The sequence below is a fragment of the Phaenicophaeus curvirostris genome, chromosome 2, assembly GCF_032191515.1.
Source record: "Phaenicophaeus curvirostris isolate KB17595 chromosome 2, BPBGC_Pcur_1.0, whole genome shotgun sequence".
NCBI lineage: Eukaryota > Metazoa > Chordata > Aves > Cuculiformes > Cuculidae > Phaenicophaeus > Phaenicophaeus curvirostris.
Genome location: NC_091393.1, coordinates 12,816,747 through 12,885,345, shown reverse-complemented (window position 1 = coordinate 12,885,345; position 68,599 = coordinate 12,816,747). Strand labels below are relative to the sequence as shown.

Here is a 68,599-nt window from a genome sequence, read left to right as displayed (position 1 = left end):
TGCTTTTGGGAATAATGTGGTCCATTTGACAGGGCATTCCTGCTGAATGAAGCTTGAAGCAAATAATGTCAGCTCACGCTCTTTGTCTTTGTTAACAATCTTGTGTTTTCCCTTAACGTTAGCTGTGTAAAAAACTCAATACTGAAAGTTGACTCTATGCTGATTTTCCAGACTGACAGGCAGAAAATTGGCCAAATATATAGCTAAGCGCACGTTAGACAGTGTTAAGCACTAGCAGTTTAAAAAATTGTAAAGACAAAGAAGCACATCCATCTTCAACCAATGGACTTTCAAAAGATGATCTATTGCTGAGGAGGCTCAGTCAATGTCACCCTTGAAGAAACTGCTTTACACCAGCACCACCACGAGCAGCTCACAGCCCCCACAGTCAGAGTGTGGATGGGGAGAGAGTGTGCTGAGCCTCTCATTTGTGTATGTCAACATTATGGGTTTAATGAACTGCCTTGTCACAAGTCCTGTGAGAACATCAGTCCTGTGGGGACATCTGTTTGCAGAGCTTGGGATATATGCGAGAGCCTTGTCCATAACAAGGCTGTCCCACAACCACAGGCAAAATCAAATCTTGTTATCAACTTCTCTCCGGTAGCTTTGGTGCTATCTGTCTTTCCATCACGCTTGGAATTAGTGTAAAGGATGATCATTCTGGAGTGGGAAATGGAACAAAACAGAGACTGACAGGTTTAAAACTTTCCGTTCTTCCCTTTCCAAAGGCTAAAGGTACTGCAAAAATACAGGAATCTTCAGTTTGGAGAGGAGAAAGCTAAGGGGGAGTTTAAAAAAATCACGTAGGAGGTAGATAAACTGAACTCCCTCAATCCTGCAATGCTGGAAGCAGGGAAATTCCCTGAAATGAGTGATAGAGCGTTTTAAAGCATTTATAAGAAAGTGCTTATTACACAGTGGATAGTAAACTTCTGTAATTTGTTGCCACAGGGGATGTGGGGGAGATGGTATCAGCAGCTTCAAAGAGGCTGGACAAATTCATAGCCAACAGGTCGATATCCATGGTTTAGTGTTTGATAGGAATGGTTGGACTTGATGATCCGGTGGGTCTCTTCCAACCTGGTGATTCTAAGATTCTGTGATCCAGATACTAAACAAAATGAGCAGGGTTGTACTGTGTAATGAATGTGGCTTATGGTGGCCTGTGAGAGAAAAAACTCAGAAAGTGGCAAAGCTCCTGTGCACTCTCTAAACAGACTATTGCTGCGCTCAGCAACAGATCAGTGGTGTGATGCATTTCGTATATTTTATACTTAGAAGGACAGTAGCAATGGAGGTACCCGAAAGCCATATCTCAAGCTTGCAAAATATTCATATGAGATACAAAGTTGGCACCAGTGTTCAGACTACGTCTCACACTGTATTGTAAGCAACGTCCATTCAAGACCAGGAGCCTGAGATAACTTCTGATTTCTGCTTAGCAGCCAAGCAAAGCTGTGACAGCAGCTGGACTGTACTTTGGGAATGTGCCCGTGGGGACCAGCCCTACTCTTGTTAGACTGAGGAGACAAGTCTCCATGCCTGATGAGGTTGCCAGACAAACAACCACAAATGATTATTTTCACAAAGGCTGTGAAGGGGAGCTACAGCCAAGTCCTTGTCAGTCTAAGCATGGAGAACATTCTTCATGCATGGTTCCACTGGCCACAAGAAAACTGTGAGTTAGTGTTGTACTTTAATACCATCCAGCTCAGCTTTGTAAGATTGCTTTGAAACAATTCTGATTTATGGCAGGTAATCACATAGCTAATGAATTTATTTTAATTGAAGAGAATTAGCATAATCTAGTTATAACAACTTTAGGAAAGTGTGGCCAGTTTTTACACTAAAGCCAAACAGGATGACCCAGCTAATTACGGTTCTGACAGCCTCATATCAATCCTTGGCAAATTAATGGAATGACTGATACAGGGCTTGATTCATCAAAAATTAAAAGAAGGGAATGTAATTAATACCAGCCAACAGGGTTTTACTGAATATAGATTAAATCCTACTGTGTTGATTTCTTTTCCCAAATTAAATTTCATGTTTAACCTCTAAAGGTAATATAATAAATAAAAAATAGATTGCCTGGCACGTCACAACACTTTGACTGAGAAATTGTACACATCTAAAGTGTACTGACATATATACTATATGCAATTAAACAAAGGATAAACTCTTTAACTGATGCTGTCCAAATGTACTCATAAACTTGGAATCACCAGTGAGACCTGGTGCTTCCTATGGATGCCAAAGGATTCAGCTGGGAGGAGGGCTGGACTAGCAGCAATGTTCTGATGCTAATGCTGGGGGAAGATCACACAAGAAGGTGTGAAAGCAGTAAGAAAGACACTAAGGCAGCATGGATGTTGAACATGCACTACAGGACAGTCTGAGGGAAATTGTACCTCTGTGGGACAAAAAAATGCAGGCAGTGTTTGAGAATCAGGAGATCTATCCTGTCAGGCAGAGGCTGTGAAAAGAAGTGGTGGATCAGAGATGTAAAGACATGACTATGAGGTCTGACTGTGGCCAGTCGTAAAACACAGTGTAAGCTGGTGAGAAAGCTCAAGTAGCATTGCTGCACTGCTTAGCCTCCCTTTCTTCTGTAGAAATAGCTTTTCTATAATGTGCTTTTATCTCCCTGCTCTCTGTAGGGCATATTTCTTTCATCTTTAGCAGCCTCATCAGTGCTGGGATGTTTCTGGAGGAATACACCACAAGTTCCTAGAACAGATAGGATGAAACACGTTCTAGAGGAGCCCATCTCTCTTCACTGAGAAAAGGTGAAATCTAGAAACTGGCTTAGATTAAGACCCTCCATTTTAGAGAGATAAAATTGAATAAAATTAATCGTGCCTGATAACTGCAATTTTAGACACACTTGGAGACCACAAATCCTTTTAAGTGTGGATGGTGATGAGACTATCTGGTGATGAGACTATCTGGCACTGAAGTTGATTAAGCTTTCTTTCTAGTCAAGATAAAATGACAGTACTTGTTAAAATGTTTTGAAGTGGTTGTCTGTGTTCCTTGGAGCTGCCTATGATCCTTCAGACCAAAAGAACTTACAATATTGAAATTAAAATACTTTGTACCACAAGATCCTACCACATGACATGAAGGGCAAAGATAATGTGTTACAGAAGCTAAGAGACTGCAAATTATTTTCAAGGGCTTGAGTGAGTTCAGCAGGAGAAACAGGTAAATTAGAACAGGTAAATTAGAGTTTTCTAAGAAATGCATTAAAGCGGTTTTGAATTGAGAAGGAGAGAGAATGTTTAGACAGAATTTAACAAACAAATGTTTGTTATAATCAAAACTGTATTATAAAAGATGAATTGCTGATACAATCCAGAAATCTACATGATCCTGTTTATTGTTTTAATTGGCTACATCTTGGTTAAATACCAGGAAATTATTGATACCTCATGGCAGGTGCTTTGTGAGTTTGGTTTTGGTACATCATAAGCAATTTTAACAGCTGAGTATAGTTTTTACAATTCACTGATCAAACAAGCAATTTCCTTTAAATATTTCCGATGATATAAATTAGCTCTATGATTAGAGTATTTCTTTTCCTCAGTTATATTGCAGATTCCTAGACCATATACTGAAAAAAACCAACTTTCTTGCACATTGAATGAAATCCTGCCTCACTGAGGTCAATTCACTATCTTCAGGGGACAAGGATTTTCATTCGGTCTCTCCAATATTTCTGATTTTTACATTGAACCCAGTTGAAATACCTGCCTGTGCTTGCAGAGTGGGACCTACGTGTAGAGAAACTGGAGCCCACTCACCAAGGAATATTTGTAGAGCTTGTTCAGGATTGTCAGAAGACTGTCAATATAAGAACACTTCTAAAACTCTCTCAGCAACAACAGTCTGATTTCATACAAACAGTTCCAAATGTGCTGAGAGGATATTTGAAATATTTAATTCCATTCCTTTCTCCTGCACATTCATTAACTTCAGGAGGAAAGTTCATAACATAAGATTAAGCCATAATGTTAGGACATCCATAGTTTGGAATGACTGACTGGTAAAATGACGAGCCAGAACATACATATAATGATTAACATTTTAAAATTAATATTGTGAACTCATTTTGGCCTCAAATTCAACTGAGTTAATTCAGCCTCCATGTAGAGATTATGCTACAAAGATACCGGTGAATGTTAAAGAACTACGGTGACATACATTTCAGTGATGTCTTTAGATCCAGCCTCCTGCCATTCAGGGATCAGAAAAGTAATGGAAAACTTAAAAAAACCCATAAAATTATAGTTATTCAGTATATTGAACTGCATGTACCACAAAATGAAGCCACAAGTAAATTAGTGTCGCGGTTTAGTAATAAAGCAATTGTTGGAAAATTAGTAGGCACTAGTAGAATTTGCCTATATCATCTTTCTTGGATGCAAGACCCAGAGGAAAAGAGTACAGAGAATATTAAAGACAAGCTTCTTTTGCTAAAGGAGATAATGAGATGTAGAGATAGTAGGCCATGCAGCAGCATTTAGATTTTTAAGTATTTTGTAAGCAATCCTATCATCAGTTTGTTGTCCTATGCTCAGCTTAAAGGGTGTTGGACCATTGAGGAACATATGTTTTACATGTATGGAAGCAAAGCTATTGAAAGATTGTGAGTCTGAGGTGGGCATAAGCACAGATATAAGGATCATCAATGCTGATATGTGTACTGAAAGCACACTACAAGCAATCATTCAGATGTATGTATCATTTCGTACCTCATCAGACAGGACCAGGTGAAAGGTTTTTTCCTTCAAAATAAAGCAGCATTGCAGGCATTTAAAACAAATGGTCCAGGTCTTTTCCATACTCACGCCAGCTGGAGAAGCAACTAGTATGGGAATTTCAGCTGCATTGTGCACCTCTGTGGAAACAGATGATCAAAACTTTTTGGTAGCATAGAAGTAAACTTCCTACAGCCATTCCTCCATGCTCCCATTCCTTAATGTAATTCATCACCCTTAATGTAATTAATTTGGAAAGAAGGAAGAGAATTTTTCCCGAAGGAATTTCTTGGCTGACAGCTGTTTTGCATAATCAGTGCAGAAAAGGTGGTGGTGGTGGAGCATACTCCAGCTATTACTTCTTAATGGACATTTGCTTTGCTTTACTACTGGTTTCCTCAGAAAGATAACTAGAGAGATTCCATATAAATTCCTTCCCCTATACAATTAATTCTTTAGCCAAGTATGTAAATTACAGAAGCTTCTGCTTTGTTGCAATAATGAGCACCCAGTGCCCGGTGAGCCTGCAAGTCACTTAGATATTCCCTAGAAGTATCAGCATCACAGAGCGTCAGTTAAAAAATTCTCCTTCCCAATGAGAAAATGCTAACATCTTAGATACTATTTGCTTTGTGCGACTGCAAAGTAAGGAAAATGCAAAGACCTCAATAATGTTTGTAAAATTACTTGTGAGTAATTAATGAGCAAAACTATATTCATTTTGTTAATTATTCGAGCCTCTTTGACTGTATTTGTGAAGTGAAATGGAAAAACATTATAAAGAAAAAGCAAATTATCATTTGACACTTTTCAGCAGCAAAGTGTAGTGAAGAGAGGGGGTAGAGAGTAGTTAATATGTAATAAATCGAATATTTGATTCCTTCCAGAAAATGTTTACCTAATTTGTGAGAGGGGAAGAATCACATCTTTCCCTCTTTACTCATATAATATATAGGTGACTTGTGGAATGTGGCTCTAATTTTCCATGTTTGTTTTAAATGAAATCTGTGTATTTTTCTATTCTAAATTTGGAAAGAACAATAAATCTGGTAGGAGTTCAGACACACAGCCCCCTGCCAGTGTACATGTAGATGTTCAACAGTAGGTGGTGCTCCCAGGGTAGAAATGTATATCATCTTAAATGTATGTTAGAGAGATTTTACTGAGGAAGGAGAGATCATTGGGGTTTTTTAAATTGTAACTGAGGAGTATAAAAAAGTGCAAAGTCTCTAAAAAGGTATTAAATGTTATACTTACTGACTTCTAAATCCTGTGCAACGATGTGAATACTCAAACAAACCTGGAAGACGTGCATTTTTCAGTCTGTTCTTTTTCTTCCAAATATTAACAGAATAAATTGTTCACTCAACATATACCGTGACTATGGAATTCTCTCCATGTGCTTTGTTGCCCAGATTTCATTCAGATTTGCTGGGAATGTTAGTATCAAAACCAAATTACCTGCATGGTTTTCTCAGTTGTTAAATGATTCATCTGTTTTGTGCACTTTAAATATTCTTTTTGAATTACATCCTAGCTCTATAGCACGTACTATGGGATTATTAAAAATCCTAGAGTGTTTTCAAAGTCATAAATAGCAATAGCAGCTAATATTTTCTGTTGGGTTTCTTTGCTGTAGGCATTCTTCATTCAATATACATTTGCCTTTCTGTTTCGTTGCTTGAATTTTCTGATACAAATATGGTCTCACACATTCTTTGGATGATCAGAACATCACATGGGGGGCATAACTTAGTACACTCCAATTCCAGCTTGAGTGTCACTGGCAGAGTGTCCTACAAATCTTTAATGAAATATAGAACTGAAGTTAAATTGCAGTTGAAAACAAACCACAAAGATCAAATATCCCAAATATAATGGATTTTAAAGAATAGGCTGTTGGTTTGGTTTTTTTTTTTACTGAATATTGGACTGCGTTTGCCTGTTTACATTTCCATAGGAGTTCAACAATATTTGTTATAAAATACGATTTGTTTATACACAATCTGACAAATCTGGTAATTTGCAAACAGTGTATTTCGTTAATTATAGTAGGTGCTTCGGCTATTTACGCATTTGAGCAGCTTGAGCTAAATTGAGAGAATAAAACCAATGAGGCAAGAAAGTCCAATTAAGAGTACATTAATCAAATGCCCCCCAAATGCCTTTCCTCTCTCATATATATAGTTGTATTTCATGTAGAGTGTCTATTCAATGTCATTTGTCCTCTGTATCTAAACCAGTATCTTGCTCAGTCAATGTGGAGTAATAAATGTAAAACAAATGTCAAATGCCTGGTTTTGGATACTTCATTTTATATTTGTATAGATTTTGTAGCTCATTTGTATTTAAACTATTCTTCTTTTTAAGATTAATTATAACCAAGAAACAAAGAGATGCGAAAATTACTACCATGTTAAGAAATGGCTGTTTCAAACCCAGGCTGCTTTTGATCCATCATAGTTGCAGTAGGCTATCTTCTCATCTGCATTGGAATAAGCAGAAGTAGTCTCTGTTGGTTTTCACATAAAATTCAAAATAGAAAAGCACTTTAACCGTGCGCTTATAATTCGTTCCCTCAATATCTGATCAACAACATTAGCTTGGCTCAGCTTCTAGTCTAATACCATAAATCAAGAATAGGTCTGTGGGAACCCCTATGAAAAGTTTATTTTGCTGTACTGATGCATCTCTCAATAAAACAAAAATGAGGACTTGCAGTTGTTCTGATACACAAATGAGGTAGTCAAGTAATCTGAGAGGAGGACGTTGGAATTCCACTTCTCTGTTCCATCACAGCATGTTTATGTGATGCCAGGCAAGACTTTTATGACCAGATCTAAAAAAAAAATTATAGACCATCTGAAAAAATGGGTGGACCACTCTGTAGGTAAGGAATTGGCTGGATGGTCGCACTCAAACCGTTGTGGTCAACGGCTCAATGTCCGAGTGGAGATTGGTACAACATTCCAGAATTGAAAGGGGGTCTACAGAAAAGACAGGGAGGGACTCCTTCTCAGGGAGTGATAGGATGCAGGATGTCAGTGCAGTGATAGGATGAGAGGTAATGTTTTTAAGCTCAGAGAGTGTAGATTTAGATTGGATATTAGGAAGAAATTTTTTCTTGTGAGGGTGGTGACTCACTGGTACAGGTTGCCCAAAGAAGTTGCAGATGCCCCACTCCTGCAGGTGTTCAAGGTCAGGTTGGATCAGGCTTTGAGCAATCTGATCCAGTGGAAGGTGTCCCTGCCCATGGTAGAGGGGTTGGAACTGGATTGTCTTAAGTTCCTTTCCAACCCAAAGCATTCTATGATTTTATCTGAAATTCTAAATAAAAAAGACAGGTATATTTTGTTGTTAATAAGGAGTAAATAAATATGCTCAGGTATATGATTGCCCTTTTCATTAGTAATGCTCCTCTGCAATCTGGCATGTATTAAAAAAAGGCAGAAAAAAATGTTTGATAGTACTTTATGCCTTGGGCTAATTTGTTTAAATTTAAAATATTGTTCTGAACTAAAATTAAAACATATGCTCTGTGCATATGTTATGCAGGCATAAAACATTTTATACATGAAGTATTTCAGATTGATGTTCTTCTCATAAGTAAATGAAGATATTTTTAAAAATGTACACCTAATTTGTTTCTAGGGATAAGCAGGCTAAGCAAATGTGCCTTGCCTCAGTGCTGCTTTAAAAGCAGACTCAGAGAGAACCTTGGATCAAATATTTGATACAACCCTCTAGCACTCAATGAGATATGTCATAGCAGCTTTTATGTTTATTCTCTTAATGCCAAATCTTGAAAAAATACCAAGAAAGAACACTGGCAAAAGTTAAATATATGTATATATTAGTCCATTTTGTCTCCTAGCAGAAATAGAGCTTGTTACATATTTATAAAGCTCTGCATCCATTCCTCTGGCATTCCAGGAAGCAGTTCGACCTGTTGTTTTGCAGAAAGGGAGGACTGAGGGACCAAGAAGTTCAGAAGGCTTGCCCAAAGTCACTGATTGGGTAAAATAATAGAAGTAGAGAGAAAACAGAATAAAACCTGACAGTTTTTCTCTCACAGTAAATTAATAGTTCTCTCCAGTGCTATTATTGAATTATAACAGTCTTATATTCTCAATTTTCTTACCTCCAGTAAGATTCCCTCACTGTCCAGTAATGTTTTGCCACTTAATTAGCTCGATGGTGAGCAGAGGCAGGAACCTATTCCTCAGCTGATAAAATCCTCCCACAATTAAGCTGAAATAATAAAGAAGCATTTAAATTACAGAGAACCAAAACTCAAGATTTCTTTCACTAGGAAAATATACATTGTATGAAGAAATTACTGAGCAACACATGTGCATATATGGCTGTAGGCTTCAGCTGTACGGTTGATTCTCCTTGTCCTGGCATGAAAAATGATACTTACACACAATATGAATTAAAGAAGTCAAAATAAAATAATCATCTCACAGAATAATTTGCTTTCCATGGGATTTTCTGAACCTTGCAGTGTTAATCAAAGTTCTCAGTGTGCCTGGAAACTTTATCCTCTAAATAGGCTCCTTGGCCACCATGCTACTTTATTGACCTCTGTTATCCTGCAAAATAATATATTCTCCCACAATACGTCCACTGTTTTATTTGGCCTGTAGACCTGTGGGATTCATTCCTTTTCCAAAATCATAAGTTATGGGATCATGTACTGATTATGGAGCACGGCCAAGAGCCTAAATACAGTTTCTGAGAACAAGTTGATAGCATCCAGTCACATTGCTTGGTTCTTGATTGCCAGATGGCTCCAGTTTATATTTAAAAGCAAAAAAAAAAAGAGTTTAAAAGTGGACTAAGTATGGTTTACGTGGTCAGGCAGTCTCTAAACACTGGCCAGTGCAGGGCTGTATGTCCATGCTGGGATCCTAGCCATCTCTGCCACTGGCTTTGCTTTCTATTCGGTACATGGCAGAACTTCCCTGGCAGCATTTTGAATTCCAGGCTACGACCCAGTGCTAGGCAGCTGTTCCTCTAGGCAGAGGCAATTCAGCTAAAGCCCTTGCTGCCTACTGCTGCGTCTGTTCCTGAGGCAAGAAGTATCAGAGCTTTTTAAAGGAGGCCTCGCTCAGTCTTCTCTCTCCATCTCAGGCCATCATTTTTTCCCCTCTTTTGGATCATGGCAATTAGGACAGCTGGAAAATCTATCGAGAAAGCTCTGCCTGATCACACGGCAGACAACTGCACACTGAAGAACATTAAATGTAAATGCAGCTGAGATTTCTCCTGGAATTTACAAGTTCATTGAGTGTTTCTGCAGACAACTAACGTATTGGACATCTATTTTAGCTTCGAGCTCAACCTAGGAACCTCTGTGCAGCAGCGGTATGCGTGTCCTATCCAAAAAGAAACGTGGAATTATTTTTTTAAATCCTAATGAGGCCTCCAAAGCCAAATATCTATTCCGTAAATTGATAGGAAGTATGTTATTTTTGGCCTAGGCTTGCATTAACTCAAAATTTGGGCAGAAAATCGTTCTATTCTTTTTTTCATTTTACTATTCAAATTAACAGATGCACTTCCTATCATTTGGTACTTCTTCTGTCAATAACACACAAATACCATGGAAACATGCCAAAGATTTTCTTAGCAACCAAGCCTCTTGCCTGATATACATGATTAACTGTAACAGCCTGTTAAAAGCTTAAAATAAACCTGTCTTTTTTATTTAGAATTTCATATAGTGAAATGAGTTTCAGTGGTAATGAATTTAGCACAGTTTCAGAAGAATTTATTTTTTTGGAAGCTGAGCACTCAAAAGATGTCATGGCAAAAGCAAGCGTCGCTGTAAAGGCAAATCTGCTGGGATCGGTCCAATGACTGAGTTCAGGTAAAGTAAAAGCACTCTCACAAATTACCAGTATTGGCTCCCCTATGATTAAAATGTGAATTGATTCATGCCTTGTTAGTGCATAATACTGCTGCAGAAAGCATCCTTCTTCACGAAGCAGTAGTGAATTCCATTATGAAAGATGGGATTTTGACAAGGTATTTGTAGTTCCAAGTGGATAAACATTTTGGAGAATAGTATATGGACTCTGGGCACTGCTTTCTAATTCTCTGGAAGATGAAGATTAATCACATTTTCAGGAAACAGAAGTTGTAGTTTTTATGTCTTTGATGAAGTGAAGCATAAAGTAAAGCAAAATATCACAAGTTCTATCCTGTTTCTAGGGAATCTTTTTTTGTATTTACTTAGAATAATCTCCATTGAATTCACAGTCCTTCAATTAGACCCAAGGTACAGGCTGATGGTATACAAAAAAGAATTATTTTTAGAAGAAGTGTACATAACTGCTATAAAAACATAGAAAACAACAATATCTGAGGTGAAGACTGACATTCACTTGAACTCAGCTTCTTAGAGGCTCGTGTGGCAGGTTTTTATCACACACTAGCCATACATTTACATTGCAGCCATCAAAAACTGTAGAGACACTTACATGTCTTCATAGATATTAGACACAGCTAGAATTTACATATCCTGTTTCTCCAGCAATCCTAAAAATAGGTTTACATGACCAGGAATTTTTCTGACATTGAGAAAAAAAAAAGCATTATTAAGTAGGGAAATAAGAAACAAAGGAAGAACAAGACACAGCATTAAGCGTTATCAGCTGAAGACCTTAAGTAGCCCTTTATTCTGGTCTTTTAAATAGTTTATGGGCAATGGCAGCCTTAATGATCTCATAGGAAGAATGACTTCTCCAGTAAACCTGTTCATTGAAATTTAATGATACACCTCCAAGTACAATTCTCCTAATTTTTGCCTTCTCTTGGCAAGCATGATACATCCTAAAAACTCTCCTCTCCACAAGTGACCCACAAGACGTAATGCAAATAGCTGCAGTATAGTAATGTAGAATGATCTATTGGCTGTGCTAAAGCTTACAGCAAGTTAGATATTCTTAAAGCTCTGCAAACCTATGCAGACTAGTAAGGAAAAAAATAATTTAAAACATTTAACTCTTGTTTTAGCAGGTTTTATAGGAAAAAGTTGTTAGAAAAGTAAATATTAGATGCAACTTTGAAGACAAAGAATACTTCAGTTACCTGGAGCTGAGCAGCTTGAGCTGTGCCCCACTGCTGCCGTTAGGGGTGTCTGAAATTGTACTGGTGCCAAATGTTAGCATGGAGAATAATATTTGCCTGTGTTACGGCATGATAATAAAATGCAATGACCAGTATAAACCGGCTCAATTATTCACTTCTGCTGTCAGGGGGTGGGAAAAGGGCTTCCATAGCCATTTTGACAAACACGTTGGCATCCCTCTCTGCACTGTGATTCTGCCTGATGCTGTTTCTAACCTTTATAGCTCTGTTGCAAAGGTAGAAAATGACCTTGAAATAACAATCATTTTTGTTAAAATTTGGTCTATGCATACGTTTCTGAAGCAGTAATGTAGACAATGGTCTTGTAGGTAAGGGATTTCATCTCTCGTCTCCTAAAACACAGACGGCTGTAATTTCTTATGGATCTGATCCATAAATACGCAAAACACTCCTGTAGGAATTGAGAGAACTGTCTGACTTTTTAGTCCATGTGACATTTGCTGTCTGTCTGAAGTAAGACTAGTTTTCTGCAATAAAAACAGTGTTTGTGGTAGAAAAAGAAGATAATTCAAATTGAGCCACGTCACTCCTGGAACTAATCACTTTTAAGGCTGAGAAAGAAGTCTCTTTTATGCACAATGCAGTAGTTCAGTTCTCATTAATTTCAATTAGAATTTGATGAACTTCTTTGGTTTATTACGTTGTCATTTGCACTACATTTTCAAATTGCAGTAAGACATTAAATATTCTCACAGGTGGTAACAGCTCACAGGAGATTTCATGCAATGCACGACACATAATGAAACCCAACTCATTATTATTATTAATTATTTGTACTACTTTATTGCTTAGGACTTGTAGTCCTGGATCAAGACCTCATAGCAAGATGTACAAAGCCAGAACAAAAAGGCGTTTACTTCTGTGATTGTTATAGATCTGAGGTTGTTAATGGCATTGCTTGGCTTAGGAGCCTGAATTTGAATTTTCATCTTTCCAAAACCTGTGCAATGCTATCTGAAGAGTCAATCAGATTATCTGATGAGCGTTCAAACTGCCCTTGCAAACTCTGTTAGGAATTCATGCTGCTCGAGCAGCCATACTCACTCAGCTGACCCGTCAGGAAACCCCCAGGATGCGGAAAACTCATCACTCACAGCAGTCTCAGTCCCCTAGCGCTGTTCTGCCTGGCCTCCCGCAGACTGAAGAGCAGTGAGCACCTCTCAGCCCTGCCTGGTCCATTCCATTGCCGGTTCCTTGCACAGAATTGGCACTAAGATTCTTTGTAAGTGCTAAGAAAATGCTGAGGTATTTTGTATGAAAGAGCCTCAGGAAGAAAGGGCAGTTGTCTATGGCACCTGTTGGTGACTTCTCTCCTAGCTTCACTGCAGAGGGTCTGAGAGCCCTTACACTCACATCAGGTGGCTTTCCTGGGACAGAAGGATGCTACTGGCCCTCTGTGGTCTAAAGCAGGTGCTAGGAGGCAAGATTAATGCAAAACCCACCCCCAAACAGCATTGCTAGAGTACAGCCAGCTCGACGCCAGAAAAAAGATTCTGCAGGTGCATCAGTGTGAGCCTGGCCAGCAGTTCCGGGTAAGCAGTGGATAGTGAAACTACGTCTCCTGGAAGACTTAAGCCACAAATGAATATATTTGATATGAATGATGTTTCACGTCTATATTTATGCAAGTTACAGGAAGAGATTGAAGATGAAAACCATGACTTGAAGCATGTCCCCAGTTCTAGCGCTGCCATGACACAGCCTGGACAGTCCAGGGGTTTCTGGGGAAACATTCTGGGTCCCCACATAAAATGTCGAGAGATCTGGGGTTGTTTAGCCTGGAGAAGAGGAGGCTGAGGGGAGACCTCATCGCTTTCTATAACTACCTGAAAGGAGGTTGTGGAGAGGAGGGTGCTGGCCTCTTCTCCCAAGTGACAGGGGACAGGACAAGAGGGAATGGCCTCAAGCTCCACGAGGGTAGGTTCAGGCTGGACATCAGGAAAAAATTTTTCACGGAAAGGTTCATCGGGCACTGGCAGAGGCTGCCCAGGGAGATGGTTGAGTCACCTTCCCTGGAGGTGTTTAAGGTGGATGAGTTGCTGAGGGACATGGTTTACTGGCAGATAGGAATGGTTGGACTCAATGATCCAAGAGCTCTTTTCCAACCTAGAAATTCTGTGATTCTGTGATGTCAAAGGCTTTACAGAAGTCCAGATAAATGACATCCATTGCTTTTCCCATGTCCACTGATGTGATCACCCCTTCTTAGAAAGGCACTAGGTTGGTGAGGCAGGTCTTGTTGGTAAGGCAGGTCTTGCCCTTGGAGAAGCCATACTGGCTGTCTCTAATCACCTCCTTGTCCTCCATGTGCTTTAGCACAGCTTCCAGGAGGATCTGTTCCATAATCTTCCCAGGCACAGAGGTGAGGCTGACAGGTCAGTAGTTCTCAGGGTCGTCTTTTCTACCCTTTTTAAAAATGGGGACAATGTTGCCCCTCTTCCAGTCACCAGGGACTTCTCTTGACTGCCTTGACTTTTCAAATATCATGGAGAGTTTCTTGGCAACCACATGTACCAATTCCTTCAGGACTCTGGGATGCATCTCATCAGGTGCCATAGACTTACATATGTTCAGGCTCCTCAGGTGGTCACAAATCTGATCTTTCTCTACTTGACTCAGGAGGTAATGGATTAATGTCAAAGTCCCAGCCCAGTGCCACTTGGGGCTGTTTATTTAATGCAAGGGGTACAAAGGGCTAGTAGACATCACACAGAAGTTATGAGAGATGTGCACACTTGTAAGATTGGGCAGCCAGCCAGGCAAAATATGGTATTTAAAACCCCCACACGTAGGTGACTGTATCAAGCACCTGTTCATTGCAGTTCAGCTGGCCTGGCTTGAGGTGTCTACTTCAGAATGAGTTTAACTGGCTCCATTGATTCACAATGGAGAACTCTACACTCAAGAAGCACAGATATATGATGTGCTTTTATAACCTACAGCCAGACATGTAAACTTAAGTTTCTTAATCTATATCTGTCTCCTGCTCCTTCTCCACGGAGCTGCCATGTAGGCATTGCAGAGGACGGACCAAATTCCCACCCTGGATGAGGGCTGCGGAGTCTGAATACATATCAGTGCGTGGCAGTGTTAGTTTTGCGGTTGGACTTGATGATTTTCAAGGTGTTTTCCAACCCAAATGATTCTATGGTTCTATATGCTTTACAACCCCCAGTGCTCTCACCCTCTGTGTGAACATGGATAGAATAGCCAGAAAATTCTGGGGTTGTCCTGGAACACATAGGAGAGCTTTTGAAACCTGAAATGACTTTTCAGCAAGGGGAAACTGTTTCCTACCCATCTCTAGCTCCAGTCTTACCAGGCATCTGAGACATTAAAATGTGAAAGAAAAACCTTACTAGGGGTTGATGAAAAAAGTAATGAGATCCTAGCTATTTTCTTAGATAAACAAATGGACTCTTTCCAGAATTAACAAAGTAAGTTTCAAGGGAGCAAACCAACCTTACCACTCTGTAAACAGCAACAAAGGATGCTGAGAACAGAGACAAGAGCAGCGCGCACCTAAAATTAATAAAGAAAGAAAAGTATGTCAAGGTGAAGAAGCATCAAAGTGAGAGCACAACAGCAGTAACCACGTCCGCAAGATGAAAAGAAGTAAAGGGAGTTAATTCTCTCATCACAAAAAGGTACTTCCTCAAAATAGGTGGACTCAATATACAAATACGTGTAGCTCTGTCTGTTCTGGAGATTTCTCTCACATTTTCGTGTCTGATTTAAGAAGAACATTTTGGTAGTCTCATCCTGTCAAAAAGTGAAAAGAAGACAATACACTGGTTTATGCCAATGGCAACTATATTTTGACATATTGTTTGGCATTTGAAAGTGCATTTAATGAGAGAAGCAGGAATAAAAAAAATGTAGCTACATACAAGAATGTAAAAGGCATTAGAAGGATTAACCACTCTTCTATCAACATAATATGTGTGCTAGTAAAGTCAACAAATGACCAGATGTGGGACTTCATTATTAAACAAATGGAATCAGAGGTGTATGATCAATAGCAGTAAGAAAACAAGAAAAAAAGATTTTTTTCAGAAGCAACTCAGTACCTTTTTTGATCATGTTACAGATTTGGTTGATAAATGCATAAATGCTAATCCAATATATTAAATATATGTATATATAGGAAATTATTATATTTCTACTGAATCATCACTAAAACTGCAAATGATAAAACCAGATAACTGACCAAATATCAGGATACCTAGGGAATCTTCACCAAGGAAGTGCATTTTTTAATGTGTTGTCACGTCTCCTCACATTATTTAACTTTCATCAGTGAACCAGAAGGAAGAATAATACTGCTGATAACGTCAGCACATAAAGCAAAAAGAGGAGGTTTGTTAAATAACAGAAAAGATGTCTTCCCTCCAGCAGATGCAATAAACTGAGTAGAAACGAGCAAACAGTATTCATTTACAGTGAAGCCAAATAGTTACATACTTGGAAAAAGAACATTTGTGACTATGGGAGCAGAAATTACGCCCTGGGGAAAAGAAGTAGATCACAGTAGACGGTGAGTTAGTCATGAAGCTTCAGTACATAGTGATGCTTTAGAGAATTAACTCAATCTTTAAATGCGTAAGGGATGGCACACTGAGTAAGAGTAGGGGGTTCTATGTGCTCTGTATTTAACATCAGTTACTTGAAAGATAACATTTCTGGCCTCAGCAGAAACAATGGGAAATTGTCCCTCATCACATCAGTTCTTTGCCCTTACGTTACCTACATGCGAGAGGCAGTTCACCTGTGAAGCTGAAAAATATCAGGGACTGTGGCTTTATGTTGGATGAACGTGGGAGGGATGCCAAGTATATGGAAGATTAATTGGGACTAAGATAAAGCATGAAGCTGGTACCAAGCACATCAGAATAAACATGATTAAAAGACTGGGTGTTGCAAACAAGAATCTTGAGTGAGTGAGAAAGCCAGGCTGGATAAACCCACCTGGGAATGAGAGCGTGGGCGTGAAATAGGCAAAACAAAATATCCTGTTTGTTTTCTTAGTTCAAGAATCGAAGAGCTGCATAAGTCAGCTTGAAAGAGAGAAGCCAGTGTATTTTCTTATTTTGACTTCTGTATGGTGTGCTGATTAAAAGTATATAGTTAGAGAAAACTGCGAGGTCTGCATCTCCTTCATCGCCACAGATGCATACTTTTATCTATAGGTCCCACCAGTTATCAGCAATACATTGGATGATGAATATCATTATTATATATATTCGGGTTAACTGTCATAAAATTTGAAAGCAGCTCCTAATCAGCCACATTTTCATTAGTGTGTTGACCAAATGACTGTAATCAGTAATAAATAATAATTGTCAGTTATTAAGAGATGAGGCAGAGATCATATGCCTGGTTCCTTTACCTTTGTAGCTGTTCACATCCACATATCAATTTCAACTCAAAATAATTTCTAATAATGATTCTAACAAACCAATTTACCTCTGCCTGGTAAGCTAATAAGGAGGTATAGGTACAGTAAACTGTCTACAGATACTATGTTTCCAGAGATAAGGGGAGCCTGACTCGTTTAGCATCACAAAGCCAAGAAGCAAGAGTAGCTCCTTTCAGAAACACCTTGGAGCCAGTGGAGAACCAGAAAAGCACCATCAACTTTATTTTGAAAATCATAGACTTTCTTTTCACTAAAACAGTGAGAATGGCTTTCTAGAAGGAAGCGTGGGGCTTAAAAGGCAACTTAAGGTAGACTGAGCTAACTAAGCTTAAATAAAGAGTTATATGACAGGTTTTCTTGTCTGAGCATGGGACTGGTGATGAAGAGATGCCTTCTGCTCCTCTGCTGTTACAGTGAAATAGAGGCTGGGACTTAGGAGCGGGTGCTGCTGAACACTGTATAGAAGTTATACAAAGGTCATAAATACAACAAATCCAAAATCTTTGGAAAAAAGTGAAAGAGGTTCAGGAGGCTAGAGTGCTACGGGGGCTTGCATGGATGCAGTGGGACACAGTGTTAGAATCAGGGTGAACTGGAGAATGTCTGAAAAGAGAAAGAGAGAAATGGAAGGCTTGAAAAGATAAAAAAAAAGGTAAAACATTGACACTGCTTTAAAGCAGGTACAGCCTGCCAGCCAGACATTTGTTTTCTATTCTAAAAGTCATAAGTCACCCTAACAATACAACAGTGCTTGAAGGAAGTTGAGCCCTCAGAGCAGTGTACAAAACATTGCACAGGGTTTCCATTCAGTACTGGAGGGTGGCCGAAACAGGAGAATCTTGACCATCACTTTTACAGGCAATGGGAAAGCTAGTGGTTTGAGCAAATGGGGGTTTGGTGGTGTGCCATTGGAAACAGGGTTAGGGGCAGAAACCCTGGAACAGCTACCAGGATGCTACTGGTAGAAGAAAATGAGAAGTCAACTTCATTTTTCAGACACAAGATGATTTTACATTATAAAAAAATAAATCACACCAGTGGTTCCACACAAACTATGAGTATGCAAAAAAACCCAGCAAGCCCTGGTACAGAACCCAGCCAAACAAATGCTAACATCAGCTGAAACCAAGTACTACCGCGATGGCAGTGATTGAGAGCAGCAGCCAGGATTGATCACTGCCCAAACTCTCCAGGAAAGGCTGCAAAAAACAGAACAAGCTTTGTGTCCAGGGGGTGATCTTTTCTATGGCACCTCATGCCAAACATTTTGCCTCAAGCTCCACCAGGGGAGGTTTAGGCTGAACATTAGGAAAAATTTCAGAGAAAGGGTCATTGGGCACTGGCAGAGGCTGCCCAGGGAGGGGGTTGATTCACCTTCCCTGGAGGTGTTTAAGGGACGGGTGGACAAGGTGCTGAGGGGCATGGTTTAGTGGTTGATAGGAATGGTTGGACTCGATGATCCAGTGGGTCTCTTCCAACCTAGTGATTCTATGATTCGAGAGCCTTTCTGATAACTCACACGGACCAGTCCTCCTCGAACGCATTGAGCCCTGCTGTACCTACATGTATAGCTCTGGCTTAGCTAACATCCTTTAGCCACAGTTCTAGGATTTAACTAAGCATTGCATCAGAAAAAGGAGTTCCTTTCATTTCATTTAAACACATTGCATTAATACCATTGCCACAGCTCTGATAATACTGTCACCACCTATCGAGTCAGTTACTGTTTTATAACTTCCGTGGTACCCCCACTCCATCCCAGACATCTTTATTTTGCCCCGCTCTGAGGAGTCTCATCGACTGACCACTGTCTTTCCACAGAATCACAGAATCACAGAATAACCAGGTTGGAAGAGACCCACCGGATCACCGAGTCCAACCGTTCCTACCAAACACTAAACCATATCCCTCAGCACCTCGTCCACCCGTGCCTTAAACACCTCCAGGGAAGGTGACTCAACCACCTCCCTGGGCAGCCTGTTCCAGTGCCCAATGACCCTTTCTGTAAAGAATTTTTTCCTAACGTCTAGCCTAAACCTCCCCTGTCGGAGCTTGAGGCCATTCCCTCTTGTCCTGTCCCCTGTCACTTGGAAGAAGAGGCCAGCACCCTCCTTTCTACAACGTCCTTTCAGGTAGTTGTAGAGAGCAATGAGGTCACCCCTCAGCCTCCTCTTCTCCAGGCTAAACAACCCCAGCTCTCTCAGCCGCTCCTCATAAGGCCTGTTCTCCAGCCCTTTCACCAGCTTTGTTGCTCTTCTCTGGACTCTCTCCAGAGCCTCAACATCCTTCTTGTGGTGAGGGGCCCAGAACTGAACACAGTATTCGAGGAGCGGTCTCACCAGTGCCGAGTACAGAGGGAGGATAACCTCCCTGGACCTGCTGGTCACGCCGTTTCTGATACAAGCCAAGATGCCATTGGCCTTCTTGGCCACCTGGGCACACTGCTGGCTCATATTCAGTCGGTTGTCAACCAACATCCCCAGGTCCCTCTCCTCCAGGCAGCTTTCTAGACAGACTTCTCCCAGTCTGTAGCACTGCATAGGGTTGTTGTGCCCCAAGTGAAGGACCCGGCATTTGGCCTTGTTAAACCTCATGCCATTGGACTCTGCCCAGCGGTCCAGCCTGTTCAGATCCCTTTGCAGAGCCTCCCGACCCTCCAGCAGATCGACACTTCCACCCAGCTTAGTGTCGTCCGCAAACTTGCTAAGGGTGCATTCGATGCCTTCATCCAGGTCATTGATGAAGACATTGAACAGGGCTGGACCCAGCACCGAGCCCTGGGGAACCCCACTCGTCACTGGCCTCCAGCTGGATTTCACACCATTTCCCACCACTCTCTGGGCCCGGCCATCCAACCAGTTTTCCACCCAGGAGAGTGTGCGCCTGTCCAGGCCAGAGGCTGACAGTTTCCCAAGCAGAACGCTGTGAGAAACTGTGTCAAAGGCTTTGCTGAAGTCCAGGAAGACCACATCCACAGCCTTTCCCTCATCCAGTAGCCGGGTCACTTTGTCATAGAAGGCGATCAGGTTAGTCTGGCAAGACCTGCCTTTTGTGAACCCATGTTGACTGGGCCTGATCACCCGGTTCTCTTGCATGTGCTTCATGATAGCACTCAAGATCACCTGTTCCATGACTTTCCCTGGCACTGAGGTCAGACTGACAGGCCTGGAGTTTCCTGGGTCCTCCCTGCGGCCCTTTTTGTAGATGGGCACAACATCAGCCAGCCTCCAGTCCAGTGGGACTTCCCCAGTCTTCCAGGACTGTTGGAAGATGATGGAAAGGGGTTTGGCCAGCCCATCCGCCAGCTCCTTCAGTACCCTAGGGTGAATCCCGTCCGGCCCCATAGACTTGTGACTGTCCAGTCGGGCTAGCAAGGCTCTGACCACCTCCTCTTGGATCATGGGAGCCTCATTATGCTCCTCTAGCTCCTGGGTTTGTACACAGGCGGAACGACCCTCCTTACGACTAAAGACTGAGGCAAAGAAGGCATTAAGTACCTCAGCCTTTTCCTCATCCCCTGTTACTGTTGTCCCTTCTGTGTCCAATAGGGACTGTATGGTCTCCCTAGTCCGCCTTTTATTATTTATATATTTGTAGAAAGATTTTTTGTTATCTTTCACTGACTTGGCCAATCCAATTTCTAGCTGAGCCTTAGCCCTTCTGATTTTTTCCCTACACAATCTCACTTCCCTCCTGTAGTCCACCCAAGAGGCCTGTCCCTTCTTCCAGAGGCCATAAACATTTCTTTTCTTCTTGATATCCCTCAAGATCTCTCTATTTAACCAAGCTGGCTTTCTCCCCTGCCGGCTTTTTTTCCGGACCACGGGGATGGCTTTCTCCTGAGCTGCTAGGACCACCCCTTTGAAGAGCTCCCAGCCCTCCTGGGCTCCCTTGCCCTTGAGTACTGTCTCCCATGAGACTTCACCAACCAGCCTGCTGAAGAGATCAAAGTCTGCCCTCTGGAAATTTAATGTTACCGTCTTGCTAACCACCCTCTTCACTTCACCTAGAACAGAAAATTTTATAATCTCATGGTCGCTTAGTCCTAGGCGTCCACCTACCGCCACATCCCCTACAAGGCCTTCTCTGTTCACCAACAGGAGGTCCAGGAGGGCACCTTCCCTGGTTGGTTCATTCACCAACTGTGCAAGGAAGTTATCTCCCACGCACTCCAGGAACCTCCTAGACTGCTTCCTTTCTGCTGTGTTGTACACCCAGCAGATATCAGGCAGATTGAAGTCTCAGAGGGCTTGTTACAAATAAAGCAGTTGTGGGACACCATTCAGAGTCCAAGCTGTCTTTGATATAAGATGCAACTCTATTGCTGTATTAACGACAGCATGCCCTTAAATAATGAAAATACAGCTGAATTTTTACTTTCCAGGGAGGCCAATGACTGTTTCGGAAAGTTAGTTTAAAATTGAAGCAGCACCTATTACGGACAGTGACAGAGGAACAATTCCATAATTTTGCATTAATGACTGCAGACCATTCAGTGGCAGCGTTAACAGTAACTGGCCTTCAAACTGGGAAGATCAGCACCTTTTGGCTGGAGCAGGTGAAGTGCTGCTGTATTTGGGATAAGCCTCCAGAAAGAGGAGAGAGGACAGCCAAAAGTGTACTTGTAAGAAGAGAAGTAACCTCCTGTGCTGCTGAAAGCCCCTCTCACAACTGTGATGAGGATGCAGCCCCAGACTCTACCTCTCCTCAGCACTAGAACTGTCTATGCTGCTTTGCAGTGAAAGGTGAGTTTGGAGCCTATGAGGCATCCAGGATCCCAAGTACTTTTTAATGCTGTGTCTGAGCCCGCAGCAGGGAGCTGCACTGAAAGGGGAAGATACGCCACGAGCAGCAAGTCAGCACAAGAACCAGCAGCAGGCTCAGGTTCAGTTTGTGTCTGTGCCCAGCTTTTCCTTTGCTAGTTTCAATTTTTGACAGCAGGGAGTCCACTTATCATAAATCATTATGAGCAGCAAGCTAATGAGATAAACCTGAGATATCCCCTCGTATTTAGTAAGAATAAAGCATTCAGTGCAATGGCACAAACTGGCCTGAAACTCAGGACCATCTTAATAGACACCTGAAGAACTGTTTCTCTGAGGTATTCCAAAACCATGAATTATCACCCTCTATCATGAAAATAAAGTTGTTCTTTTTTTTAAAAAATGAAATACACATTTAAAACTTTTCTTATTTTATAATGCATTTTCATTTCTTAAATGTACTTTCTTTTTCTTTGAGGCCTCTAGCTTCTAGATTTCAAAGTTTTCTCCATAACAATAGGAAAAAAACCCACTGTAATTTTAAAATCAAAGCTAAAAATCACATGGGATTTGCAGACAGTCAGTAGCTCTGAAATGAAATGCAATTCCCTGAGGTTTAGGATCACAGAGATGTAAACATGCCTGCCATAGAGGACTACCCAAATAAACTAAAAGTCTGGGAGAAATAAATGTTCTTCCAACTTTGTTCTACTGATACAACTAAAAAAGGTTTTTGTAGAAGAGATTGCATGTTTTCAATGTGTTCTAATGGTGAGGCTGCAGCCCTTTGGGGGTTGATGCATAGCAGTGAATCTCACTAACACAAGATAAGTTCAAGTTGAATTTCCTGAATATCAGGTCCATTCAGAAGGTTTAATCTGGTGGTTGTTATGAAAATCTCTTATAATAGGGATGGAAGAAGAGATAGGTGATGCATTGGTGAGATTCATAGGGTTACATACCCAGGGACTTCTGCTGGGCTGCCTTCCAGCTAGTGCTACTGCCCAATGGGTGCTTGGTCCTTCCAAAGATCATGGAATAGCTTGGAGTGGAAAGGACCTTTACAGGTCATCTGCTCCACCTCCCACTGCAATGAACAGGGACATCTTCAACTAGATCAGGTTGCTCAGAGGGCTTCTACCACCTCTCTGGGCAACCTGTTCCAGTGTTTCACCACCCTCATAATAAAATATCCTTCGCAAGCCATCAAAGGATGATTTTTCCATCCACGTGAGCTTTTCTTCTTCCTTCAACCCAGTCCTCATAGTCTGCCTGTGACAGCCTGCTCCTGCTGTAGGCTATAAGCCTACAGCTTATAGCCAATGAAGCTGCACAACATTATGAGTGTGATCAAAGATTTAGTTCAAGGGCTACAAATGCAGTGAACAGTCCCCAGTCATCTGCAATGTTGGAGATGGTCTCGCTGCAGCTCTGCAGTTAATTGACTGTGTAAGTATAAAACATAAACTTGTATTTTCAGGACCCCAATGATGAAAATGCACAGAAGAGTGCATAAGCAGTCAAAATAAGGAGTGAGAAGGCAAGCATCTGAATAATCATTTTGTTGGATGTTCCTTCATCTCTATGAAAGGATAGCGATTGTCTGGACAAATGAGATACATGCATTTGAGGGTTCAGTTCTAAAATTAAGCTCATTTTTTATTGCAGAGCAGACATTTATTTACACAATTATCCTGCTTACATCACTGTAAACTTCCCTTGAACCGTGCATTGCCTCAAGCTGGGAGATTGCAGTAGGCACTTTTTATATTTCCCCAATATCTGTGCTTCTTAATTTTTAATTAAGAAGCAGAAGAATAGATTAAGAAATCAAAAAAGCAACTTTCTTCATTCTATGAAACAACACATGTCACCAATCAGCCTCTTAAAACTGCATCCTTTTGGCATCACTTTATCATGCAAGATGACCTCACAGCTGCATCCTGCCCAGCTTGGATACAGTGTGCAGGAAAAAAAAGTGAGAGCGAGGGAGATGGACTGCTACAGCTGGCTGCATAAACATCACTTCTGCCAGGAAACAGGTAAAGCCGCAGGGAAGGAGAATCCAGTATATATCTGTAGATCCAATGACTAGTCACATAGGATGGGAGAACATGCATCCCTGAGACCACACAGAGGAAATCATAGAATTGTAGAATCACCAGGTTGGAAAAGACCCACCGGATCATCAAGTCCAAAGATTCCTATCAAACACTAAACCATGCCCCTCAGCACCTCGTCCATCTGTGCCTTAAACACCTCCAGGGAAGGTGACTCAACCACCTCCCTGGGCAGCCTGTTCCAGTGCCCAACGACCCTTTCTCTGAAAAATTTTTTCCTAATGTTCAGTCTGAACCTCCCCTGGCAGAGCTTGAGGCCATTCCCTCTTGTCCTGTCCCCCGTCACTTGGGAGGAGAGGCCAGCACCCTCCTCTCCACAACCTCCTTTTAGGTAGTTGTAGAGAGCAAATGAAGGCTCATTTGCCTGCTGGCCTCCATGGCTTGAAGCCTTCCAGTCCTCTAAAACTCCCGATTAGAAGCCACAGTTCAGCACCCTGGAGTGTGAGCTCCCTCTGGCTTGGTGACCAAGAAGATCATAGTAGCCAAGGCCTGAGAAGTCTATTGCGAAGTATATCCTATGCCAAATGGTTGCATACAGTAGACAGTGCGCACTAGCCCACAGCATCCCAAATTTTTAAAACAAAAAGTACTCAAAGGGACCTCAGGTGTCCAGTCGTGGATAACAAGCCTCATTAACCGCAAGTACAGACCTTTCTGTAGACTTCAAGGAAGTCAATGGTGCCCTCTAAAGGAAACTCATGATACACAGGAGTTCTTGACAGCTGTTGTACCCACTGCCCATACAGCCACTGAATAATCCACAAACTGTTTCTGAGCAATAACTTAAATAATCAATAAGATGACAAAATACAGAGTTCTTGGTATCCCTTCTGAATTTGGGAAAGACAGCCTGTGCAAAGTTCATTTTTTCCAAACATTTACTGTCTAGTGTAAGATGTCATCCTTGTCCCAAAACATGGAAATCACGGCTCAGGAAAGAAAGCTACATCAAACTGGCAGGAGAGTCTGCACAAGTGACAGAGGGCCATAATATATTTCATAAAAGTTTATTGTGAGCTAGATAAAACAGCAGGAGGTACATAGAGGGCAGTTACAAGTGTTATTCAGGGATGAAGTATGCGATTATAAAAGCACCAGAGAGGAGATAGAGCTCTGTAGGCAGTGTTTTGTCTTGGCCTTAGCCAACAGGAGTCTACAATTAGTCTGTATTTCACTTATGAAATTCAACATATTCTCTTTCAAGAAATATGAAATACCTTGAATAATAACACGTGCTTTGTTTCAAACTCCCAGCTGTGCTCTGGCTGATCGCACCAGCCAAAGAACATCATTTGGCCAAATTGGGAAAAGAGCTATTGATCTCCAATGTACTGACGTGCAGAGCTTATACACGGGGATACATTATTTCAGGACAATAGTCTGCTGCTCAGGAAGATTAATCTTGTGTTGAATTCAAAAGGCACTGCAATTCTTTGCTGCCCAGAAAGTAAGGACAATAATTCCCAGGTTTTGTGATTGCAAGTCACTAAAATGAAGATTTACTTCATTAGGTCTTTACATTCTAGATCTCCGAGTGTAATTTACAACTGAGGAGAACAAAAAATATATTAATATTGCTTAGAATTAAGTATTTCTAGTGAATGTTGTAAATATTGCTCATGCTTTAACTGTTCATTTTTTCACTGGATTGTGGGCATAGCATCATGAAGATGCTGTGATTTATCAGTTATATCCTTTGCTTACAAAGGTTACATCCATGTGCCAGCATATGCAAAGCTGGAGAGGGGCTGTTCACAAAGGCTTGTAGTGATGGGACTAGGGGCAATGGCTATAAACTGCAGAGGGGCAGATTTAGATTAGACATAAGGAGGAATTTCTTCCTGATGAGAGGGGTGAGGCACTGGCACAGGTTGTCCAGGGAAGCTGTGGCTGCAGCTCGTTCCAGGACTGAAGATTGGTGGAATGCCTTTTCATTAGAAAATCTGAGATTGGGACAGAGGGAGCCTATGCACATACAAAAATGGGGGCAGTGCCTTATAACGCATAAGAATGTGGAAATTCCTAGTCAAGCTTCCATCACCAACAAGTGTGACTTGGAGGGGATCATTTGTACCTCTCATTTCCTCCAGGTTTCTGCATAGACAGTGTGATGCCAATAGGTTTAGAGCAGATGTTGAGATAAAAATGTCTCTGAAACCCACGTACTGTTGCTGTTACTCTATACAATGAGAAAGGAGACATAGAAAACCGTGCACCAAGCAAACAAATGCTTAGTACTTAAATAAGAATCATTCCCAAGGGCTCAGGTGTTTGGTTCACAAAGACAGTTTAAGGCTTAGTTTCGTGCTTTTTTTCAACTGAGAATTCAAAGCCAGAGTTAGCTTTACAGCAAGAGGAAGGTCAGGAATGGGAGTTCAGTTTGTGCGCTTCGCCAATCCAAACTCCGTTTCATCAAGCTGAGTACTAGTAATTAACTGATCTCTAGTGAATTACAGCACCTGGGTTATCCATCCCTGCTACCATGAGAATTATTAAGCAGCAAACTGTGAAGCTAACAGCTCATTAGTAGCTTTGCAAAACACAGCAGCACATAGCCTGAGTCCCGCAGACTCCCAATATATCACAGTGTAGATAACAGCAACGGAAACCAGAAGACTGGTATAAAGGGAAAATGACTGGGAAAGTCTGGGAGGAGGGAGCACCCAGATTAGAAGGTCATCAAGATCCTAGCAGAGCAACATGCAGCTTTTCAGGTTTCTTGGAATGGAAGAGGGGAAGCCTATATCCAGACTAAAAGAAAGTCTTAAGCCATTGAGGGACAATGGTGGGAAGGTGAAGAACAGGCTGGAGCCCTTGGAAGCTCAGAGGAGGTGAGGAAGGACTGTAAGGAAATCCTGATGACTCAGAGAGGTGGGACAGGACAGACAGAAAAATCACAATCAGCCCCTAAGCGGTGCAAAGGGCACTTCCCAAGCAGCCACCATCCCCAGTCAGCGCAGTGACAAGTAGATGCGAGAGGGACTTCTGAGCAGGCAAGTCTTGTTCTCTGGATTGTTGTAAGGACCCCTGACCAAGCCCACTGAGAACAAGTATCTCGGTGCCTGGTTACTGGACAGGACAGACTGCTTGAGTACATGAATTTTAGTGTTCATTTGCAGGTGTGTGAGTACAAGCAAAATCAAAATAAATCAAAATTTCAAAATAAGATCACCTCCTCTTCCTAAAAAGGCTTTTCCTACCCTCTTGCAACATTACTTCCACCCACAGGTGAGAAGCACAGCAAACGTGGCTGGTAGGGAGCTGTACAGTGAGGAAAGAAACTGTGGGAGAGAAGAAGAGATAAAGGCAAGGACAAGAGGAGATCTTGTCTCTCAATCCATCCCACTCCTACTAGTTTGATGACAGTGTCAGCAACAGATGCCCAAAGCCTGAAGAAGGATCACAGGTCAGCAGGAGAGCACCTGAAGAGCAACAAAAAGGATTTCCAGCCAGGAAGACAGCTTCACTGGGGCCCAAAATCAAGTGTGTCTACACAAACACATGTAGCATGGGGAATGAGGAGTCAGACGTGCACACACCTGCAGGGCTCTGATCTCATTGGCATCAAGGAGATACGGTGGGATAAGTCCTCTGGATGCAGTGTTAGAACACAGGGACACAGGCTCTTTAGGAAGGACGGGCAGGGGTGACGAGGAAGGGGTGTCAACCTCTGTGTCAATGACCAGCTGAAGTGCATGGAGCTCTGCCTGGGGACGGATGAAGAGCCACACAAAGCTTGTGGTTCAGAATTAAAGGGAGGGCAGGGACAGGTGACATTACAGTGGGGGTCTGCTACAGGCCACTAGACCAGGTAAGAGGATGAGGACCTCTATAGGCAGATAGGCACAGTCTCACATTCACAAGCCCTTGTCCTCATGGGAAAATTCAACCACCTGGGTATCTGTTAGAGGGACAACACAGCAGGGCACAAGCAATCCAGGAGATTCATGGTGCACATTGATAATTTCCTTCTCCAAGTGACAGAGGAGCCTATGAGGAAAGGTGCTATGCTGGACCTTTTTCTCCTCAATAAGGAAGGGCTAGTGGGGAGTGTGAAGCTTAGGGAAAGCCTTGGTTGAAATGGTGGAATTGAAGATCCTTAGGGCAGTGAGGAGGGTGTGCAGCAAGTTCACTGCCCTACATCAGGAGGGTGGACTTTGGCCTCTTCAGGGATCTGCTCAGTAGGGTATCATGGGATAAAGCCCTGGAGTAAAAGCCCAAGAAAACTGGTCAGTGGTCAAAGACCACCTCCTCCAAGTTCAGGAGCGATGCATCCTGACGAAGAGGAAATCAGGCAAAAAAACCCCCCAGGAGGCCTGCATGGATGAATGAGGAAGTCTTGAACAAAATTAAACTCAAAAGAGACCAGGACCAAGTTAGGAAAGCTAAAGACCTGATAGAATTAAATCTGGCCAAGGATGTCAAGGGCAACAAGAAAAATTTCTATAGGCACACTGGTGACAAGTGGGGTTCCCCAGGGCTCAGTGCTGGGTCCAGCCCTGTTCAATGTCTTCATCAATGATCTGGATGAAGGCATTGAGTGCACCCTTAGCAAGTTTGCAGACGACACTAAGCTGGGTGGAAGTGTCGATCTGCTGGAGGGTAGGGAGGTCCTGCAAAGGGATCTGGACAGGCTGGACCGCTGGGCAGAGTCCAATGGCATGAGGTTTAACAAGGCCAAGCGCCGGGTCCTGCACTTGGGGCACAACAACCCTGTGCAGTGCTACAGACTGGGAGAAGTCTGTCTAGAAAGCTGCCTGGAGGAGAGGGACCTGGGGATGTTGGTTGACAACCGACTGAATATGAGCCAGCAGTGTGCCCAGGTGGCCAAGAAGGCCAATGGCATCTTGGCTTGTATCAGAAACAGCGTGACCAGCAGGTCCAGGGAGGTTATCCTCCCTCTGTACTCGGCCCTGGTGAGACCGCTCCTCGAATCCTGTGTTCAGTTCTGGGCCCCTCACCATAAGAAGGATGTTGAGGCTCTGGAACGAGTCCAGAGAAGAGCAACCAAGCTGGTGAAGGGGCTGGAGAACAGGCCTTATGAGGAGCGGCTGAGAGAGCTGGGGTTGTTTAGCCTGGAGAAGAGGAGGCTGAGGGGAGACCTCATTGCTCTCTTCAACTACCTGAAAGGAGGTTGTAGAAAGGAGGGTGCTGGCCTCTTCTTCCAAGTGACAGGGGACAGGACAAGAGGGAATGGCCTCAAGCTCCACCAGGGGAGGTTTAGGCTAGATGTTAGGAAAAAATTCTTTACAGAAAGGGTCATTGGGCACTGGAACAGGCTGCCCAGGGAGGTGGTTGAGTCACCTTCCCTGGAGGTGTTTAAGGCACGGGTGGATGAGGTGCTGAGGGATATGGTTTAGTGTTTGATGGGAACGGTTGGACTCGATGATCCGGTGGGTCTCTTCCAACCTGGTTATTCTGTGATTCTGTGATTCTGTAAAAGGAAGAGTGGTGAAAGTGCAGACCATCTCTGGAAGGAAACAAGAGGCCTGGTTGCCTTGGTTATGGAGAAGGTTGAGGTACTCAATGACCTTTTTGCCTCAGTCTTCACTGGCAAGGGCTCAAGCCACACCACCTAAAGCTCATCAGGCAAAGGCAGGGGCTAGGAGGATGAAGAATGGCGCAGTGTAGAAGAAGCTATGAGATCATCTAAGGAACCTGAAGGTACACAAGTCAATGGGACCTGATGAGAGGCATCCATGAGTCCCAAGGGAACTGGTGGGTGAAGTTGCTAAGCCACCATCGTATTTGAGAAGTTATAGTCTGGTGAAGTTCCACTGACTAGAAAATTAGCTCCCATTTTTGTAAAAAAGGAAAGCCAAAAGACCTAGGAAGCTGCAGGTTTGTTAGTCTCACTTCTGTGCCTGGCAAGATTATGGGCAGATCCTCCTGGAAACTCTGCTGAGACACATGGAAAATAAGGAAGGTGACTGGTGGCAGCCACCATGGCTTCACTAAAGGTAAATTGTGCCTGACAAATCTGGTGGCCTAGTACGGGGCTACAGCACTGGTGGAAGAGTAACTGATACCATCTACCTGGACTTGTGCAAAGCATCCAACACTACCCTGCACAACATTCTTGTCTCTAAATTGGAGAGGTATGGATTTGATGGATGGACCACTCAGTGGATAAGGAATTGGCTGGATGGTTGCACTCAGAGAGCTGTGGTCAACAGCTCCATGGCTAAGTGGAGACAGGGGATGAGTGGCATTCCACAGGGATCAGTATTGGAACCAGTAACATTTAACATCTTTCTTGGAGACACACACAGAGGGACTGAGTGTACCCTCAGCAGGATTGCTGACAACGCCAAGCTCTGGAGTGGTTGACATGCTGGAGTGAAGGGATGGCACTCAAAGGGACCTTGACAGGCTTGAAAGGCAGAACTGTATGAACCTCATGAAATTCAATGAGGCCAAGTGCAAGGTCCAGCACCTGGACTGGGGCAATCCCAAGCATAAATACTGGCAGGGTGGAGAATGGATTGAGAGTAGCCCTGAAGAGAAGGACTTGGGGGTGCTGGTGGATGAGAAGCTCAACATGAACTGGCAACGTGCTCACAGTCCAGAAGGCCAGACGTATCCTAGGCCACATCAAAAGGAGCGTGGCCAGCAGGTTGAGGGAAATGATTCTGCTCCTCTACTTTGCTCCCATGAGAGCTCAGCTGGAGCACTGCATTCAGTTCTGGAGTCCTCAGCACAGGAATGATAAGAACCTGTTACAGTGAGTCCAGAGGAGGCCACAGAGATAATCTGAAGCCTGCATCACCTCCCATATGAAGGCAGGCAGAGAAAGTTTGGCTTGTTTAGCCTAGAGAAGAGGAGACTTCAAGGAGACCTTGTAACAGCCTTTCAGTACTTAAAGGTTTAGATTGGATATTACGAAAAACTACTTCACCAGAAGGGTTGTCAAGCGTTCGAACAGGCTGCTTGAGGAAGTGGTTGAGCCACCATTCCTGGAGGTATTTAAAAGATGTGTAGGTGTGGCACTTAGGGATATGGTTTAGCGGTGAACTTGGCAGTGTTAGTTTTATGGTTGGACTTCCTGATATTAAAGGTCTTTTCCAACCTAAATGATTCTATGATTCTGTCAAAGTCAGATTAAGGAGAAAGTAGCTGGTGCTTAGGAAATGAAAAGTGGAAGCCTGTTCAGATGAGATGAATGAACGAACGATGGTCCATCAACAGGAAGGACACAGTGGAAGCAGCAAGAAGAGTTTATGACAGTTAGAGGGAAAGAGAAGAAAGAGGGTTATGGGACAAGAGAAGATTCACAGAAACGATAGTAAAAGGTCCCATAGACAAAGTTTGAAGAAAATGTTTCTGGAAACAGGATGGCAGAGATAAAAGGGTATTGGAAGGATAAGCATGCACAAAGCAGCTATTCTGGAGAGAGGAGAGCTGAGTTAGGATTTGTGTCCTGAAGGTAACACTTTCATATTCAAGAACAGATGGACAACAGGAGGTGTGTGAGGCAACTTTGTGCAAGTAGCATGAAGGAGCTTTGTGTAAAGGCTTTCTACTGGAAGGGGGCATTAATACCAGTGGGACGTGGCAAGGATGACAGAATCATAGAATAGCTTCACTTGGGATCTTGGTGGGTCACCTTGTCCAAACCCCTGGTCAGAGTGGAGAAAGAAAAGCCCATAGGAGATTCTATTGCATCTTCACAGATAGAAAAATAAATCCTTAGCTGTACACCTGAAACACATACCTGAAGTCAAACCTTCTCTTAGTTCTTCATGGTTGGTGTTCCCTTCTGGAAGCAATGCTTTTACAGATGACTGGAATTGCTACTATAATCGCTCTGGGTTCTTTGCTATGAAGCACAGCATTTTTGCATATCAAAAGCAGGCTAAAGACATACATGACAATGAACATGTAGCCTGCTCTAAACACACATGCACATTGGTTACACAGTTGATGCCGGCGCAAAACAAAGACAGAAAAAATATTTCTTATGCAAACTGGGTTGGTGGTTAATCAAGTGAATCGTACCTTTTAGCGAGGTATCCTAGCAACTCCCCAGCAGCCACAAGTCCTGGCTGACAGTGCACACTGATGCAATTGTTCTCCTCCTGCAGACATCAAAACTTTGCAGCTAATCAAAGAGATAATTCAAAACAGGAGACCATGTTAAACTTGATCCAAGAAAACGGAATTTTACAAACGAGCAATGTCAGCTGGGGCATCTCTCATGCTTAAAGTCATCATCCCCGAACAGGAGTAGGTCAGGCTTAGCGAAGCCATGCAACTTTGAGAACAAAATCCCTCTTCCTGCAATTGGCAGCACGATTCTCCAAAAGGCGTTTGCTTCTGCTGTGTCGTTTTTTGCTGGTCTGTGCTTTAGAACGCTACACAGTACTTCTTACTATTTTCTTGAAGAGCAAAGGCTGACTCAAAGCACTCTTAAAAGCACAAGTATCAGCAAAAGCTCTGCTAATGCCCTTGTAGTCATTTGCCCCAGGATGTTTCCTTGAACAAATTCCTACTCCTAGCATGCTAGATTAGAAATTCACATCTTCCAATACTGTAAGTAGGCTCTGGGCTAGCTGGCTTAGACCTTCTGTTTCAGGACCTGAACCTGAAGCTATCAATTAGCCTAAGCATATCCTCTCCAAGCTGCCCCCATTTTGGAAGCATTGTAGTCTTGCAGTTCACCTCATTTGGAATGTTTGCAATAGATGACGCAAAATAAAAAACACCAGATCTATTAGCATTCTGAAAAACCACTTTTTTTCCTCTTCACTCTTTTGCTAGCCTACACAGATCCGAGAAAAATATTCCATGCATTTCCCCATTTCTCAGTTCACTTTTCTTACCACTGCGGTGTTCTTCAGGCTTCAGCTCAGAGTTGTGAAGGGCATCCCAAGTTCTCCTCTTACAGCTTACATATCTTCCCCTGGATGACACAGATCTATCCTGTTCCCTCCCCCCCACCCCCACCATCCTCTGCCCTTCGTCTTTCCCAAAAAGAAAAGTCTTTATTAAAATTTCCCGTTTCCTCTGTCAGGTGAGCCCTGGCACTTGACCACCTTCATTAAATGCTCCTCAGAGATTTTTGTTTAATGACTACTCTTCTAGGGATCAGAACTGGAAGTAGCAATCTCTCTGAACATCCCACTAAATGATCTTTTCTGTTGGAATATAGGAATTTCTCCTCTCACCTTTGGTGGTTCAGGAGGAAAGCAAAACACAACAGATGTAACAGCCATATGGTCTGAACACCTAACCAATAGAATCTACAACTCATAGAATAGTTTGGGTTGGAAGGGACCTCAAAGATCATCTAATTCCACCTCCATGCCATTGGCAAGGACACCTCCCACTCAACCAGGCTGCCCAAGCCCCATCCAACCTGGCCTTGAACACCTCCAGGGATGGGGCAGCCACAGCTTCCCTGGGCAACCTGTTGGAATGACTCACCACTCATCGTGAAGAACTTCTTCCTAATGTCTAGTCCAAACCTGCCCCTCTTCACTTTAAAGCCATTCCCCCTCATCCTAACTGGATATAAACATCAAATTAGATAAAAAAATTAGATAAACATAGAGGCATTATCATCAAAACATTTGTGACCTACTTTTTACCTCCAAAGATGGATTCTTTTGCAGTCAATAGGGTGCTATTACACACAACAGTCAAGACCAGGTGTCAAGAGGACTACAGGGGATCAGTGTGTGTAATTGAAAGATTCCTAGACCTTTGTAAGACCTTGCAAAAATTCCTTATGGTCAGTAGGAAACTGTTAGTCAACAGCAGAAACACAGCTTACAGATGTTAGAAGGACCCAAAGATTTCCCACCACAAACAGAAGGTTCCCTCTCTAAGTGCTGGCCTTACGCATTTCAACTGCAATGGTATTTGCATACATGGAACTCTAAAGCTAGAAAGCGCAGCAAGAAAAGAGAACAAGCTGTAGAGGTAAATAGCAATGAAGGGAAAGGGGGAAACTATACCTCTGATAATGTTGCCAGCAAATTAATTTATTTTCACCTTTCTACTGCAGATACACCCTTATTTTAGTGCAAGTGGCCACAGCATTTGCTTCTGGAAAAGTCTGGTAACAGGACTAGAACATTTATGAACTTAAGAAGGGGGCGATAGTATGAAACAGCTTTGAAACTACACATTTGTGACTGAAACAGCAGGGCACGTCAGTTCAGCACAACGGTTCGCGTTTGCCAGATGTTAACAGGCTGACTAGCAAAGAAACAAAACCCAATCCTCCATCCACTACAGGATCCTTAACAGCCACAGCAGCTGCATCATTGTTCTTTGCCTTAGAATCCTCAGCCACAGGAAAGAAAAATAAACAACCCACCCCGCTAGTATCTTCAAGAGCAAAGTGCCTTCTTTCGGAAGGGCAGCAGTCAGGCACAATTAGGACAAGGAAGCTAACACAAATGACCACCCATTCACAAACACCCAGTGCTTACCCCAGACTTCTACCTCTTACACCACAGTACTCTCCAAAAGAAGTCATTGCAGAAGAGTAACACAGATAGTCAAATTCACCATTGCTGATCACAATTGCCCTGATATTCTGACCATCTGCAGGCAAAATGAACCAGCTCAATTTCTAATATTATAATCATTATAACTGGGACTGTAAGGAAGCGAGTGAAACATGAGCTGATCTTCACTGCAGGGTGCCTGCTGAGAGCGGTCCCACACACTGGGTCTAGATCTGTGACTAATTTTCTTTCTGAATGGGGGAGCAAACAAAGTCATTGCATGATGCAGACACCAGACTTTCTTTTCAGAAGAGCCAATGTGTTCAGAGAAGTCTTGGCTCAAAGCATCTTGAAATCAGATGCTTTTGAATTGGGCTCATAGGGGGCATATCAGAGATGCATTTAAAAATCTGTTGTTTTAGTAAAGAATGACCTTCAGCTTATTTTCTGGAATGCTTCTGCTAAATCCTTCATTGCCTACCTTTTTAATTCCTGTACACGGCACCATGCAGTGAAAAACATCACTAGCAATGTTGCTACCAAAACTCCCTCCTACCTCTATCATCAATCACATGATATAAAATTCAGAACTTTGTGTTAAAGATGAGCTACACACAAAAACTTTACTCATTTAATAAAATCATTTTGTTAAAAAACAATCCAGTAGTGATTGGAATTTTGCATAGAAAATTCAGAAATTACAAAAATTGGCATGATGTAATAAATATAACCAGAATATATACGAACAGTTAGACAAATTTGGTAGTAAGGTCTAAGAAAACCTATGGAGAAGAGAGATCAGTTGTTCCTGAGTTAATTGTGCTTCTGTTGTTCTTCTGAGTTAACATGATTACGAAGTAGAATATTCTCTTTCTACATGAGCCTTTGTGTTAGGTGCATCTCTTCTGTCCATTTCATGACACTGATGTTACATGTGCCTTCTCTTGGCACAGATAAGAGGCCCTTCGAATGCCCGAGAAAGAAAATACCTGAGGCCTAGAAGAAGTATTCTAAAAGAAAAGCAGTGTACTGTGCACAGCCTACAGGTAAAACAACCCAAATGACTGCTATGCTGGCTAGCCAGATGCTCATCTAGTAGCTACTCTGAATGACTGGGCTACCACAGAAAAGCTTGCCGTCTTCTTAACTTACTCATTCTGCAATAAACAACAATGCTCCCTTGTGAAAAGTATAATTTTATTTAACATACTACTGCACATTAGTAAGGCTCAAACATTTATAGAGCAATGGCAAGAGAGAGAGAGAGGGTGAGAAAGCAAAGGGCAAGAATGAGAGAAGGGTGAGGGAAGAAGAGAGCCAGGGCACAAGAGAGCACGAGTGAAAGGGATCATGAAGGCTGCATGAGACAGCGTGAGCAAAGGGCTTGAGTGTAAGCCTCTGCAAGTCCTTCCATTCCTACGGCCCCTACCAGCTCTCTACTACCAAGCCTCTCAGACAGCAAGCCACACCTGCACATATCAGATGGTGCCACACAGCAACAATGTCAGCTGGTCTGCATCCCAGGGTGGGGTAAAAGCATCTTCTCTGATTGACTGAAGCAGCCAGCCAGCACATATCTTATCCATCAAAGTCCTGCAGGACACCTTCCCTGTCTTTCAGCCAAAAGTCACTGCCAGTTCTACCAAGGCCTGTATTTGGTTACATTCTAGACGTTTCCCCACATATAGGTTAGGCTCTTCAATCAAAGTGCATCTTTCCTCTATTCATATACCCATTTATGTAAATTATTCTGTCACTAGACTTTACAGCATATCTGAAATGTCTCATATCTGTACCTAATAAATATTACATGAAAATATTTTTTCAGTATTTACATACAAAACATATAAAAATATGATCATTGTAAGATTACTTCTTCGATTTCATCTTCTAAGGAGCCAAGAGTCTTAATTCCTGGCTTGCTTGTAGTGTGTTGCAAACGGTGCCTGTTTAGGTTTCTTCCTTCAGCAAAAAGCTCATTGTCTTCTTTGACTTCGCTGTTTTTCTCGACAAGGAGAGTATTACTAGATTCCCAATCTATGTCAAAAGGTGTTGCATCATTATTTTTAGAAAGAATGGTACTGGCACTGCTTCCAAAGAGTTGTTCCATTAAATTGGACTTCTTTTCTTTCTTAGTATTGAAATCTCCATTTTCCTTAGCATTTTCATCTAGGTTGTCACTTTTTTGAGTAAGCCAACTTGGTCGTCCTGATCCTTTCCCAAAGGAAGGTATATAACTACCAAATGTTAACTCGCTACTTAAACCTACAGTTCTTGGATTTCGTTGCTTCTGCCCTTGTGCTCTTGTGGCATCATCCTGGCTGCCATCTACAGGAAACCCATTGGTCATCTTCCTGGGAATCTCAAAGAATTGACTAGTTTTATCTTTTTTCTCCAGGGAATCTGATTTTCTTGCTGTATTTGTGAATGGTGCTTGGGAAATAGGTTTCACGTTTGTTATGTTTTGAATTTCTCTATCAATTTCTCGCATTTTAGCAAGCAGGAACTCTCTTTTTCGCCGCTCTTCCAGCATTTCAGTGTTTTCTCTCTCTACTTCAGGTTTACGGATTTCTGTCTCCATCTTCGTTTTCTCCTCTCCATCCAATAAAATGCTACTTTCATTTTTCATTTTGTCATATTCCTCCTTTTCAGACTCTGCAGGAAATGTTTAAACGTTATTTAAAATGTTTTATTTTTTAAATACTTAAAATTATATTTTGAATACAAAGTAATTCAAAACCATTGAGTTTTTAATATGCTCTTCTATGAATAACATGGTTCTCCTACTGCAAAAATAAATTCTTCAAAAATTAAAACTAAATTGACACCAGGTTCTCTGCTAAGATATAAAAGTTTAGTGTCATCTTCCAAATGGGTTAGGTCATTGTTCACATTTTACAGTTTTCAGAGGAATTTCATTTCTAATTTCCTGGGTTTGGATGAAAATGAATACATCACCGATTTCAATAGGTCTGACTTGCACAGAACTCTATTCTTCTTTGTCTGGACCACTGACTACGATATCTCTGGGACATATATTTAGGGTTTTGTTCTGTAAAGCAGCTACTCCTGTGAAAATATCAGGCCACAAAATCATAGGAGTGATTACTGGTTTCAGGTATTTAAAATATACTGCATCTGCTGTACGCAGAAAACACCTTTACACGAGTGTTCCGAGCATCACCACATGTCAGTTCACACAGCTGTAACGGGGCTCCAAAGGTGTAAACCAGTAATAAATATCTAGCTAGAGCCTTCAAATACTTTGGCGTACAAGAAAAAGGAAGCTTCCCAAATATTTCTCTCTTCCAAATATTTTTTAGCTAAAACAGACATGTTTGGCCAAAAGCTGAATACAACTGCCTTCAACATACTGGCATTCCCCTTAGAACAGTTTATTCAAATTCTGACTGATGCTTTCAGAGTTCCATGTTATCTATTGTACTTCCGACCAAGCTTGCATAAATATCTGCAACAATTCAGTTAATTTAATATATGTGCTTCTTCAATAGTATATCATTATGCCAAGGTAAGTAAAGGAGCTACTGTTCTGTATGTAAGGTGGAGAAAATATCATCTTATACTGTAAGACGGGAAAGTATGTCAGAATCATCTTACTTAGAGACACTACAGAGCAGATTCTTGGCTTGTGTAAGTTGTGCCCTGATGTCAGTTGAGGTAGGAGATTCTACACAGAATTTACCTCTGAAGGCAGCTACAGATTTTTGGAATTCTTCCTTGTCATTTAGAGTGTGTGTCACTGTTCATTAACTATAATCACTGAAAGAGTACTTTAATATGACAGGAGGCAGTCCATCTAAAATATTTTAGGTTAAGGGACTTATGAATGTAAGCATTTGAGATGTGAAAACCAAATGAGTAAAAAACCAATACTAAAATATAAAGACAGAAACTGACATTTCTCAGATACCCACATGAGATGATTGAGATAACCACAAGTGAAAAGAGAAACAACAGTTTCAAATGAGGCAAGCAAGTAGACATGTAGTGGAAAAAACAGGCCATATTAAGGAAAACATACGTTCTATAATATTAAAAATCCACTGCCTACCTCAATAACATCTAGCAAGCCAGAAATAACATCAGCATTTACTTGCTATGTCATCTTTGTTTTGTAAAGCAAAATATCTCAGGGTTTAATACTTTTTCACAGACAACATTTTTTACTGCTGCATACTTAATCACAGCTGAGTACAGGGCACAGACTATTCTATATCCTGTATTAATTTCTGATTTTCTTTGCATAACATAACTGAAAATAATTTTCCACTGTAGTGATCTCTGCAAAATCATTTTGCTCCCCTCACAAGAAACTAAGAGCCTCACTCGATTAGTATTCTATGGTGTATTTTTCAGCCTTCAGCTGCTCGTTTCCTTACCATCATGTAGTTTTTGAACTCTCTCCTCTAAAGCCTGTACTTCCTGAAAACATTTTGGTTTCTCTTCCCTTTCCCTGTCTTGGTCTTGCCTTAATAGGTCTGCTCGGTCTTCCCACCCCTTGTCTTCAGTTTCTTTTTCCTGAAATAAATTAATACAAAACTGAAATTGATCAGGGAAAAATAATCAATAAAACAAACAAAATCACATGAACTTCTATGTCAATCTGAAATCACACTCTTACTGCAAAGCATAAAGCCAAGCAAGTCATTTAAACCCAACTAGCTCTGACAACCCAGGGATTTGGGCCTAAAAATCTTACCACCTCTAACAGTTTTACGCACCTAAAATGAAAAGAACAATCAACTTTATTCTGTATTATACATTTCAGGAAAGTTGCAACTCCAACATCATAAAGCAAAATTATCACTGTGTTAGGGTAGAAGTCAGAAGTTATTTTTATCAAGAACTTTAATGGAATGCCAGACCCCACCATCTTGGTTTTTTTATCAAGCCAACAATTAGTTACCCTCTATTTCAATGATCTAATCTTTTTACTCAAGTCACTGGGTTGTGGATTTAGAGGGTTTCACAGTGATAATTAAAGTTATGGTGTATTAAGTGCCAAATACTGAAAGAGAATGGTTTAATCTTGGCTGAAAAGTTTGGCTAGTGAGTATGCATACACATTTAAAAGGGAAGAACCTGCAGAAAAGACATTAACACCAGCAGTAAAACTACTAACACAGAAAAGTAGTGTCAATGAAGTGAAGAGAAAGATGGCATAATCCAATATTGATGTTAACTTGTAGAATTTTAGAAAAAAAATAAGCTTCTAGATTAAAATACACCTCTAAGAAATAAAAAAGTTACTACTTAACATATACTTGAACAAATAAAACATGACTAATAGCCAAACCAACCTCAGCATTTTTTCCTCCTCCATGTACAAATTTATCATTATTATATTAAAAAAAATAAACTTCATGAAGAGATGGTGGCCTAGTATTTAAAATGCTTGACTTAGAAAACAGGAAAGCACAGCTGCCCAAATCTAAATTTATGTTACACAAGGCAATAGCCGCATACAAACTAGACAGGGCTGTAAAATGTCATTTAGTTGGATTCCATGAGCTGCACTCATACCAACTTTGCAATTATGTAACTCACATGCTAAAGTATATGCTGGAAGAATGCATACATTAAACTATATCCATACTTATAGAAAGGATTTTGTAAGACAGAACACATGTGAAACAGCTATGAAAAAGCTTCAGGCCTGTCAGGAAGCCAGTCAAGACCTTCATCAGAGCATTATTTCTGACAAATACTCTTTGCCTTATCTAATCCAAATTTGTATAATTTGTACCAGAATATGTGTCATTCTGATTTGTAATACTTTACCAATCTCTTCAAGTTTAGCTTGAGGTCACAGAACTTTTAGCAGTACTTCTAATGGTATTATTTTGTAATAAAAAGGGAAATGGGAAAACAAACAAAAAATCCAACCATATTCACAAAGCTGGAAAAACAACAGAAGAAATACCAGTACTACGACAATAAGAGGAAGTGTTAGATTTATGCATTGTGAAATAAATCTGGGAAGTAAAAGACACCATAATTAGGACCAAAGCAAAATGAGAGACAATGCAGCCAGGACAGTTACAACAGATTTCCTTATTTCTAACGGTTATTTGAGCAAAGGGAAGAAAGCAAAATGAAGTCTTAAAAACTTCAAAGAAACAACTGTGGCAGAAAAAGAAAGTGAGCTAATGGTTATCAGTAAGACAAAGAATACGATGACCTAAGTGCCACAAAAACAGAGTATGATATTTAAGTAGAGTTTCTTTTAAAAATAAGAATGCTTTCTAAAATATATTTCCTGTATGTTCATATTTGTATATTCACGTTCTTTTCTAAAATATCAGCTCTGCATTAAACATTCAATCCAATAAATGAGTTAATTTGGAGCAAGTCTCAAATTTTTACTGTACTCACTATTTTAGGAAGAATCCCTTCTTTCTTGTTTACTGTCTCACCACAGACAAGTTCTGATTCTGGAAGAAAGTCTACTGGCGAGAAGTATCCACTGGTCTGTACACCTTTTGCGACCTGAGTTCCTTTTTTAATATTTGGGTTGTTGGCTGTAGAAAATACAAACTAATCAAATCATGTTTTCATTTGAAAATATCCCATTATACATTTATCTCTCTTTTTTAATGATTTGCATCTAACAAAGACTGGAACTGGAAAGTATTGATGAGTTTCACACAGTTGTATTTGGCATCTGTAAAAGATAATTTAAAAAAACTGCATGCAAAACTTCTACTGAAAAAACCCCCACCTTAAAGCTACTAAAAGTAATTAATTAATAATTGTTAAAAAATCCTCATCTTACTGCTTGTCACAGAAGCTACATGTAGAGAAGCAAACTTATAAAATTAAAATTTGCTTATCTGCATCTTTGAAATGGAATAATAATAGAGCATCTATAATAAAATGAGCAGCAAACTGTTTGAAATGCTGGCATTAAATATTTAAAACAGTCCCATAAATTCCTGCTTCTTCTGACAAGTAGATTCTACTGATCCAGTGAAAACAGTCTCAGTACACACATAAATATGTGTGTATAAATGTGTATCTATGTGGGTAGCATAAGGCTCGAGGCTGCCTCACCACACCAGAAGAAATCACTGCACTGATACTTGTAGAAGATTACGTTCTGGAACATATGTGCTCTTCAAGGAAAGAGAGAGCACAGCTCATCAGACAGACAGTAAATTTGAATTAGCAAAAAAGTAAATAAAAACATCATCAAAATATTCATAGCAGTGAAGTTACGTATTTTTAAAGCCTCTAATTTATTGTCATGTAGACATTATCTATGACCCACTAGAGAATTTACTAAACTATGTCCTCCTCCTCCTTCACCCAGGAACATCTGCTATGAAAGGAGTTAAGAACACTGATGAAATTCTGGGTTTTGGTTCTACTGCAGTTACAGCCAAACAAACAACATGCCCTTCTTCGTAACCAGTGCCGAGTTGAAAGCAATGCAAAAAAAGTAAATGTTCCCCAACAAGCAGTGGTAGAGACACTGAACAGCATGAGTAATAAAACATAGAAGAATAATTTCAGAGTGTCGCTATTAATTTTTCTGCCTCCATTGCTCTATGTAAGGTACCTCTTTTTCTTTGTAGAACATCTGTGTCTTTTCTTGGGGATAGCTTCAACATACGATTGGCATATATATTTTTTGCTTCAAGTTCTCTTTCTTTCTCCTGTGTGTGGAAAGGTATAAAGAATGCGTTACTAACATTTAATGTACTAGTCAATAGCAAAGCTGCAAACTAAGTCAAAAATACACATTGTACGCAGAAACAGAGTGAAGTAATCCATTGTCATATCCAACATTAAGAAGGAAAATCATATTCCTAACTTTTCTCATGCTGTAAGAGAGCAGATGCAACTTACCCCCCAAAAGAAAAGCTCATTAGCAAATATTCAGGGTGTGGAAAAAAAGCTCCTCTGCAGTGAAAATAAAACCAGGTGCCAACATTTCCACAGACTTGAATAAGGCTTACAATGTATGGATTGACTGTGCAACTGAACTTTCAGTATTGTAGAGAATTAAACATTTCAATGCTAGCAACATTACTTGTCACAGGGCACGTCAGTACCACGGAGCGGAGGTACAGTGCATCTTAGAGGCAGAGATTTATTTTCCCTTCATGACATTTATTGAATAAAATACAGATATGAAGAGCAAGTTATTAGAAATCATCTGATAATGAAGATATTTTTAAAATATCAAACTCTTCACTAACAAATCAGGCTTAAAACACACCAAACAAATAAGTTTACTTATATAATAAGTTACTAATGCTACCGTTAATTGCTTCACAGCTAGTAAGGTGGTAAACTGGTGCATCTCCACTATAGAAGTATGTTTGAGAGCTGGAGTTTCAAGGAAATTTTCCTAGGAATTAACTATTTGTTCAAATCTTATTTATTTTTCTCCTGAAGATAAAGTAAGTAGGTAGAACACAACAGTATCTTTAGTCAAATTTAGAAGAAATTTAGAACTGGGCAACAATAGGGCAGGGAGATACAAATAAACCTCTGCACAAATTCAGCTATACATGTATATCACAAATACATCAAATTAATCTTTACACAAACCTACTGTAATGCTACTACACTAGTAACAAAGTACAGTATACACTTGCAGATTTCATTTTATAAATTAAGCCTTCAAAACCTAATCCTCCAGTAGATCTTATGGCTTAATCACAATGCTTGGCTATGTACTTGATCTTGGGTTTTTTAACTAGTGCTAACAGTAATGATTAACATAGAGACATTCCTGTTATAAACACTGCAGGGGCAGAGCACAGAACATTTCAATTTAAAACAGGAAAAGAACTCACATGTGGTATTATAATAAAGTACATATCAGACAGTACAGTCACTGGTAAACTATTCAAACCTGATTACAGATACTGCCAACAATAAAATGCCAGCACATGGTTAGCAACTTGTATTGCTTTACATTTTACCTTCAGCTTTTGATTTAGTTGAAGCAGCTCTTCTTGGAGAACTCTGTTTTCTTCTTGAGCCTCATGTATCTTTTTTTTCTTTGAATGTAACTCACGTTGAAAACTGCTACCACTTAATTCAAGATTTTTTTCCAGATCCTTCAATTAAAACAAAAAAATATTTTTTAAATTACTGAGGTACTTTGTTAATAGTCAAATTACTTAAGTAGAATCAGAGTAAACCAGCATCTTGGATTCAGATATTTGCTCTGCTATAACAGTGAATACACCTAAACCCTTTACCCTAACTTTGAGGGGGCAGACAAAACACCTGCAGGTGCCGCAGTTCATCCTTGAGGAATATTGAGAGGTGGTTTGAGGACATGATGGGAACACACACTGCCTTCTGCAAGGCTCTTGGCCTCCAGATATTGAAGACAAGCCTCAAACTGATGGTTAAGAGACAAAACACCTCCATGAAAGTGCAGGATTAGAACAAAGATGATAAGAATCAATTTTGAACCTTTCTACTAGAAACAAATTTGTGATTTTGTTTACATATCCTCACCCTACAATAGCTGTTTTAAGTGATCCTGCAATGATAAGGGAAGGAAAAAGAGTAGAAGGAAATACTTCACTTTTTAGAAAATGATTCATTTTAACATTATCCAGTACTACATATGCTGAAATATGTGATCATAAAACTACAGATGCCAGATGGTGACTCTACAGGGTGAGGCAATTTGGGTAACTCAGCATTTTTTACCTTGGTATTTTGGGATTTATTTTATGAAAGCTTAGTTTCCAGCTTAATCCTTTGGATTTCCAGATCCATTACTCTGTAATGTAATTTAGGTTTAACTACTAATATAGACAAATTTTAACACCATTTTAATGGCCAACATAACTTCATCTAAAAACAGTATTGCATACTATAACACTACTAAACTGTTGGTAGTTTAACACAATTATTTTTCAAGATTAAGCTTTTGACATATTTGTAAACATTTTTGCTGAATAAAACATATTGCAAATGTTCTTAAAATGGATACCTGTAACACATTCTAAAGCTCACAAGTATTAAAAATAATGCTGCAATTTTGTTCAGCTATACATGTTTCTTAGAATTTTAGTATAAAGTTCCCCAAATACACAGAAAATTTTTAACAAATGCTTCCCCTCCAAGAGGTTAAACCAGTTTGCATAAAGTTGTATTATAGCTGCATGCATTTCTGAAATGTTATTACCAGTTACAAAAATACTTAAAAGCACTAGCCCACAGTACATATTCTGACAAAATATATTTAACTTGTAAACAGAAATCTGAATGCACAGCTACCAAGTATGTGACTATATAATCACCTTGGAAATAATTTACTTGAGGATAGTTACGCGTTAAAAAAAAAACCCCAAAACTGATTTTCCATTTGCTCCACTACTGTGAAAAAATACAACTCATGAAGCTCATTATGGTAAGAAATATCTGTCACCGAATTCCTTACAAAAGGAAAGTCATCTCACCTTGATTCTTTTTTCACTGTCCTCTAGCCTGCTCTCCGCATAGGCTAGTTTCTTTGCCAGGTCATCTCTTTCGGCAAGGTGCTTATCTGCAGACAGCTTTTTCAGTTTCTGTAAGACAGTTTTTGTCCTGTACAGTTCATCTTCCGAATCTTTCAACCGTCTCTCAGTTGCACGTTCTCTCTCTTGAGATTTTCGTAGGCGCTCCCTTAATATTCTAACCTCATTGTTGTGCTGAGCAAGGAGCTGAGAGATTTCGTTTTCTGTATCTTCAAACTTATTCAAGGCTTTCTCCTGCCTGTGCTGAAGCCTCTTCAGTGCCCTGTTCTCTTTCTGCAGCTCATCCAGTTTGATGTGGAGTTCAGTCAGTTCATTTCGGAGCTCATTGATTTTCAGCAGCCTAGCAGAGAGCACTCTTTTTGTAACAAGATCTATATCTTTTGCAGGAGAATCCCTAGTGAGGCTCTGAGAACGGAACCCCCACTGTGTCCCTCGTTTGCTTGGTGCATATTTGGAACTCAATTTCTTTGTGGCTAAGAAAGGACAAATAAAAAGCATTTTTACTATAAGGCAATGCAATTCGTCTATCCAGACATCCTTCCTGGAATAAAGCTCTGCCTGAAACAATTTTACAATACTTAGAAGAGATTGCAGCTTTCAAACCAGACAATAAAAAACATATATACGATAGGCTTATGTTCCTTTTCATAGATAAAAAAATGGAGATTTATGTTTGTGATGTACTATGAGAGGTAATATTTGCAGCCATCAATACAGAACCATTGTAAAGCAATCATCTGCAAATTGTATCAGAAATAACAGCCATATTCTGTTAATATTTGAAGATGCTTATTAAAATGTTTTAGAAATACTGTACTCTTATGCATACACTGTTATCAAATGCTTTTAAAATGGCAACAATTAGCTGGATCTTAGCTAGTTATGTTTTATGCAAGATGTAATTCTCAAACATACGCAGTAGTATTTTCAAATCCAGCTGCTGTGCTTACAGACAAAACAGCAGATTTCAAAGACTCAATGCAAAAAGCCTCCAAAGCAAAATTATAAATCCCATGGAAATTCTTTCTCCTTTGAATAATTTATTCTTGTATTAGAAATTATTTTCCACAGAGTATCCCTATTTGATTACTAGTACGCATCACTCACACTCCTATTTGATATTATTATTTTATTATCATCCCTATAGATAAAAGCTAAACATTTTGTTTCTATCGTATTTGCCTCTCAAGCCACACTCAGAATGAAGCACATAATCCACCAAAAATATCTCTTAAAACAACTGAATATACAGAGAGTACATAATTCATATTAAGGCACATCAGTGTTCAGAAGAAACATGCTGAGCCGCAGCTTATAATTCAGGTTTGAAAGCTGGGATGCAGCAATAGTGCAGTCACCTATACACGGACAGTGAGTGTGTGTGACAGCAAATTCTTCCCTTTGGCACTCACCATATTTCTGTTCTACAGAGAATACTATACAGCAAAAATAACTTTAAAGTATTTTCTTACCATTTCCTTTAAACATTTTGCACACATATTCATTTTCTGCTTGATACTCATTTTTATCACAGCTTGAGCAAACAAAAGAAGGGCTCTTTTCCCTCTACAAAGAGCACTTATGTCACATTTAGGTGTGAAAAGATTATCTAATACATGCACTGCAGGTATGATGCCACTCCAATCACCAATTAAGAGAGTTCCCACTAACCCTAGTCTTCCAGCCCCTTCCAAGATTTTCTTCACATTTAGGGCAGAGCAGAAAATCACAATACCAAGTTTGTATTTTTGACCATACAGCTAAATCGGGGAATAGTGTCTTTCAAGAACAACATGACATTCACAACACCTTCACGTAATGATTATGTTCAATCCATAGAATCAGAATCACTAGGTTGGAAAAGACTTTTGAGATCAAGTCCAACCATAGCTGTCCACTATTAAACCATTTCCCTGTGTACCTCATCAACTCATATTTAAATACCTCCAGCAATGGTGACTCAACTGCCCTCCTGGGCAGCCTCTGCCAGTGCCCGATGACCCTTTTGGTAAAGAAGTTTTTCCTGATGTCTAATCTGAACCTTCCCTGGCACAATGTAAGGCCATTCCATCTCATCCTATCACCTGTCATTTGGAAGAAGAGACCAATACCCACCTAACTACAACATCCTTTCAGCGAGTTGTACACAGTGCTAAGGTCTCCCCTTAGCCTCCTTTTCTCCAGGCTAAACAACCCCAGCTCCCTCAGACACTCCTCATAACATTTGTTCTCCAGCCCCTTCACCAGCTTTGTTGCTCTTCTCTGAACACAGTCCAGGATCTCAATGTCTTTCTTGTAATGAGGGGCTCAAAACTGAACACAGGGTCCAAGGTGTGGCCAGAGCTATGCTGAGCACAGGGGGCAAACCCACCTCCCTAGTCCTGCTGGCCATGCCGTTCCTGATACAGGCCAAGGTGCTTTTGGCCTTCTTGGCCACCTGGGCACACTGTGGACTCATATAGAGCTGTTGTCAGCCAACATCCCCAGGCCCTTCTCTGCCAGGCAGCTTCCAAGCCACTTGTCCCCCAGCCTGTAGCGCTGCACAGGACTGTTGTGTTCTGGCTACGTAATCAAAGTAGTCGTCATTCATTTTCCCCTTCAAATTCATAGCACAGTGGAACTGGAGCTTTTGTCTCCCAGACAGATAACCCATGCTTGCTGTGGACAAAATGCCACTTATGAACACAGAGCAGCTTGGCAAAACACCAGTTGCCCCAGGACACCAACACTGTCAAGGATGTGAAAAGATATACTCCCTGGCCAAATTCAGTATTTACAGGCAGATCTTCTGGCACATTCTAGATCGTGTTGACAAAATAATTCATATGGTATCAGGCACTTAGGAATGAAATAGACCATTTGCTTGAGAAAGGATATGCTCTTACTTGAACAGAAAATGTGTGCAATTATTTAGAACAAGCCATCAGAGTGTGGCAGAGAGGCTTCGCATCCTTACTTTACCCCAGGACCTGTATAACAGTTCTCTCACTTTTTGTAGTGATGTTCACTTCCCCACAATCTCAACCAAGAGAGCAGCTGAGGTAGGTTAGATGTGTGTGAGAGAGCTCAAATTGAAGCTATTTAATCTCAAATTTGAGATATTTATTTTAAGGATCAGTAAAAGCTTTTTAGGATTTCTGCATGCATTTAACTTTCACCAAAAGTATTTTCTCTCTTCCGCTATGTTAGTAGACTTTCATTTGTCAGTTTTTCAAAAGTACCTAGTATTACACTGTAAGGCTCAGTCAACTAGGCTTCCACAGGAGAGGCGTCTTTAGGGGCATTTTGTCAGAGAAATCTTAACTGCCTTAACTTTCACAGATTGCACAGTAAAGACTTGCCTTGAGCCCTTGGCCCCAAATCTTTCTGACAAAGGCAAAAAGAGAACATCAGCATGATTCAACAAACGGCTAGCATAAAAGCCACATTAACTTGTTAAGAAAACTATTAATAATTCTGAAAAAAATCACCCTCTTCCTCATGCATGAATATTGCCCTCCTTATGCAGGAATAGGTTAATTTCAGTTTTCAATGGAGCAGTTGCCATCTACCTGCTATTCATAGCATAATTCAGCCTTATTTGTAGAGTCTCATAATGGTCATTTCCCACTTCTATTTCAGCTTTCAAAGATAATTAAGTATTATAGCAGTTACAAAGCAGCAATTTCTGCTATTTACCTACCTTGGTAGTGCATAAGACTGTTGGAAATTTGGGGTTTGTGATCTCTTTTTTCTTGGCTTGTAGATGGATAGCTTAGTGTTGGTGATTGGCCAGATGAATGAGATGTGTTATCTTCATCTGAATAATAGGAGTCACTATTTTTATCCCCATCTGATTTCCTGTCGTGTTCAGAATCTGGGCTCCTTACTCTTTCTCCCATTTTTCAGATTTAATTGCTTTCCAGATTTTTCTCAAAGACTCTTCATTTTGACACAAAGGACTTTTCAGTTATCACAATGGAAGCAGCTGGATTATTTCCTTGGATTTATCATCTTCATCTCCAAAGCATGAGATCTTTGCATTTCAGTTCAGCAAAAAATAGTTATCATTTAGAACACATTTTTTCTGTAATGATTTAGAGAGGAAAAAAGTGAGAATGGTTTTGCTGTTCACCTGAGAAAGAAAGGTTAAAGAAGGTAGAGAAAGAAAGGTAAAAAAAAAAAATCTATAAAATTATTCAGAATTCCTATAACCTTATGCCACACACTGTGCTACATCAGCTTTATTATTTATGTTAAATGTGACAGATATCACTCTAGGAATGCTACTAGCATTATACTCGGTAGTTTGTGGCACTTAATCCCTGAAAGAGAAATCAGAAAACTAAGACAGTTGAATCTAGAATAAGGAATTACTCCCAGGTTAGAGAAAGGGGAAAAGCAGCATTCAGAAAACAAAACAGAAGAAAAGCAAAAGCTTGATGGTAGTCAGGAAAATAATTTAAGCATATCTTAAAACTTTTAAAACAAATAAATTAACAACTTATTCATGTGGCTAGAACTGAGATACCTGTAGAATTTGACCATATCTTCCATTTTTCAATTTCTGACACTCCAATGATGTCAAATAATGGGCTTAGAAACTGGTTGGCCCATTTGTTTGGAGGACATTGTCCCTTACTACTGATGAGACAGCACCTGTGTCATCACAGTCTTTTCCTCAGAAAGTACTCTCATCCTCTACAACATCTAGTGTTTCATGCCTTCAAGAACTGGCAGGACCACACATGTGTTGTGTGTTTCATACAAAAATGCAAATACAGCCTTTAGGGTTTTTTTGATATCTGATAAGGCAGATCATACTGTTAGTATATAACTGTATCAGTTATAAAATGAGAAGAGATGCTCCTGCAGCCTGTCTTCTGATGTAAAGTGAAAAATCCCCTAATCTCAAGGTAAAATCACCTTATTTTGCATTTTTTTTGAGACCTTTCCTGAGAATATTATGGAGAAAATAGATCCAAAATTTCCCCCACTTTCTCAGTCAAAAGCATTTTCTCATCAGCTTAGGAAGTATTTTACCAAATACACTGAGCCTCCCATGTCTTTTGTCTTTCTCACCACTCTTCATGGCTCTCAAGCTTATTTCACCACCTATCTCCCTTCAATCCAACTTCAGGACATCAAGTCTCTACTGGGTGTATAAACAGGACTTGTATCGGAGCCCATCAGTTCTGCCTGTTGAATGAACTAAGCTCCTTGCCCATTCCTAAATGGTAAAGCAAATTACACACAAAGAATTGAGCAGCTTTCAATCAAAACTCTTCTGCAAGGCATACAACATGCCTGTAAACGAGCTGTAAATCTTTCACTATATTATTTCCCAATAAAATAAACTTAGCATGCTTCTCGGCCTTCTCTTCCCCTGTGTAGACAGGCAGAACTGCATAGTCAAGGAGAACAGAAGTGTCAGCTGCTTCATTACAGATTTCATTACAAATTCAAGCTTTCTGGCTCAGTTCACTGTTAGCACAACTCTGTCTGCATTGCAATCCATTTGCCCTCATAATCTATACAGAAGGAATTACACAAATAAATATCTCAACACATTTCTAAATTGGAAAGCTACTGGGAGATTAATACTGAATGATTTGGAACAGTGTGTTTTTCTTTACTTAGGGAGTAACTTTCCAGAATAATGTCTTTTAAACAACTAAATATTTTTAAAGTGGTCCAAATAAACTTCATGCTTAAAACTTACATCAGAAATGATTCTGCTGAAAATTAAGATTGCACTGCAAAGTCCAGAAAGAAGACAGCTGTGCTTAAGATTACTTATCCTAGCGACTGCTAAGCACATCCTGGAAGGTATCAGTTACCGCAAACATTCAGATGACCAGTAATGAATGTTCTTTTTATTTCTGAAATAACACAGTTTTTGAAGATATTTCAAAAGTATGTATCTAACCATCACTGTATTATCTGTTTGTCTTTAAGTGTACTGAAGACCCTCAGTTATGTTAATGAGTGCAAAACTAAGATCATGTAAGAATATTAGAACATATCAGAGTGCATCCCTACTCCCATACAGCTCTGCTCTCAAGTCCTGGGCTTACAAACTCTGCACAGAACTTGTTATTTTGACCCTCAAAGAGCAAACCAAGCCCGAACTGAAACATAGGCACAATTTTAGGGACAACCTGTCCTCTAGGGGGCGCACAGGCAAGCCTGCATCAGTTCTCTCTCCACAGGATTGAACCTCAGCAAATGCAAAAACTACAAAATAAAATATAAACTAATAGGTGTATATTAAAAAAAATAAAATTATATAAAACATAAAAATAGTACTCCGGTGGACTTGGACCTCGTATTACTATAGTCATCCTGACTGAAAAAACACCACATTAAAAACAGTAGTTGCATGTGTAACCCGCACAAAGTGTGGTGCTGCCACTGAAGCCAAAGACTTCACTTCCAGATAACAGCGTGGGCCACAAAACTTGTCAGACATTGTCTGAAATCATCTTGGGTGCCTGAAGCTTTGCTACGGCTTACTTAGCTGCAACAAAATTAGTTAACAATCAGGGAACTTACCCAATTTGTTTTAGCTTTTTGCTTAGCTTTGTACATTGCCTAGCACCTACTGTTACATTTATGTTTATAAAAAACAGAGGGAAACAACTAGTAGTTATCCTGTGCAGAGCCAACTGTCTATAATCCTTGCAAAAATGCAGCACAGAGAAGTACAGGCGTGGGGTTGTTTCAGGGGCCTAAAAGCACAAACGCAAGACAAAACTATGGCCCTAAGCTGTAACAGTCCCCCTGTAAGCTGATAACAGCTCCATTACTGATCATCATCCCATCATCAATGGATGCAGTCTTGGGAGCTCGGTAAAACCAGTCCTATAGGCAAAGTACAAAACAAAGAACAAGTACTTAACCTATTTAAAACACACCACATATAGTAAATTCAGATGTAATGTGTAATCATGAATCAATGAATAGACTAGACTGAAGAGCAAGGTGCACAGTGTTTTAAAAAGGGTTTGGTACTATAGCTTGTGCCTTTATCACTGTGACAGAGCATAGCTTGGACCGTGTTAGTACCTGGACTAATACTAAGTCTTTGATTAGACTCTTGAGATTTTAATTAGACTAACAATCAGTGTTGACTATCTAAAATGCGTTCCTGTTTTGCTCATAACAACATGCTTAATAAAACAAACTGGTGGGAATTCAAGCAACCTAGTCTGTTACATGGAAATCTGCCCCAGTGACACAGGGGCATATGTAGCATCCACAAGAGTCCTGGACTCTGGAAAGTGGGCACATCAGTGTTAGAGGCACTACCATATTTACTAGTGTTAACCTAGCCCTATGTGCAGGCAGGGATTACTCTGTGTGGCAAATATCCGTAAATATAGCCAAGATACACCGAAACTATGTCTGCCTTCAACACACAGAAGGACAGAAGGACATCATCATGCATAGACATTTTCTTGAGAAGACAACAAATATGAATGAAAACAAATGGGATCACATTCAGGGAAAACAAATGCCTACAGTTCAATCATCAGGATGTCTAATTATATACATACATACACAAAAGAAGAACACTCACTTTCACTTACTGACTTAAAGCTGATCAGTTATTTTATAGTCCCACAAGAGTTTACTTTGGGGGCAATAATATTTTCGAACAATGCTTTTCATAACTTATAAAACAGACAAATTGTAAGAACTGGAAGATTAGAATTACCCATCACTACTATACTAGATATTCTCCACTTTTGAGAATATGTTGCTAAGCACCATTTTGACATACAGCAACATAAATGAGCAGTAATTTTTGATGTGTTCTAGAAGTACTTTTTCAACAGATTGAAAACAAATTGAAAAATATGAACTAATAAAAGCTGCCTTGAAGAATCACCAAAATAATTTTCTGAATCTTCCAAAGGTTTTCAGTTTTATAAATTCGTAATCTTACCACATTTTCCACACAAAACAAGAAACCTTAGTCTGCCAAGTGTTGCCAAGTTCAGTTTTCCTCCAGTTTATAATGTAATTTGATTAATAAAGAATGCACAGTTTATCTCAAGAACAAATGAATCACTAGGCTATTTGAGCTTTACTTCAGTTAGCCTAAGGACTGTCTAATTAAGAAATGCTTTGGTTCATTGACTTTTCAATTGTTACCAACTAGTTTGAGTTGATTATAAAGTAAGTTCAACTTCCGTGACAAAGATTCACAAAGATATCTACTTTCCTTTGGTACATTCAGAAGGTTTGTGAGGAGTGCGTGTACTAAACCCCATAACCACCACCAAAACCCCAACTCTCTCCCTGCAAAAGCTCCACGCACGCTTTTAGAAGCCAAGACCAGATCAGTATAGAATAGCTGAAGTAAATCTGGGACTTGTACAAACTTTAGGAACAGTTTTTGTTCCAGAATTTCATACTTCTTCACTTCAGCAACTTCTACTCCTGCTTTTCTTTATGTATTTTGTATTGAAAACACAGAATCATAGAATTGTTTAGGCTGGAAGAGACCTTTAAAATCATCAACTCCAACCCTTACTCTAACACTGTCAACTCCACCACTAAATCCTGTCACTAAGCACCACATTTACATGTCTTTTAGATACCTCCAGGGATGGCACCTGAACCACTTCCCTGGGCAGCCTGTTTCAGTGCTTATTATTACAGAAACAGTCAATCTCCAGGTCAGCGTAAAGGATGTGACAGATAAAATAGAGGACACAAAACAACTGCCACGGTGATAGACTACTGTCGCCTTATCACTCCTAAGTAAATCACTGTTCGATTACAGGTATTTAGCAAGAGAGAGAAAGGAACATTACTCAGTCATTCTTCTCTCACAGTAGACGCAAAGCTTAGTTCTGTAACGCAAGACTCATAATACTTCTAAAGTCCTTTTCAATCTTAACACTTTTCTAATACCAGAGGCTAGATGCTTTTACTGGTCACCATACAGGCACCTTCTCAGTACAAATGCTGATCTCTAATGGTCCACTCAGTTTTCCTACCTATTCTGAGAAAGGGGCAGCACAAGCAAGAGCCAGCTTCCAACAAGCACAAAAGCATCAATCCAAATTATTAAGGTGCTCAACTTAAGAATAGAGAATATCCTGAAATGAGATTTGTCTCCCTTTTCTTCGCCTACTTGTCTTTTTCAGATCCAAATACTGCAGCTTTTCCAGAAAAGACAGGAGCAAAAGAATTTACATGTAACACATCAATATATATTCACTGATGAGGAGTAAGTCTTTCATTAGGGAACCTTTCTGCAGCTGCTGACTTAACTGTACGGTTTTCTCCTAAGTTTACCATCTATTGGTAAATTACAGTGCTCTATGGTTTTAAAAGCCAATGTTAAATTTACCTGACTCCATGACAGTAATACTTTATACTACTGTCAACAGAGATATCAAAACAAAAAAGATGATCTGAGTCCCAGGTCACAGAATCATAGAATCATTAGGGTTGGAAAAGATCTTTGAGATGATCAAGACCAACTGTACCTGTCCACTAAATCATATCCCTAAACACTTCATCTAGCCATCTTTTAAAATACCTCCAGGGATGGTGACTCAGCCACCTCTCTCAGCAGTCTCTGCCAGTGCCTGAAAACCCTCTTGGTGAAGAAGTATTTCCTATTGTCCAATCTGAAGCTCCCCTGGAGCAACGTGACACCATTGACGTCTGGGCTGGAGCACCTGCCATATGAGGACAGGCTGAGAGAGCTGGGCTTGTAAAGACTGGAGAAGACAAGGCTCCAAGGAGATCTTATAGCAACGTGCCAGTACCTGAAAGGGGCCTACAAAAAAGCTGGAGAGGGACTGTTCACAAAGCCTTGTAGTGATAGGACTAGGGACAACGGCTATAAACTGGAGAGGGGCAGACTTATACTAAAGATAAGGAAGAATTTCTTCTCAATGAGGGCGGTGAGGCACTGGAACAGGTTGCCCAGGGAAGCTGTGGAGGTGTTCACCTTCCACATCATCCCTGGAGGTGTTCAAGGCCAGGTTAGACAGGGCTTTGAGCAGCCCGATCTAGTGGGACATGTCCCTGCCCATGGCAGGGGGGTTGAACTAGCTTTAAGGTCCTGTCCAACCCAAACTACTCTATGATTCCCTCTCACCCTATCACCTATCATTGGAAAGTAAAGACCAACATCGACCTCACTACAACCTCCTTTCAGGCAGTTTTAGACAGAGATAAGGCAGCCCCTCGGCCTCCTTTTCTCCAGACTAAGCAACCCCAGCTCCCTCAGCCACTCCTCGTAATGCTTGTTCTCCAGCCCCTTCACCAGCTTCGTTGCCCTTCTCTGGACACGCTCCAGGACCTCAAGGTCCTTCTTGTAGCAAGGGGCCCAGAAATGAACACAGGATTCGAGGTGCAGCCTCACCAGTGCCGAGTACAGGGGCAAGGAAGCAACGTCAGAGATGTTGTTCCAAACAGGTAACACACAGGCCAGTCCCACTACCGGGGAAAACAGATCACATCCTAAAATCCTCAGCCAAAGAGGCCCAGGACCCGGCACCTTCCCTGCTCCAACTCACCCAATTCCCGAGGGCAGCCTTCCCGTTCCCAGAGCGTCAGCTATCCCTTCGCCTTCACAAAAACTAAAAAACAAACAACACACTCAACATTATTTCAAACGAACGCTTTAAAACAACAAACGATCGCACGCGAACCGTTCAACCCCACCACAAACGACATCCCCCGCCCCGGGACGAAGCCTCCCCCTCGCTCCCCCCGCCCCGGGACGAAGCCTCCCCCTCGCTCCCACCCCTCAGGCCGAGGCCGGTGGCGCCGCCACCTCAGGCGCTCGGGCCCCGCGCGGACGCGGCGGCCGTTGCCACGCGACGCTTAAAGGGGCCGCGCGGCGTCGGCCCCACTGCGGCTGCGCGGGCCGAGGGGGCGGGGCGAGGCAGCCCCCTCTCGCCAGCCATTGGCCAGCCGGCCTGTCGGAGTGACGGCGCCCGGCGGGCCGCGGCGGCTGATTGGCTGAGGCGCTAAGGTGGGGGGGCGGGCGGTGTGTGTGTGCGCGCGCCGCATAGAGGCGCTACGTGACCCCGGCCTGGACGCCTACGTCACGTGACGGGGGGCGTCACGTGACGCCTCGGCGGCTGGGGCCGGCCTGGGCTTTGATCCATGTGGCCGCCATCTTGTTTGGGGGGGTGTGAAAGGAAGGGGTCATGCGAAAATTAGTTGCTGTCACAGAGGTGGAATATTTCGATTTAAGCTGAAGCAGAGGTTCAGTTTTCATCCAAGTAATTGTATAGTTGTAACGAGGAGCGGCTGAGGGAGCTGGGGTTGTTTAGCCTGGAGAAGAGGAGGCTGAGGGGAGACCTCATTGCTCTCTACAACTACCTGAAAGGAGGTTGTAGAGAGGAGGGTGCTGGCTTCTTCTTCCAAGTGACAGGGGACAGGACAAGAGGGAATGGCCTCAAGCTGCACCAGGGGAGGTTCAGACTGGATATCAGGAAAGAATTTTTCAGAGAAAGGGTCATTGGGCACTGGCAGAGGCTGCCCAGGGAGGTGGTTGAGTCACCTTCCCTGGAGGTGTTTGAAAGACAGGTAGACGAGGTGCTCAGGGACATGGTTTAGTGGCAGATAGGAATGGGTGAACTCGACAATCAAAGATGTGTTTTTCAACCTGGTGGTTCTATGATTATACGATTTTTTGGAAACTCTTATAGCGTAGATTTACTTATAGCATGTTTGGGTTTTTTTTTTTTTTCAAATAGTGTTTTTTTCCAGACACTGTTACACTCCTTGTTCTTTTGGAAATGGTAACATCTTGCGTCAAGTATGATCTGTGCTGAGCAGAGGTGTCTTTTTTAGTGATCATCCTCTATTTGCCATTGCTTCCTGTCTCAAATGCAAGGTCAGGCAGAGCTGGAGCCAGAGCTCCAAATTAGCAGGAGTTTTGACTGTTGTGATGTTCATAATCACATTAAAGCCCATCCAGTTCCAACCAACCCCCTTGCTATGGGCAGGGGCACCTCCCAGCAGTCCACGCTGCTCACAGGTCCCATCCAACCTGGCCTTGAACACCTCCAGGGATGGGGCATCAACACCTTCCTTGGGCAACCTGTGCCAGTGCCTCACCACTCTCATAGTGAAGAATTTCTTCCTAATGTCTAATGTAAATCTTCCCCCTTCCAGTGTAAAGCCATTCCCCCTCATCCTATCACTCCATGCTGTTGTAAAAAGTCCCTGCCCAGCTTTCCTGTGGCCCCTTCAGGTACTGGAAGGTCTCTATAAGGTCTCCGCAGAGCCTTCTCTTATCCAGGTTGAACAACCCCAACTTTCTCAGTCTGTCCTCATGGGAGAGGTGCTCCATTCGTCTGGTCATCTTTGTAGCCCTCTTCTGGACCTGTTCAACAGTTCCATATCCTTCTTATGTTGAGGATTCCAAAACTGAACACAATACTCCAGTTGGGGTCTCACAAGAGCAGAGTAGAGGGGGAGAATCCCTTCCCTCAACCTGCTGGCCATGCTTTCGATGCAGGCTGTGATACGGTTGGCCACCTGGGCTGCGAGCTCACATTGCTGGCTCATGTTGAGCTTCTCATCAGTCAGCAGGCAGTGGTCCAGCTTGGTGCTAGCACCCATCATGAGCCATCCTCCTTGTAGCTTTCCAGGCAGAGGAGAGCTGGGGGTGGCCTTGGCCACTGGCCATCATCTGGGGAATGGGGGTTTGGGTCAGGAATAATGGCTGATCAGAGAGCAAAAGGGGAAAAAAAATCTCTTAGCTTTTAATATTTAAATACAACAGGAAGCTGGGTGAATAACCAACATACGGCAGAATTTCACAGAATCACAGAACAACCAGGTTGGAAGAGACCCACCGGATCATCGAGTCCAACCGTTATTTATGCATATGTGTCCACATGTGCGCTGTGCGTTTGTCATGTACAGTAAAAGCAAAACTCTTAAACTTGGAGGAAAGAAAAAAAGAGGAATCACATAAAATCATAAAATACACTGGAACTTAAAGCAAAATGGATTGTACTGACAAAAGGATAAAAGCACTGTGTAAAGCTAGCAAGTAAGCTTGAATTAAAGGGCAGGCCAAATTTAACAAGGCTGCTGTGTTTTATTCCACAAGGAATTAGCAACTTCTGCAACGCTATGGGCTTGGGCAAGAGTGGCTAGAAACCTGAGTGGCTAGAAAGCTACATGTCGAGAAAAAGGACCTGGGGATGTTCATCAACAGGCAGCTGAATATGAGCCAGCAGTGTGCCCAGGTGGCCAAGAAGGCCAACAGCATCCTGGCTTGTATCAGAAATGTTGCGGCCAGCAGGGCTGGGGAAGTGATTGTGCGCCTATATTCAGTGGTGATGAGGCCACACCATGAATATTATGTTCAGTTTGGGGCCCCTCAGTACAAGAAAGACATTTTGCTGCTGGAGTGTGTCCAGAGAAGGGCAACAAAGCTGGCAAAGGGTTTGGAGAGCAAGTCTTACGAGGAGCGGCTGAGGGAGCTGGGGTTGTTTAGTCTGAAGAGGAGGAGGCTGAGGGGAGACCTTATCACTCTCTACAGACGGCTACCTGAGAGAGGAAGTTGTAGCTAGGTGGATGCCAGTGTCTTCACACAAGTAACAAGTGGTAGGACAAGAGGAAATGGCCTGAAGTTGCTTCAGGGGAGGTTTAGATTGGATATTAGGAAAAAATCATTTACTTAAAGTCGTGAAGCCTTGGAACAGGCTGCAGGCAGTGGAATCCCCATTCCTGGAGGTAGTAAAAAAGCATGTAGATGTGGTGCTTCACAACATAGTTTACTAGATGTTTTGGTATTGTGTTGATGGTTGGATTTGATGATATTGGAGGTCTTTTCCAACCTTTACAATTCTATGATTCTATGGTTTCTAAGCTGTGGCTTTTATTACTCCAAGGTACTGCAAATTTTTTTCTAATGCTAACTTTTAACAATGAATGTAGTCAAGCAAACCGTGTTCAGGAGAAAGGAAGGGAAAAAGGAACAACTAGCAGCTCTTGCTTGCCTCACTTGACTTACTGATTAAATATGATAGCACAGTGATGAATACGGCATTAAAATATAGGTGGAGTAAAATAAAACAGAACATTTATGGAAGTTATAACATTCAGGAGAGAGAGACATATTTGCCTTTGACGGAACTCTTTCTGCAGTTCTGAATGTTCAAAATTAACACTCATGAACGTCTACATGAAAATAAAAAAATCCAGAGGAACAGGACAAGGTACCAGTTTTGCTAACCAAGTTAATGGAAAAAACCCTCACCTTCTTCACAATAAAATGTAAAGAAAAATGTAAGAAAATGCAGTTTTAATGCACTTGAAATTAAGATTGCCATCCCACTCCCAATATGATTTTTAGGAGGAAAAATGGTAACCATTTCTATGATAAAAGAATAAAAATAATTCATTATTATTAAAGTCAGAATTGAGAGATTGTCAGAACTGACTTGCACAACTGACATTGTGCACAAGAACTCTGAATATGCTTAATTAAATTTCTTGAAAATGGAATTTAGTGAGTGGGCTGGAATGCAATTGTGAACGTGTTGGCATAGAGTGTAAAAGAAGAGCATACAGGAAGAGGTATTTCAAAACCATAGAAGCACCTGGAATACGTAGAGCTGATATGAAGTCTCCCAAGCTGAATGGAGCTTTTAATTTTTTGATCCTAATATCCCATAAAACAGGCATGAAGGATGCGAAAAAAACAGCAGCCAGTCCACGAGTTTTGTAATTTTGTCTCCCTAATCTCCGTAATATTTTTGCTATATTTGCCTTACTATTATAAAATTTGTTAAAAAAAAACCCAATAAAAACTCGTGGATAGTTTTTTAAATTCATCCTCCTCTGGCTTTGCATAGCTCACCCTTGTGCTAAACAGCTAAAGCAGATAATTCATTGCAGCTATGCTGGCATAGAGTCATTGACGTCCTTCAAAAAGATCCAGGGAAATGCTGAATAACAAAGACAGAATAATTTTTATTGCTTGCAACTGGAGGAAATGTATTGCTTGTATCTGGCAGCAGGCCAAGCCAGAGTCTGAAATGCTGTTGCTGCTGTAAATAGGATGAAAGGGATTCGTAATCCATCTCCATGCCCACTGTAGCTAGGAAAATTATAAGCAGAAAAAGCAATTAAAAAACCACAAGAGAAAGCATTAAAAAAATGTGGTAGAGCCTTCTTTTGTGTTGGTAATTTATAGACTAATTGTCATGACTAACTGTTCAGGTCTTGGTTAGCAACTTGCTAATCATTAGTTATTGAATATAGGTAATAGAGGTATTGAATTTAAGCATTTAATACATCTATTGAATACAAGTTTTGAATTATACTGAATACAGGCCTCTTGTTCAGAACGAATGACATCTCACCAGACTTCTCCATCAGCTGCTCCATCCCAAGTAATGCTAACATACTTGAATCAGCTGCTGAACTGTAATAAATCCACATTTTGTGCAGTATCGGCATAGAAATTAACTGATGGATGTTTGTTAATGTAAAATCTACAAGTAATGTATTTAAGGTATTGTCCTCTGCGTAACAGTTGATACAGTACAGATAAATGGTGTGGTATTTCAGATTCCATTGGACAGGAGAAATGTATGAATCACCTGAACAAGAAATAATGTTTTTTAGCTTTCTTCTATCTGCGTAGAGCACATCTGATGTCTTAACTGCTTGACTGGATGGGAAAGTCTCTGAAACAGAATATTTCATTCAAGAGCCGAAGGGTGAAGTAGAAGGCTTGAAAGGAACGGCCCTAGCTTCAGAGCTTAGCTGAGGGGAGGGCTGCTTCAGAAGGGAGGGTGAAAACCTTCAAAACCCGAATCAGGTCTTAGTGTCACACTGTTTGATATTCCCAGGAGTACCAAGAGGGATAAAACCCCTGGGCTTATTCAGATGAGTGGAACTCATGCTCATTTAATTGTTTTACAGAAATATCAATGGGGAAGTCCTTGATGCATAGAAAAAAATGCTATTGATTTCCTCTGCACAACAGCAATGTTTGTGGCATATGGGGAGGGAGCTATTACAATGGCAGTGTCTAATGTGATGGATAAAACAGATCCCTGAACTGACAGAGCAAAGATGTTCAAATTCAGAAAGGCAGTGTCTTCCTGGTGTTGCTTTGAATACCATGCCTTGATGAAGAAGTGGGGACATAACGCAGAATGCTATAAATGAGGGAGCCAAAGTGCTGCTTGCTGTAACCGAGAGTGTGGCATGATGTGAAATTTGGCTCTGAGATTCAGACTTAGACACTCCCTTTCTGCAAAAGATCAAAGGTTGGTGAAAGCCATCATATTGAGTCTGAAGTAGCAAACACAATCCCTTTTGGCTCCTTGAGCCTTTATGTTTTCTGAGATTTTTTCTCAGAACGGACCATGTGGTACTGCCTTGCCCATTGGAACAGATGCATAAACATTTATACAGACCTCTCTAAATATACACCAGAGGTAGTGACTTGTATCTGCGCTCGCAGAGAAGCTTTGTTCAAAATCCAGGAATTAGCAGTAAAGAGACTTTGGCTCAGAGCAGTTCCACAGATCTAGGTAGCCAGGAGTGCCAGTTCACGCTCCTGTTTCCAGAAGGAAGGGAGATATTTGTTCCCTCTCTCCACTGCCATAAATGTGGCCAGCATTGTGACTAAGATCTCTATTAAGAGCCTGAGTATGGATGTAGTAAGGTTCCCCTGAAGATTTTTTTCCTTAACATATGTTGGGGTATTCCTCTGGACACAAGATGTGTTGTGTCATCACATACTTCCCTTTACTCTCAACTATCTGCAATCATATCATCAAAATATTTTCAATTCTAATGCAAATAAAATAAAATGTCAGTCTGTGTCAATGCTAAAAATATTCCTGGTCTCCTTGTATGCTTTAATGCCTTAGTCAAAATAAGCTGTGGTGGTGTGGGAGGCTGGCTGCTTCTCCTACTGTGTGTTCACCCACCTTGAGAGATGAAAAGCCCAGCATCCCTTAGAAAGCCCGTCTCACGCCCTGCACTCTAAAGTGACCTGAAATCTTTTCACTATTTCTTTTCTCAAGTGTTCCTGAGTCATCTGCTGGAAAGTGACTGCTCACCTTTTACAATTTAGCATTATAATTCTTCTAAAGAATGTCTATTGGTGTCGCTTCTCATGCTATGACTACTTGCGACCCCTTCGAGGGGATTTTCTTGAGCATTCTCTGACTTCACTGGCATTGGAGCTGCCACGCTGTTGTGTCTGTGACAGCAATGGAGAATGGGCTTCCATGAACTCAGCTGAACTTGAAGATGTATAAAAGAAGCACGTTGGACATTGTTCATGGCAAATTGTTTCTAACAATATGATTTTCCAAGCTGTGAAATATTGAAATATTAAAGAGGAAATACAGCACAATGAAAGAGATGTTCACATGTACTTCACACCACCAGTTGATGTCAGAGACTTTTTGAATTTGTTAAAACTCTTTGTTTTAGGATATCTGCTTCGATTCTGAGCTTACAACTGCCTTGGGGAGAAACACTGGACGAACAGCAAAAGTGGTTGCTGATGAATCACAGGAATATAATTTACAATGCGATTATTTAACATTTCCACATAATAAAATAAGATGTTCCCTTACTAAAATATGAAGCTTTAACTGCTTATGATGAGCATGTGGATGTATTTTAATAAGGTTCCAAATTAAAATAGTGTAATTATTGCTTATAGGCTAGCAACAAGTATTCTGTAAGCAATTTACATAAAAAAAAAAGCTCAGTAAATCCTGGGAAGGTGAGGAGATGCTGAGGAAACAAGCATTGTGTGTTTGAATAGAAAAAAAGTATTGTTTGATGGAGACATTTCAGTTAAGGACATTTTTCTCCAGAAGACACATGTTACTGGGAAGAAAATTTCATGCAGATTGTTCAGGATCTGGTGGTTTTATGTTAAATGCTGCATTTGTTCTTAGTAGGTTTTGGTAACATTTTTCCAGAAACTGCTTTTTGAAGGACAAAACTGGTATCTGTGGACTTCTTTCTACTGCTTTTGCATAATCTACAGTGTCATATTCACAATATGTATATTAGTCTTTGACCAAAAAAAATAGAGTGACCAAATACGTTTGACATATTCTTTATTCAAAATCAGCGTGTGTTGCTTCTAACATCCATCTCTCTTGGCTTTAAAATTCATTTCTATTGCTAGGACAGCAAATGAATTTTGTTCTGTCTCTCTAGAGTTTAGTGATATAAATTATGTTGTAGAGAAATAAAGTCCAGTGTATCTTTAAAACAGTAAAAAGAATGCATACTATATCAAAATAAATTCGACCTCAGTGTTGAATGCAACTGCTTTGAAAACATTTTTATTGTCTCAGTTACACAAACGGCGTATAGTGATGAAGGAGAATCTTCCCCTTAAAAAAATCTTCATTCAAAATATAAACGTACCTTAGTGTTAGACTCAGAAAGAGATCTAGGCCACTCACACCACTTCCCCAAACCTGATTGTATCATCAAAATGTTGTTTTGGTTTGGTTTTTTTATGCGAGATGGAGCTTTTCCAGTGAGGAGGAAGGAGTGCCGACATCTCAGCCCACAGACTTACGTGTCACAGACAGGGCGAGTAGGAGCGGGGAGCTGAAGCTTGGGTTCTTGGACTGCTGTATGTGTCTCCCTAGTCCAGCTTGTCATGGGAATGGAGGCAAACTGAAGTTTTCCGTGAGATATATCCCAAGCTGTCCATCACTGTGAAGGCTGAGATGCCCTTGAGCAAAACACATGCCTTGGGAACTTTGGGCACCACTGATTAGGCCTGCAGCTTGGAGACAGCATTGTTGATGTAATTACCTTCATTTGTTAAAGTCTTACTTAGGGTAGGCCTGAACCTTTCATGGCTTGAAGCGTATGAACTCTTGCAATGTATGTATCAGCTTACTGGAATTCTCTTTATTGGAGTTAAATAACATTAAACTGACATCCTTTTCGTCTTCTCAGGATTTGCAGTAGTTTAACTTTTTTGGTAATAAAATAGCTAGAATGTTCTATTATTCATGTTGTGTCTCCATACTGCGCTTCAAAGATGCTTTGATTGATGATGACAACTTTCTAGATGCTTTTCCCTCTCTGTTTTTGTAACCAAAACTGTCAGTCCTCTCCTAAGACCCAGTAAATAATGAGATCAATCACACTGTAGTCATCAGAAACGCACGCAAGGACAGTGACTAAGCCAGCACTGTGCTGCGGGTGAACAAACAAAGGAGGGATATTTCAGATACTTAAAGCAAAATCGTGGCCTGCTCAGAGAGATTGAAGGACTGCACGAGGGAGGTTTACAGAAGCTGATGTTAGGCTGGAGGGACTAGTAGACTCATGTCATCAATAAAAAGGGAGAGACGCCTGTTCAGACAGAGCAGGTGAAGTAGGCTTTACTCTCATTTGCTTCATCGCTTCGTGTTCACCCCACAGGACACCTTCTAGAAGCCCAGCACAGTGACACAACCTGCCTCACCATCTGAAGTGAGTAAGGTGGGGAAGACAGTGATGGGGAATGCTTCCTCAAGAAAGAATTGGATTAATCTGTACCACAGAGCAGATTCTCCTCTTTTCTTTCTGTCCTGAACCTTTCATGGTTGTGAGTTTACTGCAGTTCTGAAAGGGTCAGTTGGTAATTGAGGCTTTAAGTCCATTTCAGTTAAAAGTAATTAAAAAAGGATAAGAAATACTGATCATTGGGGGCTTTGGAGAGGAAAGTGGCATTACATCTTTATGTGCCACAAGTGAATCCTGTCAACTGAAATAACTTGAAGAAAGATGTTGAAAAACTAAAAAGGCTTTAGAAGCACATTGCAGGTATCTGTGAGATCCTTAAAACTTAATGTTACAGGGAGAGACACCCAAGAGAAGATTCAGTACAAGAAAGGGTTGAGAGATCATTTGATAGCAAGTTCTGTTGTTCCTGGTGGTAGACGGTGGTAGTCTAACAGTAACAAGGTGCAATGAACCTTAATGGTCAGAAGTTGGAGCTAGTTCAAAGCAAAAAAGTGCATATTTTTAGCATTGAAAGGAAGTGCTTTTATCCAGCCGCGCTGAGCAGAAGAGAAGTGGGAGGTTTAAGTCGTGAGTGCCCCCAGCTGCCTGCTCGGCCCCGCTGCTGCAGGTGACCACTCCTACAAGAGCCTACAGGAGGAGGTGAAGGGCTGCATCTTGGGTACTTCAAAGTAAATCTGGTATTTTCCGTCAAACACTTCTTCACTGGTAACTGCAGCTGCTGTTTTGGGGAGGAGGGCATTGTACCATGCTAAATTACCATAGCAGCGTTTGCCAGAACTGGTGGGTTGTGTCCTCATTACACCATGAGAACAACATGAAATGCTTAGTTGGTGGTGACTATGTGTCATTTGCTGAAGTAATTGTGATGAAGCAGGCTGAAATAGTTCTCCAAAGCAAGATGCTGAAGTTAGGTAACCTCGTGTTTTTAACTGGGTCTTAGCTCCAAGGTCATTTCCAGTCTGGACCAGCCTGTGTGTGGCAGGGATAGCTGTGCCAGCGAGATGATTCAGTACTGGTCACTTGAACATAACATAACATGTAACTGAGTGTGCAAGGATTCGTCATGCGTGATACATGAGTATTAACATGATCCAGCAATGCTCCCTTGCGGCAAAGACAGCCAATGGCACCCAGGGCTGTAGGAGGGGGAGTACTGCCAGCAGGTGAAGGAGTGACCTTTCTCCTCTGCTCAGTACTGGTGAAGCCACATTCTGAGTGCTGGAACCAGCTCTGGGCTCACCAGCACATGAGGGGCATGGACATACTGGAGTGAGTCCAGTGAAGGGCCAGGAAGGTGATGAAGGGGTTGAGGGATCTGACAGAGGAGTAGAAGCTGAGCAGGCTGGGTCTGTTCAGCCTTGAGAAGAAAAGGCTCAGGGGAACCTCACCAATGCCTATAAATACCTGAATGGGGGAGTAAAGGAAAAGGAGCCAGTCTCCTCTCAGTGGTACCTAGAGACAGGATGAGAAGCAATGGGTATGCTTCGAAATCTAGGAAATTCCATTCAAAGATAAGAAACCCCTTTTAACTGCACAGGTGATCAAAGACAAGAAGTTTGTCCAAGGAAGTTTTGGAGTCTTTCACCTTTGAGGTACTCGAAACCTGAATGGACGTGGTCCTGGCTGAACCTGCTTGATCAGGGTGGTGTTGGACGAGATGATCTCCAGAGGTTCCCCTGAACTCAGCCATTCTGTGATTCTGCAATACCGGAATGCATATGATGTTCAAGGAGTGCTGGGGCTGACAATAGTGGTTGTTTGAATTCTCATGTATGGAATGTTTTGATTAGGATGTTTCATTGTGGTATCAGCACCCAGCTGCTGTTAACCCGCCCCTCAGGATTTCTTCTGATGGAATTTGTTCTCCATGTCCTGTTGCATTTTAGGACTTGTCCTCAGATCTAGGGATTTGTTGATGTTTTTTTCTTCATAGGTGCATCAACATACATTTGAGTTCACATCTGCATTAACAAAACCAGACAGTTTTTTGTCTCAACAAATTGTCAGTTAGTCTGTATAATATAACTATTGCCTCTGTTGTTTTCCATTTTAGCAACTTGTGTGTTGTATTGCAGATTTTACATGCAGTGAAGCTATGTTTTCATTAAGGGCATTGATAAAAATATTGAAAAAGATGTGCCAAACCAGATGCCTCTATAAACTCCCCAAGTATGCAATCCTGTGGGGTGACAGCACTTCACCTGCAGTATATTTTTATGACCTGGTAGTTAACCAGTTTTTAAAATTATCATTTAATGTGTGTTACACTGATTTTGTTTAGAATCATAGAATCATAGAATAACCAGGTTGGAAGAGACCCACCGGATCATCGAGTCCAACCATTCCTATCAAACACTAAACCATGCCCCTCAGCACCTTGTCCACCCGTGCCTTAAACACCTCCAGGGAAGGGGACTCAACCACCTCCCTGGGCAGCCTCTGCCAGTGCCCAATGACCCTTTCTGTGAAGAATTTTTCCCTAATGTCCAGCCTAAATCTCCCCTGGTGGAGCTTGAGGCCATTCCCTCTTGTCCTGTCCCCTGTCACTTGGGAGAAGAGGCCAGCACCTTCCTCTCTACAACCTCCTTTCAGGTAGTTGTAGAGAGCAATGAGGTCTCCCCTCAGCCTCCTCTTCTCCAGGCTAAACAACCCCAGCTCTCTCAGCTGCTCCTCATAAGGCCTGTTCTCCAGCCCCCTCACCAGCTTTGTTGCTCTTCTCTGGACTCTCTCCAGAGCCTCAACATCCTTCTTGTGGTGAGGGGCCCAGAACTGAACACAGGATTCGAGGAGCGGTCTCACCAGTGCCGAGTACAGAGGGAGAATAACCTCCCTGGACCTGCTGGTCACGCCGTTTCTGATCCAAGCCAAGATGCCATTGGCCTTCTTGGCCACCTGGGCACACTGCTGGCCCATATTCATTCGCTGTCAACCAACACCCCCAGGTCCCTCTCCTCCAGGCAGCTTTCTAGACAGACTTCTCCCAGTCTGTAGTACTGCACAGGGTTGTTGTGCCCCAAGTGCAGGACCCGGCATTTGGCCTTGTTAAACCTCATGCCATTGGACTCTGCCCATCATTGCAGCCTGTTCAGATCCCTTTGCAGAGCCTCCCTACCCTCCAGCAGATCAACACTCCCACCCAGCTCAGTGTCGTCTGCAAACTTGCTAAGGGTGCAAGGTATTTGTTAATGCAAGATTATGTCATATGTTTGGTAAAGTCACTTTAAACCACAAACTTCATTATCAGCCTGATGCTTAATCTCATTCAAACAGCATCAGATGTGTTTGACAGTCTGAGTTCCTGGGAAACCGTTTCGAATGACATTAAGAAATCCATAGTCCGTTCATTCTTTCATCAGTATCCCAAATCATTCCCATTTGTTTGCTCGATGACACTCGCTAGCGAGCGCTGCCTGTGGTTACCCGAGCGATTCTATTTATTGTGTGAAGATACAGGTCCAGCATTGACTTTTATCCGTGCAGAGCCTGAAAATCCCAGGATGGGGGCCCCTTCGCCGCGGGGCCGGGCGGCGGGACCGCAGGATTGTCGCACGGGGAAAGGTTTTTGTCTTGTGTTTCTCGTAACCTCGGGGGTTCGCTGGGGCCGGTGCGGGCGGGGATGCGCTAGGGGGCGCTGCGGCACCGGCTGCTGACAGCGGCACCAGCCCTGAAAGGCCAGAGGGATCCCAAACAGCTTTGTCCGGCTTTAAACTCGTCCTCGTTCCTTTGATCTGGTTCTTTTCTCACACTGGCTTGCTTGATGGGCTGCTTCCTTTCATTCCCTGTGCGGTGCTACAGACTAGGAGAAGTCTGTCTAGAAAGCTGCCTGGAGGAGAGGGACCTGGGGGTGTTGGTTGACAGCGAATGAATATGGGCCAGCAGTGTGCCCAGGTGGCCAAGAAGGC

At 41.4% G+C, this 68,599-nt stretch overlaps 1 protein-coding gene across 1 annotated transcript; it reads right to left on the bottom strand.

The window, feature by feature from the left end:
• Window positions 1-35,861: 35,861 nt before the first annotated feature.
• On the bottom strand, window positions 35,862-56,031 carry LCA5 (lebercilin LCA5). The gene is made up of 9 exons (XM_069851316.1): window positions 55,954-56,031; window positions 55,724-55,786; window positions 48,880-49,263; window positions 45,141-45,670; window positions 43,641-43,778; window positions 42,266-42,362; window positions 41,080-41,225; window positions 39,084-39,222; window positions 35,862-37,338 (listed from the first exon to the last, which is right to left on the bottom strand). Exons 3-9 carry the CDS (start codon window positions 49,076-49,078, stop codon window positions 36,542-36,544), a joined length of 2,046 nt encoding a protein of 681 aa, XP_069707417.1. The 5' UTR covers window positions 49,079-49,263; window positions 55,724-55,786; window positions 55,954-56,031; the 3' UTR covers window positions 35,862-36,541.
• Window positions 56,032-68,599: the final 12,568 nt, after the last annotated feature.

What these genes read in the sequence shown, in the direction of transcription:
- LCA5 (XM_069851316.1), bottom strand. Translation starts at nt 49,078, where the DNA reads ATGGGAGAAAGAGTAAGGAGCCCAGATTCTGAACACGACAGGAAATCA. An exon ending in CAGTCTTATGCACTACCAAG is followed by an intron (nt 45,671 to 48,879) that starts GTAGGTAAATAG and finishes GTCCTTTCTTAG; the next exon opens with CCACAAAGAAATTGAGTTCC. An exon ending in AAGGGATTCTTCCTAAAATA is followed by an intron (nt 39,223 to 41,079) that starts GTGAGTACAGTA and finishes AATTTATTTCAG; the next exon opens with GAAAAAGAAACTGAAGACAA.